This window comes from Saccostrea cucullata, unplaced genomic scaffold (assembly GCF_032062105.1).
Source record: "Saccostrea cucullata isolate Sc308-1 unplaced genomic scaffold, CSIRO_AGI_Scuc_v1 ctg667, whole genome shotgun sequence".
Lineage (NCBI taxonomy): Eukaryota > Metazoa > Mollusca > Bivalvia > Ostreida > Ostreidae > Saccostrea > Saccostrea cuccullata.
Genome location: NW_026928881.1, coordinates 145,320 through 204,343, shown reverse-complemented (window position 1 = coordinate 204,343; position 59,024 = coordinate 145,320). Strand labels below are relative to the sequence as shown.

At 33.6% G+C, this 59,024-nt stretch overlaps 3 protein-coding genes across 5 annotated transcripts; 2 read left to right on the top strand and 1 right to left on the bottom strand.

The window, feature by feature from the left end:
* Positions 1 to 9,820: 9,820 nt before the first annotated feature.
* Positions 9,821 to 27,915, top strand: LOC134279017 (glycosaminoglycan xylosylkinase-like). Its single transcript, XM_062761329.1, has 9 exons — positions 9,821 to 9,924; positions 11,378 to 11,736; positions 24,823 to 24,946; positions 25,129 to 25,215; positions 26,043 to 26,152; positions 26,494 to 26,668; positions 27,048 to 27,236; positions 27,389 to 27,448; positions 27,640 to 27,915. The coding sequence occupies exons 2-9, from the start codon at positions 11,427 to 11,429 to the stop codon at positions 27,854 to 27,856; spliced, it is 1,272 nt and encodes a 423-aa protein (XP_062617313.1). The 5' UTR covers positions 9,821 to 9,924; positions 11,378 to 11,426; the 3' UTR covers positions 27,857 to 27,915.
* Positions 27,916 to 32,104: 4,189 nt separating this feature from the next.
* LOC134279011 (mucin-2-like) lies at positions 32,105 to 48,071 on the bottom strand. Of its 2 annotated transcripts, none has more exons than XM_062761321.1 (12): positions 47,981 to 48,071; positions 40,516 to 40,554; positions 40,175 to 40,308; positions 39,561 to 39,656; positions 38,291 to 38,438; positions 38,003 to 38,100; positions 37,475 to 37,558; positions 37,041 to 37,323; positions 34,336 to 34,380; positions 33,660 to 34,202; positions 32,911 to 33,052; positions 32,105 to 32,389 (listed from the first exon to the last, which is right to left on the bottom strand). In XM_062761321.1, the coding sequence occupies exons 1-12, from the start codon at positions 48,054 to 48,056 to the stop codon at positions 32,206 to 32,208; spliced, it is 1,872 nt and encodes a 623-aa protein (XP_062617305.1). In that variant the 5' UTR covers positions 48,057 to 48,071; the 3' UTR covers positions 32,105 to 32,205. The 2 variants fall into 2 exon arrangements, with proteins under 2 accessions (XP_062617305.1, XP_062617306.1); XM_062761322.1 differs by lacking the exon at positions 47,981 to 48,071 and adding an exon at positions 40,824 to 41,240.
* Positions 48,072 to 48,077: 6 nt separating this feature from the next.
* LOC134279012 (divergent protein kinase domain 1B-like) lies at positions 48,078 to 56,621 on the top strand. 2 transcript variants are annotated; one of them, XM_062761324.1, is made up of 6 exons: positions 48,078 to 48,158; positions 53,189 to 53,319; positions 53,454 to 53,582; positions 54,384 to 54,491; positions 55,168 to 55,371; positions 55,606 to 56,621. In XM_062761324.1, the coding sequence occupies exons 2-6, from the start codon at positions 53,248 to 53,250 to the stop codon at positions 56,407 to 56,409; spliced, it is 1,317 nt and encodes a 438-aa protein (XP_062617308.1). In that variant the 5' UTR covers positions 48,078 to 48,158; positions 53,189 to 53,247; the 3' UTR covers positions 56,410 to 56,621. The 2 variants fall into 2 exon arrangements, with proteins under 2 accessions (XP_062617308.1, XP_062617307.1); XM_062761323.1 differs by having other exon boundaries at positions 48,084 to 48,171.
* Positions 56,622 to 59,024: the final 2,403 nt, after the last annotated feature.

The window sequence follows — 59,024 nt, the reverse complement described above, 5'->3', positions numbered from 1 at the left end:
TTTAAAGCAAATTATACAAATACTACAATAGACATTTTGTTCAAACTATAATATTTGATGAGTAATACTATAATTATATGTAAGAAACTCAATTGAGCCTTGTTACCAAAGGGGGCATCTCAAAATAAAAAAATTAGCAAATTTCACTATTTTATTTACTACAAAATATGATGATGGATTCACATGAAAACATAATGAAAATAATTAATTTCTCAAATTTCTAATTTAAATTTCAAGTAGCGTATGTTTATTACTTTTTCTTAAATAATATTTTTATAACCCCTTTCTTTAAGAGGTACAGATTATTATAACGTCAAAAATACACTGCAATGACGTCAACCTACCTATCAATTGCAAAATTGGTTAAAAAATCAGTTATATCAAATTTTGTTACATTTTTATACCTATAATTTCTTAATTTTGTTTAATTTTAATAATTGAGTGAAAAAAGTTCCTTAAATACAACGGACTGGACATTTCACTACGATGCATGAACATATTTGCAAATATAAATATATGATCATTACATTTAAAATTTAAAAAAATCAATAAAATGCTTTCATTTTTGCCAGTGGAAAAATAACAGTTGCAAAATGCATAAAAAATTATAAATTCCTGTAAACAGAGTATGAAACCACAGAAAGCTGGATAAATGAAAGAGACAGACATACCACTTGATATAATGAATGAAACAGACATACCATATGATCAAGTGAATGAAACAGATCGACATACAACATGATCAAACAAGAGATGTTGTAAAACACTTACACCCCCTCCTCCAAATATCTGGAATGTTAAAACACATATGCCCCCCTCCTCCAAATAATTGGAATTTTTCTAAGTCCAAGGGACATAATTCTGTCTAAAATGGCCAGATCATAACCAAAACATAACTTCATCTAGATATTCTTATGATATATTTGTACCAAATTTCATTTAAATATGTGCAACCTCTGCGAAGAAAATGAATGGAAACTGATGGTGGACCAACAGACAGACCGACAGACAGCAGCAAAGCAATATTATGCCCTCCTTCTTATGATCAAATAAAATGATCGAATAATCATATGATAAAATATTAATATGACACAGCCATAGCACATGATCAAATATAAATGAGACATATACAACATGATCAAATGATACCAGACAGATCTATACGACATGACCTACTTGATCGTTGGTTTTTGATGAAGTAAAGCTGCAGCCGCTCTTTCAGGGATTTTTCATTTGTGAAAAACTCGACTCTCACTCTGAATAAAGAAAAAGAAAATGATAAAATAATATATCAGTCCTGTCAAAAATGCAGCGTGCTGGAGTTGATAAATCCTTGTATCACTCAACCTCAGTGATGTTAATACACTTTAATTATGGTCAATGAATGCTATATAGTCATGCAAGCATATGAACAATTATGGATCTTAATACAATTATGTTCTATTAAAGCTTCCATTCCCACTAAAAGGTTATTATCCTTGTGCTATAATGCTACACATGTAATTACTTTGTAAATACAGTAAAACTTGGTTAAATCAAACACGCATATAGTGAATTCACACATTAAAAGTGATTTTCATTCCCCGTTATTTTCTCAAACATTATTAAGATCTTATTGCATATAATGAGTTTTGTTTATAAATCAAATTATAATGTAGTCTATAAATGGTCCCTACATAATCCGAACAAATACAAACAGTTCATAGCACTTCATATTCACCGGACTTGAAGCCATATTCACCAGAGGGTCAGTGCGCATGCAGCAGCATTGTGAAATCACAATCGACTTACTAATATGTTTCTGTTGTGTTTAAGAAATACCTGTATGTGTAAAATGTTGATGAAATGCATAAGATGTTGATGATATTTGACAGCATAATTATTGTCTGCTTTTTCTTTCAAGTTTTACTTTTTTACAGCAACATTTTGAAATGTATTCAAAACAGACTCATGACAGAAGCACACTCAAATATGCAATTAGTAATAATTTGTGATGTTTTTCTGATCAAGCAGACATTCCACATGTTCCAGGACAACCAATTCTATCAATTGCAGCTCCAGACATTTTGGAAAACCAATTACATGTAATTATATCGGGTCAAAATAGAGTGTCACAAAAATTGGTGATCTGCGATGGTTTATCCTATAGAATAAAAGGGTATCTAAAAATCATATATGAAGCATATCACTATGACTCTGTCATAATGAGAAGGCCTATTCAATGTTGTACACCTGAGACAAACAGAGAAAAATCCCTTTGTAACCAGATATTCTAAAAGCCAATTAATAAGCCTGGAAGTATATTGCTTATAATTTTCATCTGACAGCTAGAAAATATTAATACAATTTTCTCATTCTGTCAGTCTGTCACCCTATAAACTGCATATTGTGAGATACATGAGTATCATTATGGTTCTATAAATTGGCCTTAAGGCCAACAATAAAAATAAATTTGTTTCATGTCATCTGACTGACTCATCAAAACCATTGACCCTACACATATTTTTTTCAGAATCAGTAATTAAAATTCATCTTATTTTGTGTTTGTTTCTAGGAAAATACAGATCTCATGCAGTAAGATATTTATTAAATTTTTTAAAGACACTAATTTAGGTGAAAAGTTTTTCAAGCTTTAATATAGTAAATGAAACAATAAACTTACAACATATGTGTATGTATAGTGAAAAAAACATGGGTTTCAAATTTTACGGACTTATCTTAATGGAATGGACAACAATGTGCATATTCATGAATATTGGTATAAACCACAAAAAAATCATTTACAAATACATGTTGTGTTGTGTGTAGAGCTCATTCATGAATTCAATACACTTATAACTCAATTAATAACCACTGATTGTGCTAAATTTTGAATATGCCAATTCATGTACACATACAGTACTTTTTTCTGTGTAGATTTGTGCAATATTTATCTAATGTGTTTTATAATTTAAAGAAACCTGCTAAAGTACCTACTTTCCTTGAAAAATGTTGGTTGGAGTTCATTAAATATTTTTTGATGGCCTAAAAGTTACATGTAAGTGAACATGGAATGACTTTATGCTTTTAAGCACATGTATCCTCTCACTACACTTTAATAAAAATATCAAAAAATACAAGAGAAAATAAATAATAAATTATATCTACATTGAAATTAATATATACCCCTTTATAATATAAATATCACTAAACACTGCTGAGATATCCCTGGCTATATGAAGATAAACTATCAGCTGATCCTCATTTAAGTTGCTCACATAGCCAGACTTACTTTGGTGGTGGGGGTATGTTGTCAGAGTTAATGGACAGGCGCTCCACCCCGCTACTCCTATGCCCCTGGTTCCTCTGGTACCTCCCCCTCCTTACCCCTGAATTAAGGTGAGGGCTGTTTGGCCTTGAGTTTAATCCACTCCGATGATAAAACCACACATTGGACATGATCACACCAGAAATATTTCCTCTTTCACAACTAAGATTTCTCAGGAAATCACACTTTGTGATAGAACATGACAGCAGCCGTGCTTTCACTCAAGTTTGATTTCCCCATCAAATAAAAGTAATTCTTTGCATTGACAACTAAAAATCAAAGACTCATTTACAAACTAATTGCCAGGAAAGCCTTTAAATCCCCCACTGCAACAACAAACTGTATTCCTGACTATGGGTACCTTCTGGCAAAGACATTAAATTATTGTGGTACCACTTCATTTTTCACATTTTTTTCTATCCACGAAAGTGAAGCTTTCACTTCTCTAGCATCCCATTAACTGCTGTCAAAAGCGCAGGAATTTTAAATTGTCCTATATCGTGCAAAATGGCCTCTTATAATCAATCTGATATTGACGAAGTCACAAGCAGCTGTCAATGCAGTGAAGAGACATCCTAGGAGATCTATGTTATATAGCTTTCTGTTGTTATTTTTTCCACCTGAGAACATATAGCAGCTATACAGCCAGTGTATATACACACTCTCTTGGCTTTATATATCGTGCTGCAGGAAAGCTTTGAAATGAATAGACTATTGACTTCAATAATTTCTGAAAATTAGACATCATTGTCATCAATGATTATGCAGGCATGAAGTTTTCTATAACAGCAATGTGTTTATTGTTGTTAGGAATAACAAAAAATCTTTAACTTTTGAAGACAGAGGACAACATGCAGCTAGAGCATCCTTGCATTAAATACTAGACAAACATTTTAAGCACTTAATTTAGTGCTATTACATTTACAGATTGATCATTTTAAATGCAAAATCAATATTCTATTGTGATAAAAACAACTGCCACTTGTGGAAAATATAAAATATTAAGCATACAGCTACAACATTTTAACAAGATTTTCCTCTTTATTTGCAGAGGGAAATTTACATCCCTTCTATAAATGAACTTTTTTTTAAAGGGTGGATGCTTTTATTCCTGAATCAAAAATCTTTAGAAAAGTCAGCATTTTAAATATTATGCATATATATAGACCAGATAGAATACATCTTTTGCTACATTTCTTAAATATTTTAAAAAACGAAATTCAAATTGATATTTTTAACCTAAGCTAGTTAAATTGATACTTTTAATGACATTTTTGGTTTGCGATGATTTGAAAAAAAAAAAAGGATTTCGATCAACTCAAAACTTCAATGTAGTCATATATAATAAATGATAAATCAACATTGCAGTTTTCAAATAATTAAAAAGAAAATTTATTTTCCATATATGAAGGATGTCAAGATTTTACAAAATTACAGTTATAATCATGATTATAATGAAGATTCTAAGAAAATGGTCTTTTTTTTCAAAGCCTTCTTTCTTCTAATGGGGATGACACAAATTTTAAACTATAAAACCATGAATTTGTCCAAAATTCACTGTAGTGTAATGTTACTGATGATCAAGTGAAATAAAAATAAGTAACTTAATTTAGAAAATAACATTACAATGTATCATAACACCTTGACAACATCAGTACTCCTAGACTATTCATAATTCAAAACCTAGTTTATTTTTTTCTTCAATTTGCCATTTCAGAGTTGTAATTTATTACATCACTTCCTGATGGAATTCCCTAGATTAAATGAACCAAAAGTATTGATCTATTGTAGGCACTAAAATAATTTGTCTGAGAAAATTACATTCGTATTGAAAAAAAAAATACTAGCATTGTTCATTTGCGGCTCAGAAATTGATTTGTCAGAGTTATCTGACCTACAATAATTAATTTTATATCTATAATCAATATCTAATGCATATAGTTAATCTGTCACACTTTAAGCAAATTTATTTGTCAAAATGTTTCAAAATGTCTCTTCTAAATAACACTTATTGGGATAAAATCACTTACTTTATTATCTAAATACTTTAAATTGTGTTAATTTAATATTAAAAAATTCAAATTTTCATTAACATTCTATGCTGTTATATAGAATTTAGGACTTGTCTCTGAAGTACACACATTCATTTTGAAATTTTCCAGTAATTTCTGCACCATTGAACTTTGGGATAATTACTTGTGATTCTGTAAATGAACAGAGAGAGAAATCCCATGAACATTAAAAGCCTTAAAGGTAACACGACCATCAATTAACAGTCTTTGAAATCAGCAGTATCTGATTCAGTAATCATGTTGAGTTGATGACTCGGAGTCTCTAACATTTTACGAAAATTAGCCATTGTCTTTCTGGACTAACTGAGGATGCTCTAAATGGCAAACTGGACTATCAAGGTGATAAAGCACAAAACTGCATGGGATGTTACTTTAAAAGATCATGAATCAGGATTCTGCATGTACAATGAATTACTCTAGTGCTTATAAATGTTTTGGTCCAAAAGGTATCAGTGGTAAGGAAAATATCTAGAATGTCTTAAAGATAAATAAGCAAAGAAACAAAACACTGTTGAAAAGAAAATTGAAGAATCAACAGGAGGAGCTTTGAAGAAAGGCCAGAGGAAAAAGCTGCGGAAATTGTTCAAAAAAAAAAAAGAGGATTCATTGAAGAAGAAAGTTGTCTTCCTTCATCAAAACTATGATAAATATTTAAACATGTTCGTGTTTATACTTAAACTTAGTTTACCAGCATTAAATTAATTCATCTCTGTTGGAAATATGAATAGAAAACAAGGCCTATGGGCCACAATGCTCAACTCCATTAATTCGGTTCTGTTGTCTGATGACCCGGTAAGTAACAATGATGTGATCAATCGAGTGGCTTACGTGATAATTCGCATAAATGCCAAAGGCGGGTAGACTTTACTTTACCGATGCCCAGATCCGCAAGATCCTCGCGCTCACTGGACTATGACATAACATTTACATCACTCAACTGATAAGGGTTAGTCTTGCACACTTTTCAACTGATTAGGGTTAGTCTTGCTGCTCTTGCACCCACCTGAGAGATTAGGGTTAGTCCTTGCACAAGTATTTGGCTGATTAAGGTTAAGTCTCGCACCCATCCCAGAGATAAGGGTTCATCTTTGCACATTATTTGACTGATTAGAGTTAGTCTAGCATCTGCCTGTGAGATTTCGTCGTAGAAACGTCTTAGTCCTTGCATACCATAGGAGAGATTAGGATTAGTGATTCGTTCTTTTAGATAAATTAAGAAATTCAGGTGCTTCTGTAATTTTTTAATATCACAATTCAGCATCAACAGCATTTTGTTGGTTTGTTTACATGCAAAGGTTAAGTATGAAAGAAATGACACTAAACATGCGCCACACACGCTTCATTGACAATTATATTTTGTCGATTTTTTCAATGAATAAACATTATTCATTAATTTTTTCAGAGAAAGAGGTTAAAAACTTCATTTAAAAATGAAGTTTTAAACTAAATTTTTGACCATAGATTTCAGTTTTGAGGTCAAAAGGCTAAAAAAACGTTGTAAATTAATTTTTTTATCACTCACGCAATCTCATATATACTGAAGTCGCCTTTGGCGACACTACATTTTAGCGCATTTTTCTGGGGACCGGTAAAGTCGTTTCCCAAAGTTGTTTATGCAATTATCATGCAAGTCGATTGATCATTGTCATGAAACCAAAAAATCTGACAGTTATTCCTTAATTATACGAGGGTTGATCCAAAAGTTCGTGGAATTTCTTTCTAAAATTTTATCGTGATTTGATGAAATTAAGCAACAGGCATATTCAAAAAATAGAGTCATAACGCAACAATACTGGAAAATTTCGCCACTTTCCAATTACCAATAAGGTCACACGAGCTTTCTGAAAATGGATAGTTGGGAAACCCGGGGGAGACTTCAACGTAACGTCAAGTTAGATATGTCACGTCACGTTATAGAAGCATCTCGCCCAAATGTCCAATTATAATACGTAATTCTACAAAATGCTGCCCTTTTCTCCATTTTTTTCTCTCAAGAAAAGCCTGGGCATCCTCTTGCACCAACTTATCTTCATTTTTTACTCATATTTCAAAAAAAGCTACCCATCTTTCCATATAATGTTCAACTTCAGTAGCAATGTCAAGAACAGTGCCACAGCCAACAACATCCATTAACGCTTTTAATTTTTCTAGGGGGATACGTACGTAAACAGAGACTCTGAAAAGCGACCACATACTTTATCAATGTCCATGGAAGTTCTATTTTTCTTAAACTTCTTATGCCACTGGAAAACTAGTAACTAAATGCATTTTCCCCAAGCTTATGTCAATGATACACGCGTTTAAGATAGAGTGCTTCCGGGATTTTCACAAAACGTGTGACTTGACCGAAATTTTACGTTATGTTACAACTTAGAGATGAACAATAAACCATCAGCTTATAAACTAAATATCCAGTAAAATCAGTAAAACTCTCACACACAGGTTTATAAAAGATCAAACAATCATAATTATGACATAGTTTTCGTTTTTATACCACGTAGGGCGGTTTAATTCTTATTTCACGAATTCAGAATATATATGATAATAAACGCGTTAATGTCTCCCCCGCCTTTCCTAACAACCGTTTCTATGGCAACTGCCATAAAGTTACTATCAAAGATACTTAAAATGTTTTTTAATCTAAAATTTTCATCTAGTGTCTATATTTTTATTTGTAATTTTCAACCAATTCCACTGAAAAATAAATAAGATATGAAGAAATTCCACGAACTTTTGGATCAACCCTCGTATTTACATGCTCTTGATTCCGCAAATTTTAAGTGCTATAAGCCCCACTTTTGTCTCATTTTGTCCTGCCACACACATGATTTTTTTTTAACCGCACCTGTCTATAAACCAGAAGATTTATGTAGAAATAAAGTATTTTTACTATTTGTAATTTTATCTTGGACAAAGACATTGAAAATGTAAATATTTGTAAATATTATAAGTTCAACAAGATGTGGAATCATTCAATACGCGAGTTTTGAGATTGTAACTCTTCTACGATAGATCCGCGCAAAAAGTATCCATTTCAGCATGGGGGTGGGACAGATTGCTACTGTATACAAATGTGCATTAATAAATGAACGATATTTATGGCTTTTAAAATTTATTAAATGTTATAGAACGATAATATTGTTAAGCAGTGATGTATTTGATGATTTTATCAAGCTCAACTATGCATATTTACAAATCTACTTTAAATTATATGTACTTGAAAACGAAAGAAACGTCGTAGTCTCTATAAAAAGTAACTGATTTCTTAATTGTACAAACATTTTATAAAAAGTTAGTGGGTTTTTTAAAATTATAATAAGGAAAAGAATCAACGTATCAATTAGATTGCCGATGTGCAATGATCAGATGGATGCATGTGTACCGTATTTATTAGAGGTCCATATCTCTTCCCTCGTTTGAAAAGTCTCACATCCACTGACATTTTCTTTTTTTGTTACGATTTTTTTGCATTAAAAATGTCTTTTTACATTAATTCGGTTATTCTCGAGTTGTAGAGTGCATCCTGACAATCATGTAGTTATGATAAACCAGTATATCGATGATGCAATGTATCCAATAATAAATATCTGTCCCACCTGTCTGTTTACGCGGCAACGAAACTCCCCTCCTCAACGAAAGAGCGCACCAAGGGAGATAATCTCGAAACTTGCGTATTCAGCCTTGATAAATATACATTAAATAAATTTTATATTACTTCATGTTATGTTGACGTGTTCCATACATGTTCCTATGACAATGAATATAATCAGTTCTGATTTAACTTCCACTATTTAAATTATTCATTATAGATAAAATTATTGATTTCTGGAAGTCTGCGAGCAACTCAATTATTTTGAAATCTGAAATTTTATCACTAGGCCTATGTATTTTAATAAGGCAAAATAAATAAGCATATGTTAAAGAAAATCTCATTTTAAAAACAAATCCTACTGAAGTGAAATATAAGTAAATTCATTTTTAGAGTTTTTCCCGATTAACTGTAAATCCAATTTGTAGGTCTGTTTATAAATACTAAAATAGTTGCTGATAAAACGTCAAAGGCATCTTCCATTCAAACTAAGACTAACCTGTCATCATTTTGACCATGGTGACCAGATTCCCCCCAGATGAGATCCCTGAACCTATATCTCGGTGGTAATGGAGGAACTTGTGAATAGGAATCCGTAAATTCCATGTCATCTTCAAACATTTTTGTATCTATCCATTCTCAGCTGCAGCATCAAATCTTGAATTATTGATTTTTAGGAGCTGTCATTTATCGCAACGAATACTGTAGAAATGTTCAAAGCACGCGGTCCATTAAAATATTGAAGTAATCGTCATGATTAAAGGAATGATGATTAGAAAAACACTCTTGAGAAATAAATAGAAGTGTCTTTAAATATGTGTTCATGGAGTATTTTGCAACATTGTTTGCCATTTTTTCGTTTTGTATAATTTTATGTGCAAACTGGTCAGTTTTTGTTTTTCGATGGAGAGTCTGCTCTGAGGATGAATACTGGAGAAAAACTCCTACCAAATATGGTAAAAAATCAAAATGATGAAAATCTCAATGGCATAAAGTGAGCTAGCATATGAAATAACAATAAATCACAGAACTTGAAAGTGGCAACTTACGAATGGTTCGAATTTCCTCGGTTTTTATTTGTGATTAACAACTTTGTTATAATATTTTGATCAGAGAAAATAAGGTGATAAGAGATACAACTGCATTGATTTTATCATGATGTATTTTGCAAAACAGTTCCTTTATTGACCTTTAATACAAATCCCTTATGATTGTATGTGAAAATGATGAAGATATTTTGATTATCATATATTTATATTAATTAAGCTAGGCAGTATAGGCCTAGAACAACCTAATCTTCTTCTTCTTGCATACGAGTTGAACTCTATTAGAGTGTTATACTCGAGTCAAGTTGACATTAGACTGAACATTGTTATATTTTAAGAAATTATAGATCTATACCTGACTGACCCAATTTCAAGTTCATTTTATTCATCCAAACCAAGATTGATACATGGGGTTCAAGCATTATATATATACATTATATATACAAACTGGTCAGAGGTACGAATTTTATATATAACAAAAAGATCCAGTAAAAAGCGATCTGGTCATGCAAAGTGTGAACTAGACTGATGAATATGAAGATCGATAATTTTATTTGAATTTATTAATTATAGGCTATTTCAGTGTTTCAAATAATATTCTAAAAATCTTTAATTTAATACAGATACTTTTTAAATTGCCTAATATATTGATTACCCAGGTACATGTTTCACTATGGGCATGCTTGGATTGCATGTCTACACCTTACAACTGAGGCCTTTTCAACAGAGCGAGCACTCGCTAACATTTTTATTCAAGGTATAAGGAATTTTGGCAAGCGCATGCAAACGTTCGCTCTCTTGAACAGGCCTCTGGTGTACATTTTTCCTCAGTCAAGTGCAAAAGTGAAAACTTAAGGTGTACACCATCTAGACCTTTTAAATGATATTGCACAGAAAATTTGAGCTACCTGCAGAATTATAGCTTGATCTCTGCTTGAGAAAATCTGCACAGATAAAGCAGACAGCTGCAGATCCAAGCATTGTAAAAACCTTTGATTTATGCTGACACATTTTGTCTGTCCTTTTTTCCTGATTAAATGCTTAATAGTACAATGACATACATATAAATGCTAAACCAAACAATAATTCTGGTAGGAGGCAGTCTTTTAATGAACCCCAAAAAAGTCGGACATTCAGATAAAGTCAATGTTGTCTAATCACTTTTACAGACAAAGTGGATGAGTGTCTTATCAATAGTGTACAAGGTGAAGTCTCCAGACCACCACGACCTGGCACCTGCTGTCTGCAAAAGCTTTATCTATCTATAGTGTACTGTGTACTTACAATTTTATATCCTTATGTGAATTACATTGTATTGTGCATATTGATATCATTAGTTAAAATCCTGAATTTTGATTGCCAGGTGAAAGAGGGACAACTCTGGCAGACCAACCTACAATGAAGTCATTACCATGAGAAGGAAATGGAGAGTTCTTGTCTGCTTAACAGTCATCTTTATTCTGTTTGTTTCCTACAAAATACTGGAGCCCGACATCAAAGGGGAGATAATCCAGACAGATAACAAAGGTCTTCCTGTAGCAAGGGAAGACAACTCAGGCCTGGTAAGGGAAAAGACTCAGAGAGACAAAGAGGATGTTGTCAGTGAGCTACAGAAAAAGTACAGGCTAGATTTCAACTATCCCCTCAAAGAATCTCCATGGAGGGTGGCAGAAAGAATGGTGAAGGGGAGAGAGATACATCCAGAGTATGCCCCAGAAATAGGTAAGTTTATTATATTGCACACTTTTGGTATGGGTTAAACTTAAGAAATATATCTATGGGTTAAACTTAAGAAATATATCTACATAAAACAAAAGTTACTGTCTTAATTTTAGATGAACAAAATAGTATATACCATGTGCCTGGAAAATGAGGATTTTTAAAAAAGTATCATCACACAGAAATACAGAAGAACTAATGAGTACATTACTTGAATTTGAACCTTCATGATTAATTCATTACAAATGTTTAAAAAGCTACCAAGGCATTTCATCAGGCTGAGTATGAAATTTACTGTTGATAATTACCCTGGCTGCCAGAAAAGTCAATAGTTTTCATTAGAATATGTAATCTTTATCTACAATGAGTTAATTTTCTGAGATGAGTTTTTGTACAGTATTCTAGATTTAATATACATGTGTATTAAAAAAAATATGGTAAAAAGGATCTGTATCAGATCTCCAGACAACATGTATGATGGTATCTGAATCCTGGTTTTGAATGCATCTGTAGATCTAAATTAGATATAGTACCATTTAAGTGTGATGAAGTAAGTTTCTGCTTTTCCCAAAAAATTCAGTTCTCCTGTTACCTAGTTTAATTAATGAAATATTAATGCTCACCTTTCAAGATTGGTCTCTGATCCATAGGCATAATTAAGAATATCTTTATCGGGACCTAAAGCATATGTTGGGACTTTCTGATATCTGTTCCTCATGGCTCTTCTCTCTTTGATTTTATATCTCCGCCGGTGAGTTGTGGATCCATTCTCCCCCTCCTCACTCACTACAGAAGATAAGGAGCCAAACATTGTTATATTGATCAGAAAAAAACAAATGTCAATTGTACCTCACTTGACGGTTAACTTTGGGGGGAAATTGGAACACTTGATATGTGTGCATTGCATGTCAAGGTCGTTGTAATCCATATAAAAGATGACCTGATGGCGTTTTTTGATTTATTGTTTTAATTAAACTTAGGTTGTGTACAAGGATTAATTTTACTTAGTGTAGGTTACGTTTGTTTTGAATTAAAGTTAAAATTTCTTTACACATGTATTTTCTTTGTATATCTTCTGTGTATACATGGATATATGGCTTACGTTTCTCCATGAGTTAAGCCACTTATGATAAATACTTAAATAAATCAGGATAATGCCGTAGACTTTAAAAATCAGTCAGAATAAAACTTGTGTTTATATACAAATATAGGTAGCATACTACATTCAAATGGGATGCTCTTGAATTTATTTTTGTTAGCATACATATTTGGGTATCACTATCTTGTATATTACAAGCATAGAATGAAACAAAGTTGTCAATTAATATTAAGCATGGAAGGTTTCTGATGTTTATACTTGGGAATTTAATGTCCACTCTTTCATATTGCATGATATATACAGTGGAGCCTCATTTATCCGGACGCTTTGGTTCCCAGTCAATTTGTCCGGATATGTGAAGCGTCCGGATACCTGAATCAACAGTTAAACAAGACAATATGAAATTTTAAAAATCCGTTCCGATGAAAAATCGTCCGGATACTGAAGCATCCGGATATCTGGCATCCGGATATCTGAAGGTCCACTGTGTGTGTTTTTTAAATCACCTGAGCCAAAGCTTCAAGTAAAGGTTTCTGATTCTTTTGATCCACACCCCAGTTTGTCAACTTGTTTATTTTTAGCTCACCTTCATTATATTGTTGGTGTTAGTCTCGGTGATCCAGTTCAAGTTATTAGAGCAAGTCCATTCCCATGTAATTTTAAGCCTTACCTGGACTAAACTTGCATGAATGATGTACCTAGGGATGGACAGCAACAGACTTGCTTCGGATGCTAGGTCTGACCTACATTTTCAAGATGAGATTGAGAGACCAGGTTAAAGTTTTTAGAGCAGGTTTATTCCCAAGTAACTATATACCTTACCAATACTTAACTTGCTTGTTTGATGCATCTAGTAAGAGATGGACACTACTTGTTTTGGATGCTGGGTCTGATGATGATATTTAGATGAGTGACCAGGTTAAATTTTTTGAGCAGGTCAGTTCCCAAGTAATATACATTGGCAAGCACTACCTGGACCAAACTTGCTTATATCATTCATCAAGGGATTGATGCTAACCATTTTACTCTGGATGCTGGATCTGACATATTTTCCAGATGAGTGACCAGTTAATTTTTTTGGAGCAGGTCTATTCTCAAGAAACTTTAGATCTACCTAGACAAAACTTGCATGTATGATGAACTTTATAATCTTTGACTACAGGTCTATCACTCTATGTTTTACATTTTTTAATGTCTGCTGAACTATGTAGTCAGTTAAAGCTGTTACAATATCACACAAATTGTTTACATTTCTCCAGCTGTTAATATCTGGAGTAAGCATAAATCTTAAAATGGACCAAACTTTTATGTATTTGTATATAACAGATACAAGTAATGTTGCTTGATGTTGCATGTGCCCTATATATTAATGTTAAAATTTTTGAAAGAGGTTCATTTCAACATGTTCAAAAGAGATTGCAAGCCCAACAAAGAGTTGCCAAGATGTAGCATTGAAGGATAATACACCCTGAAAATTATATGCTCTGGTTACTCACATGTTATAGGTAAAGTATCAGAATAAAGGTTGTAAAGCAGCCTGTTTAGTGTTCTTGATTAATGGTACTTATTATTGTTCAAACAATAACAAATCTTACATTATCCAAATCTGAATGGGCTCTACCCTGTGCTGGTATAAAATCTGTAATTTGATTATATCCTGACAGTAATTAAAGTAACATGTGCTATACATCTAAGTAATTGACTACTGGGAATATATATCATTAAAGTTTTTTAGTTTATCAAAAGAGAGAGAGATGGAGAGAGCTTTAGATAAAGCTTACAAAAAGGCATGCTTTTTCTAGTTATTTCGTTTTAAATCGATCCCGTAGAGAATTTAATCTATGTGATTCATTGTACATATTGCAGTTTCCATGGAATGGCATAAGAAGAAATATATGTTGAGTGAAATCTCTCAAGAATTTAAAGCCTTAATTTGAATTAAACTTTAGACTGTATATCTTCTGGTCATAATAGTATGGAATGTTTTGATAAGAAATTTTTGTATTAGCTTAATCGAAAGCTCAATTTACCAAAGTGATGACTTTACAGAAATACACTGTCCTGACAACTTGCCATTCACCATAGAAATACATACCCCCCACCCCCACCCACTCCATTCTCTGCAGTGTGTGTTCACTATTCCAATTTGTTCTATTTGAATTCAGACTCTTACATTAATTGTTAGGAATTTCTAAAATACAGTGTAAAAACATGAAAATGTAGTTATTCCTCACATTTTCATTTATCCTTTCTGTTTTATATAAAAAGTTTTTAGAAGCCCAATGTCTAGGTTTTTTTAGATTACGAACAGGAAAGCAACAAAACCAAAAAAAGCAAAAACAAGTCTTTAACAGTTTTACATCGCACTCACCCCATTATTGATAGCAACAGCCGAAGCCCATACTTAACATTAAGTCAGCAAAACAAATCCATAATTTAAATTGATGACCAAGTTACTCAACGCAGATTCACAATGGCTATAATTTTCACCTTTAGTCAATACTCGGGTCAGCTCAATACCCTTGATCTATCGGACAGGGCATTTGTGAGAGAATCGTAACTGACTTTGCTTCACATGAATGCACATGAAAATCAATGACTGATTTGAGCTTACTTGTGTCAACATCCAAGCTACTGTAAGAGTTTGCCAAACACGAAACCCTTTTTTTCTCTAATTCAGCATGTTTTTTTGGATTCTGTTTGTTGCATGGTTTATGTGTGTGGCAGATCTTTTTCAGACAGAGTATTGACAATTACTTTGCCAGTTATTTTGTTGTTTGTTGGAAACAACCTCGGTTTGCATATATATTTGATGAACATTATGTATTTTTATCTTTTTTAATTCAAATTTGTAATTTAAAATTCCATTTGAGTGATACAGTTTCTGTGGGTCAGAAGTGATGCATTTGCAGCATTGATTTTTTTGTACGTGTTGTAATTGAGTAAGTGCTATATATAATTCATATTGTGCGTGACACAACTCAGAAAAAATGTACTTTTTGCATGATGTTCACTTGAAATTCCCTTAAAAAGCCTTTAAAGGGGAAATTGATATTGCAATAATCAAAACTTTCATTTTGTTATATGATTTTTGTTAGAAAGTTTTTATATTATTTAATTTTTGTAATTTATATTATTTAATTTTTATAATCAAGAACAAAATAGTAAGCATTGTTTATGAATTTCTGACTGTTAAAATTGTTTCCAAATTGGAAAATCCAAATCTCGAAATTGCTGTTGAACAGTAAATGTATGCCTTCAGAAATAAAAATTTCAGAATTTATACATGCAAATGCATGATGATGGGAATGTTATGTAATTTATGTCTGCATCCAAATTATGCGGTAAGTTGATTATGGAAAGGGATACCCTGGGGAAATTAAGATTTTCCCAATCATATCTCGAAATGTCAGGTGCATATAGCCAATATGGCAAAAAATCAGAGATTAAAGTTGGAAGGATTTTTTAAAAATTCCTCAGAGCTTTTACCAATGGTTTCAGAACCAAAGATAATCTTTTCTGCTTATTATTATTGCCTAAAATCAACATTAAAATTGAGTGATATGCATTAGGTATATAATAAAGACCATCATGTTGGCCTTAAAGCCCCTGTGTAGCATAAATATTTGATGCTTATAAATACAAACTCCAAGACAGCAACCTACCTTGTTTTAATTATTACATGTACTGAGATATATGTACATATTTGTATATTAAGTTATTTAATTCGATTCAAGACTGACTTTGCTAGTATATCTATGACTATTATTAGATAGATGAAAATTTCATCCTTTTGAGCATATTTATATTTCTGGTAATATCTGGTAAATCTCTACTATGCGAGAAGCATATGAAAGGTTGATTTAATCATAGACTCCAAAGGCAAGACTGGGGGCATTATAAGTCTATATTTGTATTGTGTATATAGCAGGGCAAGCTCATACAGAATGACTTCATAAATTATTTGTCTGTTTGTAAAAGAGGTCACATAATTTCCATTGTCAGATAACTACAGGTCAATCTCATATGGCTTGTGGGCAAACTCACCAAAAAATTCTTTGTAATTAATGTGCGTAGGTCATTTGATTGGCTGCTGCACAGTGTCATAATGGCATTTAGCATATTTTCAAAATTGAAGAGTTGCAACTTTCTGATTGGTTGTCTATTATCAATAAATTAACATATTTTATGGCAATTGAATATTTTATCGAGTTTGCTGGGTGATAGGTAAAAGAGAAGATTGCTGTGGTTATCTGACAATGCGTGATTTTATAATTATCTATATCGACAACAACTGTATTCCTCTGAAAAGTTGAGTTTTACATTGAAAATCTCTTCTTAACTAGAGGAAAGTCAGAACAATATGTAAACAATTGTTGTGCAGATTCTAGTTTGTTTAATCATATGCCATTGTTTGGAATGACACTAATGCCTCTAGAATTACCAATAATTGATTGTCTGACTAATTCATTAATTTATAAATCAAGATTAAATTTTATTTGCTTTAGGCCTACTGGAGACTAAAATTTAAATAACATATAAATTTACCAACATCTACAGAGGACTATTGAACAAAGTAGGGCATGGACCTATTTGTTATACCAGTATGTAAGAGCTGGGAGGCTTAGGGGGGATAGAGAAAAGGGAAGGAATTGTTAATAATTGTAAAAAAAAAAAATATTCTGGTAGAGTTAAACAGTACTGTATGTATGATAGTGTTATTTGTGGACACTAGTGCAGAATTACTTATAAATTGTCATACATATTCATAAATCTCTAAAATAATCAAGATTGTATTGTCAAAAAAAAATGAGATCTATTAAGATAAATTGATTTTACGTGCTTTCCTAATTTCGATATTAATTCTAATGTACAAGAGGCATTAACCTTGTCGTAATGGAAATGCCTCAGTTGTATATCCAAACTTGTCAATAAAAAAATCTAATAACATCATATGATCTCTCTCCATGCTACTTTCTCAGAAAATGATGTCCTACCTGTAATTATAACGTGTTTCCCTTCAGAAATGGTCCCATTCTGTTTCATGATTGATTACTTAAGAAAGAAACTTTTTAGTTTGTAGGAAAATTGTGAGGTAACATTATTCTATAAAACAATGTTTAATAGGTCCGTTGCAGTAAATGTCTCCTTTACATATTCATTACATTGGAAATGTACACGCAGGATTTTGTTTATTGATCACAAGCATGCAACAACTTCGGAAAAAAAACACTTCATTACCAACCATGAAAACTTTGGCCAGCAGGGAGCATGTATTGGATCCTGGGAAATTCCAATAAGCTCTCTTGATTCAAAGGATGTAGCTGCATCAATATGATCAGAGCTAAAGAGATTTTGGATACTTTTATCCATGAAAACCTTTAATATCTTAATTAAACTTGGAAATGTAAACAGTGTGCTCATCTGTCGTGGCAGCATCATTACATATTTATAATTTAACTGCTCAAAATAAGCAAGTAAATAATTATAACATCTGTAGGGAAAAGTTGTATCTTTTATTAAAAATGCTTTAGTTTTTAGCTCACCTGAGCCGAAGCCCCGAAGGCTCAAGTGAGCTTTTCTGATCACATTTTGTCCGTCATCCGTCCGTCCGTCTGTCTAGCTGTCTGTAAACTTTTCACATTTTCGACTTCTTCTCAAGAACCACTGGGCCAATTTTGACCAAACTTGGTACAAAGCATCCTTGGGTAGAGGGGAATTTAAATTGTTAAAATGAAGGGACATATCCCCTCGCAAGGGGAGATAATCAAGAAAAGACAAAAATAGGGTGGGGTCATTAAAAAATCTTCTTCTCAAGAACCACTGGGCCAGTAAAGCTGAAACTTATGTGGAAGCATCCTGGTATAGTGTAGATTCTAATTGTTCCCATAGTGACCCCTGGGGGAAGGGCGGGGCCACAATGGGGAATCAAAGTTTTACATGGAAATATATAGGAAAAATCTTTGAAAATCTTCTTCTCAAGAACCACTGGGCCAGAAAAGCTGAAACTTATGTGGAAGCATCCTGGTATAATGTAGATTCTAAATTGTTCAAATCATGACCCCCAGGGGAAGGGCGGGGCCACAATGGGGTATCAAAGTTTTACATAGAAATATATAGGAAACATCTTTGAAAATCTTCTTTTCAAGAACCACTGGGCCAGAAAAGCTGAAACTTATGTGGAAGCATCCTGGTATAATGTAGATTCTAAATTGTTCAAATAATGACACCCGGGGGAAGGGCGGGGCCACAATGGGGAATCAAAGTTTTATATAGAAATATATAGGAAAAATCTTTGAAAATTTTCTTCTTAAGAACCACTGGGCCAGAAAAAGTGAAATTATGTGGAAGCATTCTGGGGTTGTGTAAATTCTAAATTGTAGGAATCATGACCCCCGTGGGAAGAGTGGGGCCATTATAGGGAATCAAAGTTTTACATAGAAATATATTGGAAAAATCTTTGAAAATCTTCTTCTCAGGAACCACTGGGCCAAAAAAGCTGAAACATATGTGCCCATGGAAGGATCATGGGGTAGTGTAGATTTCAAAATGTCTAAATTATGATCAGTGGGGTAGGGTGGGGATGCATTATGTATAACAGGGGTGAAATCTGGTAAAGAACAGAATGGTCAAAGCTTCTCAGGTGAGCGATGTGGCCCATGGGCCTCTTGTTAACATATAGTATGTAGGGATGCCAGGGATCTCTTTTTAACTTGCTATAACAATTAACTGTCCAAATTAAGAGCTTTGTTTTACCCTAAAGGATTGTACTGTAACATCTATAAACATCACATTAAATTTCTATTTAAGCTCACCTGAACGGAAGGCTCAAGTGAGTTTTTCTGATCTGATCAAAGTTTGTATACTGTAAACGTATTACATTTGGTGGTGTATTCTTTTTAGCATTTTTGGCGGAAAGAAACTTTTGCTAATTCAAGTACAACGCTAAATGTCTTAAAGAAATGTGCTGAATCAAATCTACGCTAACTTGTACAAAAACCAATTTCCGCCAAATATTGTTCACTCTTAATATAATACATTTACAATATTGTCTGTCGTTTTTGTCAATGTCATTGTCGTTAATAAATTTGCATAATTTCATCTTCTGGGCCAATATCAACCAAATTTTGCACAGAGTATCCTTGGGTGAAGATGATTCAAGTTTGTTCAAATGAAGGGCCATGCTCTCTTCCAAGGAGAGATACTGAGGTAATTACATCACATCATGACCTCCAGGGATAGGGAGGAGCAACAATGAACAAAGTTTTACATAGTAGGAATATATAGGAAAATCTGTTAAAATTTTCTTCTCAAGAACAGCAAAGCCAAGATTGGTCACATTCTCAAGCTACGTAGATTCAAGTCTGTTCAAATCATGACCATTTGGGTAGGGTGTGGCCACAATGGATGATAAAAGTATAGAGGAAAAAATACTTTAAAAACCCTGACTTCTCAAGAACAGCAAAGCCATGATTGCATGGTCATATTTATATGGGAGCATCTCATCAGGTAGTGAGGATTTAAATTTATTCAAATCATGACCCTTTGGGGGTAGGATGGGACCACAATGAAAGTTCAATCTTTTAGGAAAAATGCCACAGTCAAAGAAATATGTACAGTAAGCATTGTTAGTTAGTGTAGATGCAATTTTGTTCAATTCACATCCCCATCCCCTTTTAGGGTAGAGTAGATGCAATTTTGTTTAAATCAAACCCCCATCACCACCCCCTTTTAGGGTAGCCTGGACATCGTGCATGTGAGCTTTTCAATACTGAACTGATTTCTGATTTTTCTTAACCAGTGTTCAGGTGAGCAATGTTACCCATGGGTTTCTTGTTTTTAATTGTAACTTAACTTATGAAATGAGATAATGTCTTTCAAATTAAGAAGACATGCAGCTTCCTGATGAGAATAATTTTGGGGTCCATGTATCATTTTCATACAAATGAGATGAGATATTTCTTTTCTTAAGTATCTTGCCTGTGACCTCTCTTGCCCTTCTGACAACTCTATAGAAAACAGTCGGCATGTTTTACTGTGGAAACCCTCAAGAGTCTTAACAATCAATTGGCATTTGTGTTTGTTATTGATTAGGTTAGATATAAGAATGCTCAACACTGATTTTATGATATTTGATTTGATTCAACCAAAAATTCAGCTGTGATTTAGAGTAAGCATCTTATACGTGTAGCAGAATTTGTTCCATGTGTTTGGAGGTAAAAAAATTGTGTGAAAAGATACAATTAAGCTAAACTCTTGTACATTTTATTGAACTTTTTTCCCTAATGTATTTAATATGGGTTTCACTTTTTAGCTCACCTGAGCCAGAGGAGAATAAAATATACAAATTGTTTTCAGAATGTGTATGGAATTAGGGGATGAAAGGTAGATGATTTACCAAAGTTCTAAAGTGCCAAACTGTGCGCAAAAAATCTTGTGCCGTAAATTGCACATTTTTTGAATTACGGGATCTGTAGCATTATGGTCAAAGACTAAAACCATAACACTACAGTTCTGCAGCTAAGCCAAAATCAGAAATCCAAATTTTATCTGTTGCATTTAAGGGAAAAAATATCTTGTAAACAGCTGGGTCCTGATGATCATTGATTTAACTTTGAATAAAACACCTGTAGGTCTTCAAGGAGGAAAATATCATAAAAAAATCTGCTAGACCAAAGTGACTGACAGATAGGCTTTGTGGCCTTTTGGCCACTTGTTTAATAAGCATCAGATTGAAGTTTAATTTGCACATTTGAAAAGACGTGATTATTTTCAAACACTTATTGTGTAGATTGAGTCCAGATCCTACATGCTCAACAGAATGTCTGTGACGTATACATTAATCTACATTCAATCCAACAGTTTAGCCCACTGTTTTTTTCCATGAAGGAGATTAATTAAAACATTGATTAGGAAAGTCAATACCGTATAATCCCTATTAACTGCCCCGTGCGCTTGGAAAATTGCAAAAGGGGGCGGTTATTTTGTATTCTCTTTATTAGGTCACCTGAGTAAACTCAGGTGACCTATTGCTATCTGTTTTCGTCCGTCGTCGTGCGTTAACATTTGAACATTTTTAACTTCTTCTCTGAAACCACTGAACCAATTTCAACCAAATTTGGCATATAGCATCTATGGGTGAAGGGGAACAGAAATTGTGAATTTCATGGTCCCTGCCCCCCTGGGGCCTGGGGGGTGGGGCAAAAACCACTAAAATCAGTGCAATCTTTAAAAATCTTCTTCTTTACTCCTGGACATCAAGCAGTCAAACTGTTTGTATGATTGTAATCAGCATTGAGTCCTCTACCAAAGTTGTGAAATTCATGGCCCCAGGGTCAGGGGTTCTAGTGCTAGGGCGGGGCTAAACAGGTTATATAGTGAAAATGCATTATTTCTTTAAAATTCTTCTTTTCTGCTCCTGGACATTAAATAAACTAACCAAGTGCATAGGTGAGTTGAAAATGACCGTCTTTTCCAAAATTGTGAAATTTATGGCCCCAGGGTCAGGGGTTCTAGTGCTAGGGCGGGGCTATATAGATTACATAGTGAAAATGCATAAATTCTTTGAAATTCTTCTTTTCTGTTTGTGGGCATTAAATAAACTAACCAAGTGCATAGTTATGTTGAATAAGACTGTCTCTTTTCAAATTGTGAATTAAATCCCCCCAGGCTCAGGGGTTCTAGTGGTAGGGTGGGGCTATATAGATTATATATTAAAATGCAAAATTTTTTTGAAATTCTTCTTCTCTGCTCATGGGCATTAAATAAACTAACCAAGTGCATAGCTATGTTGAATAAGGCTGCCTCTTCCAAAATTGTGAATTTCATGGCCCCAGGGTCAGGGGTTCTAGTGTTAGGGCGGGGCTTTATAGATTATTTAGTAAAAAATGAATTATTTCTTTGAAAATCTTCTTCTTTGCTCCTGAGTATTAAATAAACTAACCAAGTACATAGTTATGTTGAATAAGGCTACCTCTTCCAAAATTGTGAATTTCATGGCCCCTGGGTTGGGGGTTCTGGTGTTAGGACGGAGCTTTATTGATTATACAGTGAAAATGCATAAATTCTTTAAAACTCTACTTTTCTGCACCCGAGTATTTAACCAATGAACTATGCACATATTTATGAGGAGGAAGGATGCCTCTTTGAGATTTTTGAATTTCAGGGTCCCTGGGTTAGGGCTTCTTGTGTTAGGGCGGGGCTCTAATGTTTATATAGTGAAAATGCATGAATCCTTTGAAAATCTTTTCCTTTGTTGTTGGGGATAATGCCAAATGATCTTAGTATATGTTTATGACAAAAAACCTGCTTCTTCCAAAAATGATTAATTTCCTGGCCCCTGGGACAGAGGTACTTTGAGGGTGGGGGGGTACATAGTCTGAAATGATTTAATGCTTTGAAATCTGCACTTTGGTATTAATCAACAGCATTGTGAAATTAAATTGTAAAAAATTTCTAAAATTTTGAAAGATACGACCTCGGGGTCAATGGTTCCTTTGGGATGTGGAGCTAAACTGTTGACCAACCTCAACACAAGTAGCCCTGACCCAGGGTCCCTGAAATTCACTAAAAGTGGAAATGCATTTTCTCTGTGTTACTCTGATCTACCTCTGGGTATTAAGTAACCAAAATAAGCATGCTGAGTGCATAATTATGATAAGCAATAGTGCCTCTTTCAAAATTGAATTTCATGGCCTCTAGTTTAAAACATGAATCAAATTCAATTGTTGGAAAGTTGTCGCATGATACTCAGGTGACCTATAAGGCCCGTGGGCCTCTTGTAATATTTAATATCATATTTTAACTTCAAAAAATCCTTGAAAAAAGCAATAAATTCAAAGAACCATTAAAATAATGTTTAACGTTACTTTAAGTGAAGATAATCCACCCAAATTAAGCTAAATGATTCATTTTCCAACAAGAAATTGGATTATAGACAGGTTTCATTTTCACTTTGAAATTCTTCAAATTTTGGCAGACTTATGAATACAATTCTAGATGATTTTTAATCACTGTACAGGGGGCCCTTATTTCCTGACAATTGACAAAGACCTAAGGGGGCACTTATAGAGGCAGGGACGGTTAATAGGAATTATACCGTAAATTTCTAGCCATGGGACCAACTTCTTTGCTTCTGTAGAGTATTTGTCTTTGATATTATATGACATTTTTGTTTCAATAATCCATTACATCATAAAAAAATATTTGAATAAGTAAAAAGAATTTCTTAATGGAATATCAAAGATTTTTTAACAAGATTTTAGATGTATTCCACTACACATCAAAGACAGCGTCGAAAGCTTATTGTGCAGAGACAAGATGCTGAATGTTAAAGGATTATTAAGCACCTCATCAGGACTAACGAAAAACACATAGAACTTGTCAATAACTTTCTAGGGTTGAAGCCCATTTATCACAACAAGTGTCAGCATCCTCACTGCCATAGCCCATCTGATGGATCTGTTCTCCTTATAAATCAATATGGGATTAAACAGCCAAATTGATTAAGGTGTAAAATGTTAGACCTAGATACATTATTTAGTTTTAAAATGATTGATTACTTTTTTTCTCTGATATAATATTGATGTACCATCTAATAATAAAAATATGGTAGTCCTCCTCATACAAAAAGTATGTGGACAGAATTTTGTTATTTGTAATGGCTTGCATAGAAAACTGTTAAAACGAATGCTGAAGGTTATAGAAATAGCAAATGTTATGTATTGATCCAAAAGTTATCTATATAACGTGCACATTTATTTATCACATTTGTGCGTTACATCTCCAGGGATAAGCTCTGTGACAGATGTCACTTTTATTGCTTTTTGTTTTCTACGCATGGAGAAAAAAAAAGAGAATTGTTCAGGATTTTACCATCATTTCATTATGCTTCAACACAAAAATCAATGCTTATCTGTTCATTTTGCATATAAGAATACCAAATGGACACAGATAAAATTATTTTACATATTTTATTTTTTTTTTGGCAGGTTCTATTCTCCGGGAAATGGCTTCAAGGAAAATTATTTCAGCTGACACAGGCTTCAAAGGGACACAACTCAAGCTCTCTCTGATTCTTGAAGGAGGGCAAGTGGTTGCATTCAAACCAAGATGGTAATATTTGATAAAATTATTAAAACAACTGGAAGTAAACAAGTAGATGGGCCGGGTCACATGACCTTGTCTAAAAATGAAAATGTTTAAAATCACAGATAAGTTAATTGCCATACATTCCTTGTTTCATATGCAAGAAAGAGTTTCCAGATTTTTCTTTGATGTCTATCAAAATACTTCAGGTACAGGAGAGAGGAAATTTTCACCGAGACTCCGTACTCCGGCGCTGACCGACACAACGGTGAAATCGCAGCTTTCCATCTCAATAGGTATACATGTAATTAACTCAAGTTTCATCAATATGTAATTACCCTAGAGCACTTAGTGACACTTTTATATTGAGTTTTATGCATCAATCATGGGTCCTTTTTTATGAAGATTGATTACTTTTGTTGTAATCATTGAGATTTGTTTCATCCAAATGTTGGTCAGATTCAGATATTTTATTTATATACTCATGTAGATGTACTTTTTTTTCCACATGAAATTATTTAAAGCAATATGAGCTACATTTTGGAGAAATTAAATAAATTAATAAAAATTTGTATGCTTACTTTAATAATATGCTGTATGGCACTGCAGTTCAAAGCAAATAGAGGTTATTTAACACATATTTACATTCTTTATAAACCACTTAATGTTTGAAAACCATATATCAGTGTTTCTCTGTGATATGCATCAAGTGTTCAGTACTGTCATAAACCAACTTTTATTCATGTGCAAGAAATTTTCGCGAGGTTCGCGAGAGCCTCGTCATAGCGAATATTTCTCATTGCGAACTGGTCCTGAAAGTCTCTATTGTATTAACAACAGATCCAAAAAAGGCTTGATCATGAAAATTAATCATCGCGAACTAGTTAACGTCTGGTAAATCGCAAAATAAAAGTCGTCGCGAATAAAAGTTGGTTTACAGTATGTTACTGTGAAATATATTTGCACAGCATTGACACTTTTTTTTAAAAAACAAGATGTTTACTAATATCGGGGAAATATTTATGGAAATGAAATAAATGTGTATTTGAAAAAATATATATATACATATATTCAAAAAAAATTTCAAAAGTTGAATTAAAAAATGTTTTGTATGCATTTTCAGGATCTTGGAGTTTAGACGAACACCTTTGGCAGTAGGCAGAAAGATAAATTTGAAAACAGAAATTATTCCCAGTGGAACTGAGCAGCTGCTGAAAACTTTTTTTGTGAATGGTACATGTTAATTGGGTTCATATTGCAAATACAGATGTTGGAAAATTTAAACACTTCTGTGTTTGCACATGTTCATGATAAAATTTTGTGACAGTTGTTTTGTATAATCAGAAGAGGAAAAATGCTTGATTTATGTTAGGCCCTACAGTTTTTGAATTTTATTCAATTAAACATGCTGTGTTAAGTGCTAAGGATGAACAGTTTTGATTCATTATAAATGCATTTTGTTATACACTGTATTTACCATAATAAGTTAATGATAATGCATTTTAAAACCACAATACTGTAATCCTGTAGTGAAATTCAACTACATGTAATGTACACTTATTTCCTTTATGTAGGTTCTAACACTTGTTTTTATGGTAAGTGTTACTACTGTAAGGGGGAGGAGACGGGTGTGTGTGCGGAGGGGGACGTACTGGAGGGGACTGTAATACTGTGGCTCCCTAAGTCCTACCCCCTCAAAACTTACAGACACCCGTGGGCAAGGACCTACCGCTCTGGGAAACTAGCACAGTAAGTCTAATATCCACATGAAACAAACACAGTAAACTATATCCACCTGAAACAAACACAGTAAATTATATCCACCTGAAACAAATACAGTAAGCTAAATCCACCTGAAACAAACACAATAAGCTATATCAACCTGAAACAAACACAGTAAGCTATATCAACCTGAAACAAACATAGTAAGCTATATCAACCTGAAACAAACAGTAAACAATATACACAGTAAGTCTTAACTGTATTCTCTTGAAGCATGTTTATTTTTTTTAATACTAGGGTTTAAGAAATATAGATGCATAAATTTAGGAGATCTCTAGCCAGAATCACTTTTTGGTTTGATTGCTAGACATGGAAGATTGAATTAATATTTAAATTTTATTTTTAGATGGGAAAAGGATCCAGATTATTGCAATGCTGTAAAATCCAGTCCTATTTATGGTCATGGACCAAGACTCTTTGATTTGATTGACACTGCTGTCTTTGATTTTCTGATTGGAAATGCTGACAGACATAGATATGAAACCCTTGGAAATCAGTTAGAATCAGTTTTTCTTATACTCGACAATGGAAAAAGGTAATTTTTGAAACTTTGGTGTTCAAACCAATATTTTTTTTTTGGTTAATAAACGAAAGCAATTTAATTATGAGGGATTTTTTTCTTTGGCATATGGTTTTATGTTGTACCTAAATCTCTAGATCATACACTGCATTTACATCTTTTTTCAGCTTTGGAAATCCTTTCCATGATGAAATCTCAATTTTAGCACCCCTATACCAATGCTGTGTGTAAGTTAAAATCATTTATATAAAGTACATTTATGTAAAGATTTCAAACATGAAGATATAGTAAAGATTTCAAGACTGCAAAGACATATACCTATACATGTATGAAAACACCTCAGTATTAAAGCAAATAATTGAATCACAACAGCATTAAAAATCGGCCTATGTTTTAATATTGTCTCTGCTTTCTTAAGAATCAGGTTCGATACCTACAACAGACTTCTGACCCTCAGTGATGGAATTTTAAGCCGAGTTCTGAGGACTGTGTTGAAGCAGGATCCAATCTCCCCCATACTGACAGAGGAACATTACCAGGCTCTGGACAGAAGGCTGAAGACTGTATTAGAGAAAATTCAGACTATGTCTGGACAATACACCAGAAAACAGAGACAGAGTTTTAGTGAGAGATAGGGGGTCATGATGACAGGTTTATTTCGGTCATTTTTATATCTAGGTCACTTGAATATTCAATTACAGTTAATTCTCGATAAACCGCCGCCTTTTTGTAATTTAGAAATCATGGCGGTATAACGAATTTGGCGATGAATTGAATTTCCCATCTTTTAGAAAACAAGAAGTAGAGTTATCGTTCTTAGAAATACCATTTAGCGTTTCTATTCTTATTATTACATGTACATGTATATAAAAACATATTTCTGATTGAAAATACTTCAAGTAATTTTTTTAATGTACAATTTTGCTAAAACAAAATGTGTAGTTATGAAATAAAGACAAATATTTGTATATGAATGTAAATCTGCACATTCGATATTGAAAAAAAAAACAACATACTGGGTCGATCGTCGTGATATATTGCCGATAATAAGTAAAATGAATTCTTGAATATGTTCATTGTTTATGGTATCCTTGTTGATGGAACGTTCACAGTTTATACCGTATAATTATTTTTTCCAGCAAACTTTGCACTGTTTAAAGCAGAGATCATCAAAATAATACCGTTATCGTGTGAACTTTAACAACGACCGTGCGAAGCCATGAATAAATGATTATATTAAACAGAAATATAAAATTATTTTAACTGTTCATGTTAAAATTGTTGTTTATTTAATTCTTGTTTAATTACTTTGTATGTACCTTGTTTTAATTTGCATGCTTTACAACAGGAATAGGTCATACCTAATTAGCCGCGCTTCAGTGACCATATGCACCTGTGGCGTGTTATCGAGATAATTGACACTTAAAAATGGACGTTTGTTGTGAAAACAGGGTGGCGGATGGCGGTATGCGAATTTGGCGTTATAAAGAGAATTTTATATAGCAGGAAAAACGTTCTTGGGAAATCATGGCGGTATTGCGAAAATGGCATTTTTAATCGAATGGCGTCACTTGAATATTCAGTTACAATCCATTTTCCTTCCATCATCATGCTGTAGAAGATTTTTATTTTTGTTTTCATCTTTAAAAAAATCTTTCCCACACTTGGTTACCAAACAGTCAAAATTTACACATTATGATGTGCTGTAATATGATACGAGTCAATTGCCAAAAAAAGTTAGATTCCTGTTGGCAATGGAAAATACAATGTCAGACTTTTGAGGGTGGGCTGATATATTTTAGGGTTGTTCAGGAAACTAGAAACACACAATTGTATATCTTGGCCTAAATAGTTGAGGAATGTTGCACAGCATTTTGAGTTCACAATGAAACAAATTTAAAAGAAAATGGGGAAAATAGTTTTAAGTTATGTTTTACCATATTTACAGTTTTGGGCATTAGTAGTTCTTTTTGTTTATTTTATATCTGTGTTCACTTTACTGTTCCCAGTAAGTCTAGTCAACCTTCATGTAATCTCTTACTGAATTGTTTTTCCTTTTAACAAAAGCAAGTATCTGTGAAAAAAAGTTCATTCTTCCTCATTTTATGTTTTATTCATTGTTATAATAACTTTCAATAATTTCTTAAGACAGTCCAGCTTCTCTTCTGATGGGTTGTTGATTTCTGTGCCTCCATAATTTGTATGGTCTTTTTAGAGCAAAATTTATTTTAACTTTCCTGAGTATCAAAGAAGATTATTATACCTTTAAAAATTTGTTCCTATGCTGAATGAGATGTTTGACCGCTGAGTGAGATGTTGGTCCGCTTACGTCACAGAATGGGCGGAGCTTAATTTCATTTTCATTTGTTGGTGTTCAAAAGTGACGGTCCTTAGGTTACATCACTAAAGACAGTACAAAATACAGATTGTAAAAAATAAAAAATAATAATGATAATAAATAAAATGAAAGGTATAACAAAACATTTTTTGACCGAGTTCAAGGGCAAAATGCATTTTGTCGACCCTTCAACCAAACTGTCTGCCTTTGGCCTAACGGCCTCAGGCAGACATTTCGGTTCTTGGGTCCAACAAAATGCATGTTGCCCTTGAACTCAGTCATTAAATGTATATTATTATACCTCATTATAATTACTCTATACAAGGCGTTATCTGATTGGTTCTAGGTTATATATATTTCATATTTCACGGCCGTCGGCATGCTTTTCATCATATTCCACCTCTTCGGAACACCTAGTGTATTTTCCCGCATTATAGTTCTCGTTCGTTGAATGAAAACTCCCGAGAGTAGTAGACATCACAATAGCCTTGTTTACGTCACAAAATTGATGATAATGTGTTGATCAAAGGGTTTTATAGTAACTTTACGTAAAAAAATGAAAGTGAATTTGAGAGCTGTGCCGAATTTGAAAGTTTATGTTTATTTCAAAGGTTCGCTTGTTTCAGTATAATAAAAAATTCATTGCATGAATGTTCGGGAAACATGAAGACTTATTCAGCCAAGAAAAATCATCACCTTGATTTTAATGAGAATCTGATTATTTTATGATATTTATTGTAAGGAAGAAACCATGGATGAATCATGTTTTGTTTATTAAGGGATATACATGTATGTTATTTATCATTATCAATTTCTGCATGATTTGTTTGAATCTTTTATGCATGACAATGTTTAACAAGCCTTCCAGAAACATCAAGTAAAAAAAAATCAAAGAACCGAATGTACTGATAAGATAAAAAAAATATATATTACTCATTTACTTGATGTCTGAGTGATTTATTTTGCTAGGATGCACATATAGTGGTTGTAAATGTATAAATAAGAAAATACTGCTTTGTATAAATGAGAAGATTCTTTTTTCTATATCAATATTTGTGCCAAATTTCAACAGTTAAAGAATGATGTGCATTTTTATTTACAATTTGACATATTGAAAGTGAAGTTTTGTTAGTCTCCTGCACTTGTTCAGGTGACCTATTGCTTTCTGTTTTCACCTGTGTCATGTTCAAGGAGACTTAATTTCATGGTTTACTCATTTATTTATACTGTAGATTCAATGAATCAGTATGTTTATATATGTTAGTTGGGATATTAATTCATGGTTTAGTGTGACCCAAATCCACAAATAATGGTCCATAACAAACACTGGTGATTCCACTGTATGCTGTCATAAGACATTTGCTGCATGATACTCGGATCACTTTCCAGATTCTTCAGCCCTTATTGGTTAGGAAGTATGTGAGATATTTATCAAAAATTAAACACGAAAATTTTCATTGTAAATAAATTTACTACAATACAAACTTTGTTAGTTTCTCTTTTGGTCATCCAAGTCACACAGATGTCCTATCATTACTGTTTTTCCCCCAATATTTTGAATCATGCAGTTTTGTCCTCTTAGTAAAATTTTTGAGCTATGTTCGCTTATTATTTAAGCCAGTTCTGATACACATGCAACTTTCTCCTGCTGCTCTATCCAGTAGTAGTTGTGGAAAATCAGAGTAAGAGATAACCACGTTCTTCCACATCATACAAGTGTATTAATGTAAGCATCATCAGGTAGTTTAGATTTAGATTTCTTCAATTCATGACTGGGGTGGGGAGTTCAGCATCATCTCAAGCCACGGTCCGGAGTCCGCATATATAGCTTTCTCCCACCCGTGGCTGCTTGATCACAAAAAGTGTCGTAATCTTGAATAATTACGCCTCTCTATTGTGACGTCATATTCAGTCAGTGGCAAGTTTTGTTTCCATCGCAACAACTGACATCAACAGTATACAAGAAATATTTCATGTCCAGCAATGGGATATTGAAAGGTCGCAATAAAGTTCATCATCCGACTATGCTTTACTCGCATTGGTCAATATTTTAATGAGCTACGAAGAATTCTCTCCTAGTTCAAGCACGGCCAGAATGGGAGAGGATCGTACATTTTGGTCGTGGTTTGCAACGATGGGGGTTAGGATGAGACCACAGAGTAAGTTCAAATTTAAAGGGTAAAAAAGTCACAGTTAAAGAAATATGCAAGCCAAGCATTCTTACATGTAGTTAGTGTAGATTCAAGTTTAGCCCCTTCCGTTCTAAGGATAGGTTGGGAACACTTATGGATTAAAACTTTTCAATACTGAACTGATTTTTGCTTTTTTCCTAGCCACATTTCTTAGGTGAGCAATGTGGCCCATTGGCCTCTTGTTGAGAATTTAAGTTTCTCAAGATTCTCAGAATTTTTCACTAGCCACTGAATTTCAAATTTTCTGATAACTTTTATATACCTAACAAAGTAGCTGGATTTGTCCTCGCATTAAAACCAATGAAAGAATAAGATTTGTTTAAAATAGCCATGTGATTATATTTGGTAAAAACATTTTGTTCATTGATATGAAATATGTACAGTTATTTTGATTTTGCATTTTTTCTTGCACCACTTCTATCACATTAAGAGTGTATATATTTTGTAGTGTTAATTATTGCTGATCTGGCACATACAGATTATCTGGGACTATATTTTTGTTACACTGGCTAGATGAACAACAGAAGGTGCAGGTGAAATATTGCGCGGTATAACTTGAAGGATCATATCCAGAACATTCTTGTCTATCCGAGGTCTGGTCCCACCACTTAGTTTTACACTCATCTTTTGTTGCACATCTGAAAAAAAATATATGACCAAAACTTATGAGAATACTCATGAAAACAATTTTAATAAGGTACCTGAAATTTCCAGGTTGAAAATAAGTGTAGTGTACACATCTTTAGCAATGGTTTTCAATCTGGTAGTGGTGGGGGGGGGGGGTAGTTCATACCCCCCCCCCCCCCCCAAAAAAAGAAAATCACTTTCTTACAAACTGAAAAATACAATTTTTTTATGGGGGACTTTCTCATCTCTTTGGTACATTTGTTCTTGCAAATGCTGGAATTTGTCTATTTCATTTGTAAATTGACCTGAAATCTAAACCATTCCAAACAAGACATACTCTACATGTACATGTAATTCATGTATTCTGATATTAAAACTGAAGCTTGTTTATGTTTCTGCATCTTGGAGTAGGGAGGGGAAGTTGTGTACCTGCCAAGCACAATTTCATTTGAACTTCTATCCTTGAAACTACTTCCCAAGTGTTTGTGATGAAAAATATTTAAATAAAAATTTAAATAGTTTGAAATCTTACTTTCTGTCTAATGTCCTTGACCCGTCTCTGTTGTTCACCAGAATATTCAGGCAGTACTGTTGTTCACTTGTAGCACACTGTAGAGGTGTGGAGAATTGTTCACAAATGTAGATAGGCATGCCATTGCACAGATAACAGGAAGCTGAAAAGTAAACATTATGATAAGAATTCCTTTTTTTTTTTTTTTGAAAATATAAATACCAATTGTTTGTTTGTATGTTGTTTATCCTCCCTCTTGAGAATTTTTCGCTCATATGGAAGTGCCACAACTTGCCATTGGAGAGCTGAAAATTTTGTCCTATACATGGCAGTTGCTGCCATTAAGCAGTCAGGTTTTTTTTTTCATGCCAGCACCTATTGCGACAGGGGATCTTGGTTTATACTGTCTCATTTGAAGGATCCGTCTCTCCAAAAATATTAATTGAAAACTGAATTAAATGATAATTTGACCCTTTTGGTTAGGTTCAAGAAAACCTATGCCAAATTTAAACTTGCATTTTTCCATTTCTGACACAAATCTTTGTCTTTGACCATGGTGACCTTGTGTCATGTTCTCAATATTCCGTGTCACTTTTGATTACTTCAAAAGTATAACAAGATAATTTAATTAAACCAGACAACACAATGAAGTAGATCAATAATAAGTTTCCACCCCAACCGATCTTTGAACACAGGAGGCAGAAAATACAAAGAGAAAATTGAGATACCCAAAACATGAATATTGCCTTGTTAAGTTTTTTTAAACATACTTGGTGGTTTCGGAGTTGTTGTTGTTGGTGTTGTCGTCGTCGGTGTTGTCGTTGTTGTGGTCGGTGTTGTCGTTGTCGTTGGTGTTGTCGTTGTTGTGGTTGGTTCTGTTGTCGTTGTTGTGGTTGATTCTGTTGTCGTTGGTGTTGTAGTCGTCGTCGTCGGTGTTGTTGTAGTCGTCGTTGGTGTTGTTGTTGTTGTCGGTTTTGTCGTCGGTGTTGTTTTTATTGTTGTCGGGGGTTCAGTTGATGGTATTGCTGTTGTTGGTGCTACAGTTGTGGGTGTTATTGTAGTAGGAGATTCTGTTGTCAATTCTGTTGTTGTTATGCCTGCTGTTGTCGTCGGTGCTGTAGTTGATGCAGTCGTTGATGTTGTTGGTATGGTGCTTGTTGTCACTGTTGTAGTTGCTTTGGGTGTTGTCTTTGTTGATGGAGTTGTTTTTAGAGTTGTTGGTTTTTGTGTTGTAGATTCTGTAGTCGGCTTAGCTGTTGTTGTTGTTGTTGTCATTGGCATGGTAAAATTTATTATTGGTGTAGTGGTTGTTGCTGTTTATTAAAATTGATAATTCTCATTGAGTCGACGTCTTCATTAACATAAAAAATATAAGGATAAATAAAAATGTATATCTATAATTTTCAACCGGTAATTTAAATTATCAATGTTTGATAGTGTACTCACGACATACGTAACTATCGGGCAGTGAGATTAATTCTTGGTCATTGTCTGAAATCAAAATAACAATATTTTTGGTTACATCAGCTAGACTTTTTCGATTTATATCAGATCATTTAACAATGACTAAAACATGATGAAAACAAATATTTTGAAGACTAGCAGTGGTATAATTATTCCTTTCTGTTCATGTGTTGAATATTAACAGGTTAGTACAGGAGGGATTCATCCTTTCTCGGGAAGGGGGTATGTATCGAAAAAAAATTGTTAAAAAAAAAAAAAAAAAAAAAAAAAAAAAAAAAAAAAAAAAAGTAACATGAAATATGAAATGGTTGTATTCAGACTATTACACATCAGGCACGAAACGAACCATTCAATGCAGGGAAGGTACTGTATCGTTCAAGAAACGAATTTTACCGATCACGAAATGAGCCGAATTGTTCACAAAACGACCTGTGCGGTTCATGAATCGTTGTCTAAGTACAAGTAATTATGAAATCCAAATCTCCAACCGAGGTGCAATGAGAAACTAATCCAGACATGTTCTTAATATGCTTTAGATATTATCTTAAATGATTCTCCCTACCTTTTTATATAAAACATCCTTTCACATATAAAATTATGAAAATCTAGTCAGAGCAAGTTTCCCGCAAAGCAACGAGAGGTCTTTCGTCGGAGCTGCATGATATAGAAAACCTTGAACTTGCTCGAAAGATCTACATTAGGCATAGGTCCTTACTCACAAAGTGACTCTGGGTCAATATCACAAAATAGATGTGAAGCATTAAAAAATTTCGCATATTTTGATATTACAAAGAAAAAACTAGGAGACCTATTGTTCACAGAACAATTAGAGGTCTTTCCACCTTCTTTGAATTTTAATTTTGTTTTATATGTAAGTTCTTACAATTAAATACTACGAAAAAGAAACCAAAAGTGGCTTAGAGGATAAAATATGAAAATTTTAAAAATTCTGAAATGACCTTGACCTTTGAACTTGACAAAATTGACAATAACTTGGCAATGACTCCGAAAGGGGTCGAAGTTCATATACGCAGGGTCAAACGAAAAAATCATTAAAGGAGTACATTCTTATAAGCTATAAATCTCTTCGATAACTTGTGAAACAAAAAACCATTCGGCGGAAAAATAATTTTAAAAAATAATAAAAAAAGAACAATTTCAACAGGTCTTTCCACGGAAAGGTGGAAAGACCTAAGTAAACAAGCCCTATACTTTTTCTGTCAGTGAGCTTAAACTTCTGGTGATAAAATAAGGGCACGGTGCATTTGTCATATACCTGGTCCAACAGAAAGACGTCATATAAAAAGGAATACGTTGTTGCTTTTTACGATGAGACAATGGACAAAAAATATATGATATTCAAAAAAAGGAGTGACCGAAAGGAAACATTTCTTGCAACACTCTTTATGTTTGCCCGACGTCACGGCGTCAGACTGTATAAGGATTAATATCTGCATGATCCGAAACTATGCGATCATACCCAAAGAGCTAAATTTTGTGCAAGCTGATTTACTTTGCAATTCTTTACCTGCATTTTAAAAGAAACAATTTTCCGAAAAAAAGAATGATATTACTGATGCAAAATACTGCAATGTTTACTTCCTTTACTCTTTTTGCGTGGAACAGAATATTCTATGTGATTCACCGTTTCAACATGTCCGTGTATCCTTTTTTCTGCATTTCTATACTGCTGGATCAGTCCATTTATAACATATCGTATATATCAGTATTTGGACATGCAACACTATCAATAAATGATTTTTCTAATTTGTTTCCCGATCCCGCGGTTGGTTTATTCCATAAATGGACTAGTCCAAAAATAATAAACAACGCAGTTCAACAAGTAATGGTCTTCAGATGCACGATATATTTTATGTCTCTGTTCAGATGCACACAATAAATAAGAAACCAGTGCAAAAGCTTGGATTTTTCTTTCGAAAAAGGTGTCTAAATATTGATATTTACTTATATCATTCTCAATATTTGATACATGTAGTGGCATTACCCCCTCCCCCTTTAAAAAAAAAACATAAATGAACACTCATTACTATAGATAGAACTATCATTACTACTGTTTACTTCCTTGGATAAAATACACTCCAACAAAATGTGTATTTAATTAATCCATCGCATCTTTTAAAAAGTTTACAATGCATGAATTGATAACAGATTTTATAATAGGTGTACAATGAAGCTTTCAATTAAGATCCTAGCTGCAGATCTGTAGCTCTCCAGAAAAAAAATATTGATAGACCGGCCTGTCAATATATTTTCGGAGAGCTCCAGTTCATAGGCGCCTATGCTCCAGTTCTGCAGCTATTTAGATCCAAGAGCACTCTTTAGTATGCAGTGTAGTGATGATTCTTCTACAATCAAATAAAATCAAGGATTTCATTTACACAAGGTTCTCAAAATATAAAGTAAGGACATATTTTAAACCCACAAAAATATTGCTCAAAAGCTTTTTTTGCAAAGCTGATACCTTGTGTATTGTATATTTGGTATCACAGACATTTGTTTCTGTAATAAATTTTTAACCCATAGTACAGTGTATAATAATAACACGTGTTATTATTATACTATGGGTAATTTTTTTCCGAAACAACTCAAGTGCCTGTGTTTGGTATACAATACTTTATTTGTTGTCAACAAAATAATGGCCAACGGTAAATGTGATCGCTACTTACGAACTGGTCCACCGATTTCAAAATTATTGCAGTAGTCATCATCGCAGCAGTCCGCTCCTATCTGTATCAAGTTGTGACTGCGACGGTATCGACCGAGTGATCTAAACAATGGGGGAGGAGTCAGTTCAACGACTTTCTTTGTGGTGGTGGTGGTAGAAATGGTGGTATTTTGTTTTTCTTCAGTGGTTGTAGCGGCTGTGGTGGTGGCGGTGGTTGCAGCGTTTGTAGTTGTGGCACTGGTTGGCGTTGGAATTTTATTGTGCTCATGAACAGCTATGCACAACTAATAAAGAAAATATATTTTTTTCAGAAGGATGTTTTTTTTCCACCTGGATACGATTTGGGTTTGTGATTGGCGCACATGGTTGTAAACGCGAATTCTCGCTCTTTTAACAACCCCCCCTCTCCCCATATAGACCCCCAAATATATTTACCTGTTTCCGTTCGCATCGCTGCTGATAAACGGGACTAAGTGTTCCGTCGGGGTTTATACGTATTTCTTTTGTGATTAGGCATTTCTGAAAGAAATTTCTTTCATGATTTAAAATGTATTTATAGTCAATAAAAATAACTTCAGACATTAGAGACACATTTTAAACGAAGGGAAAACCACCATTCTACTTCGATTCAAACTTAAACCCCACCTTCAGGGGTAAAATATCTGTTATACATATATTTATTTCAACAAAGAATAGAAAAAAAATCCTAGAGTACATTCAAGTAATTGAAGAAGTTTATAGAAAGTCATGATCTCTCCACTTCTGCGCCCCTTTCTATTTCTAGTAAGAACCAACTTACTCTGCTTTTGCATGTAAAGTCTATAAAAATATTTCAGATACTGCCAAGTTTTAAAGAATATGATTAAGAAAGTACATGTGGGCCTGTGTGAATGCTTTTTAAAACTAGGACGGCTTCTCTAAAAGCATTTTCCTGCGAAAGGTCTGAAATTATGAGAGATGTACCTCATTCGGCTGGCAGTAGATGACGTCATTACATTCATTTGGATGTCTGATATCGGAACAAGAATAACATCTCAATGCGTCGGCACCAGTTTTCTTAACTAAAATATAGCGCATTGCAATATGTTATTAACTAAATCTTATTTAAAAAGCATAGTAAGTAACATTGCCAATATTTGATTTGAAAACTAAGATAACGATGGCGACGATTATCAAAAAAAGAACAAAAAACAAACAAAACAACCCCAAAACAAAAACAAAACGAACAAACAAAACAAAAACAATAGTTACAGCCACAAAGGTCCAGATTACATCGGTCGGTCTTACAACACTGTGTACAGTGGATCGGAGTTATGGCTCTCCTTGACCTCAGAGTATGGTTACTTCCATTGTAACTGAACCCACTCTCTTTTTCTTTGCACTGTGTAATGTGACATATCTGAAAAAGGATGCGTTAGTTTTATACCATATGCACACAGGCACCTGACGCTACTTATTTTTCTTTTAATAAAAAAATATACCCTTATTTTATAATAAACCCTTGGTTTATTATAAAGTAAGGGTATATTTTTTTTTATTAAAAGAAAAATAAGTAACGTCAGGTGCCTGTGCATATGCAATATAGAACTTAAATATGTCAGACCAAATTTTTCTTCGATATATAATCGATATAGCAAGATTATGAACTATACGACTTTAATGTGAATACCATTCAAAATCATGTATACCAAAAAGTTATTATGGGAAAAACAAATTATTAACCAGGGACGAATATCCTTGAATAAACATGGAAAATATGAAGTCTATATTATTCTACATAGAAGCAAAACCCCTTTATATAATAGTTTTTTTTTTCTAAAATGTTGAATCTATTTTGATTTAATTAATTGAGAAGGGGGGGGGCAGGCATTTTACAGCAACTTTTGTTATTTAAAAAATGAAAAAAAATCATAAAATTAAATACAAGACTAATCTAGATCCCAGCAATCAGATTTTTAAAACTTCTGTCTGTATTCTGTAGGAAGACCATCCTAGAAAACTCTTAATTCTAAGTTCTTCTATCGAATCAGTCTGACTAGAGAAAATTCTTATAAATCGTCATAATCCAAGGACAACTAAGACATGCCCTAAGTACACTTAAAAGGAAAATGGTATCCCTTTATCATTAATACCTGGTTCTGTATATATTTTGGACTTTTTTTGTTGTGAATCAAATATACGAATTACCTTGAATTAAGAAATTGTCAACTTCCTATATGATGTTCAAAACTATAATTGAACTGCTTCGCTTGAAATTCATTTTAAGGACAATTTTAGAACCTGCTGTAACTTCCATTGCCTCCAATAGTTTTCTTATTTGTTTATTTTTAAAATTGAATGAATAAATAGAAATGACGAATTTATAAATAAACTATTCTAAAGAGATAGAACTCAGTTTCGAAGGTAGAATAAGATGTAAAACGTTCATAAAATGCATTGATCAAAATAAAAAAAAGAGGAATATTCAAATTAGTTTTGAAATACATATACTAACAGTGCAATATATGCTTTAATTGTTTACCGAAGTGCTACGACATCCTGCATTGTATTTGAAAATTTCCCTATCGTTTCCATGCGAATCTCTTACAAATACAGAGTATTTGTCAAGGAAACAGAACTGAAAAAAAAACATAAGAAGAATGTCACGAAATTTGTTTGTGTATATTATATCTTGTATATTGAAAAACATTGCATTTTAACACACACTTTCCAATAATTCAAATGCTCCTTTTATTAAAAAATAGTTCAATTAAATGCTGAATATATACATGTACTTACTTACAGAACACCTTTAGAATTTAACATTGGACAGGGTGTTGTTGTTGTTGTTGTTTTTTAATACAAATATTGTATTTTCAAATTAACTTTCGGTGTCTTCATTAAAAAAAGGTTTGTATATTTAATGTTATGTTTTGATATACATAATATAAATTATTATGTATACATGTGTACATGTATGTACTAAGCATAAAATCGTGTATAAAATCATCTTCGCTAGCCTAAGGTGACGATCCGCTCTTCACCTCTTTTCGGTGGTATCAAACTTCAAAAATGATATATCAATAATAATGTCAATATGCAGTCAAGCTTAAGTATGTAACATTTGCATTTATGTCAGCCAGAAATAAAGCGTACCTGACCCGGGGCGCATGCTCTTTCTTCTATGCAAGCATCCACAGTGTCAACATCATTACATGATAGACATTTTAGAAATGTTCTTTTGGGTTTTTCTGTCGAAGTTGTAGGTTCATTTGTTGTAGATGCGGACACTTTCAAATGTAAGAAAAATGCTACGCAATGTTTCATAATATGTGTACAATGCTTTTTTATGACAGTACTTTGCATAGCATTGGATCATATGTTGAAAGGAGAGAGAAAAGTCTCGTTTCCAATATTTTTTCGTAACATATTTGACATTTGACAATTTAAACAGGACAAACATATTACAAAAAATATATATATACTGTAAGATTTACCTACTGATCCCTGGTTATAAACAAACGGCAAAAGAAAATCTGAAAAATAAAACATTCATAAAAGAGGATGGATACATATATAGCAAAAATATGTGTTCTCCTGTACGTCTCTTGTCTCCAATCTCGGTTAAACTAAACATTCATATGAATTTGACTGATTTATTTACATTCATTAAAAAATGTTTTACAATATGACCCAAATATACTTTAAGAAGAGATAAATTTGGAAAAGTTGCCATTGACCTACGGAAGAAAGATAAGAATGAAACAAAAACGGAAATAAAAAAAAAATTAGAAAGAATACTCACAATAAATAAGTAACTTGATTTCCATTATAAAACAAAGTATACACAGTTCCTTCTAACCGATAGATTAAGTAAATGTTCTCTCAAACACCTGATAAGGTGAACGTAATACTCTCGCAAGGTCAATAATTTGTTCCACCTGCTTTCTGGGTTCTTTTTATTGGTGGATAAAGTGCATTCTTTATTTCCGGATACTTTTTAACGGTTTCCGGAGTACCTCTGTTAATCTTAAAGACTAATTAATTTTACCGTTCGCATAGTTTCATTGACAGGTATTTGGAAACATCAAGAGTTTCGGTCTTTAACTGTCAATTACCGACTTGTGTCCATAAAAACCGGACTAAATACCTACTTAATTTGATTGAAAATAAATAATGGTAAATTTATTAAACAACTTCATCTTCATTCTTAGATAACTCCAAACATTTGTAAACTAGTGCCTTAGAACCAAAACGGGTTACTTTTGGAAGATCAGTGCCGCAAATTCCGTAAATGATAGGTTATGAAAGAATGTAACATTATCGTCCTGGCTTTGTGCAAAGACAGGCCTGCCACTTTAAGCCGGTATCATTTCCCAAGAGTCTCATTCACTGACAATAAGATCCATTGATGTCATAATTTTGAGAAGTGATACACGTTTACAGATTATCGAGGTAAAAAAAAGAGGGGGAAATATTTTTAAATGGTTTGCCCGCTCTCACCCTGATTAATTTACATAATCAAATAAATAAATGCAAATAGAATGATAAATAAATTACTAGTGTACCATTTAAAAGAATTTGTGTTTGTGAAAGAATGATGCCCCGCGTATGGGAGCTTAATTAATTTTGGGAAAGGTTTATGTGTTTGAAATACAAGTTAAACTCAAAGAGATAAAATTGTTGTCTCAATAAATATTAAATATGAAAGCTGAAGCAAAACCCATTCAAAAGTTCTGGTCAAGGTTTTTAAGACTTCAAGGTCAAAGGGTCATACTTAATGCACTAATGGGAAGGTCTTGTCATAAGAAATATACAAATGAAATATAAAGACCTAGAATCAACTGTTCAAAAGAAACTAAGGCTAAAGCAAAAGAAGGTCAAACTTCATGGTCAAAGGGTGAAAATTGTTTGTATCCAAGAAAGGTCTTATCAAAAGAAATATGCCCCTGAAATATGAAGGTCCCACTACTAACTATTCTAAAGTAATGGCCAATGTTTTTTTAAAAGTTGATCAAATTCAAAGGTCAAGTACAAATTTTCCGAAATATTTATATACATAGAAAGGTTTTGTCACAATAAATGCACATGAGAAATATTAAAGCCCTAGATAAACTATTCAAAAGTTATGACCATGGTTACAATGTAAGTCTTGTTTTTTTTTAAAGTTGGTCAAAGTCCAAGGTCAAGAAGTCATATTTATTGGTACCCAAATTAAGGCCTTGACACAAGAAATACATGTACACACGTGGAATATTAAATCCGTACCTCCAAGCAATATGTTCGTCTTATTTTTATTCTTAACTGTTAATCAGTGGAATTTTTGGAGACAAATTGGGTCTATTATCAGGTGTTATAAAGTTTATTCTGAAGTTTTAAGCTGACGTTTTGCCAAGAAGGCCACAAGTTAGTATTCTTGCAAATAAAAAGTTCCCATACATGATACCCTCTTCGCACCGCTCCCCATTCATTCCGGTCATTCCAAAGATATCGACTTGAACGACATGTTCTTTCGTTGATAATGAAGCTATGTAATTAGGGTTTCACAAGAATTGTACTGGGTTCATACATTTTTGTGATAAAACTTTTTTCAAGAGTAGTACAAATGTGTAGAAATTGATCCACAAAATGAAAGAGCTAGCAATTTAATCAATAATTTAAGAATTCATTACAACTGTTTTGTATACTTCATATCTTTTAAGTTGATAAGATTTGTTCATAATATAGATATCATGTTTTTTTACCATATACCATTGTTCACTGAACGCTATTTGCATTCCACTTCTACTTCGGAAAAAAAACAAGGTCTTTGATGACAAACATATATAGAGTTGTGCTGTTCGATGAGTACTATTACTAGTATTTGTTTATACTCAATCAACGACTTACCCATATATTGAAATTATCTTAGGAACTTTGGATATCTTTTAGAAAATTTAAAATTGCTTCCAGAAGGCTATGTATCCATTCATTTTTTTTTCAGTTTGAAAATTTTTACTAAATAATAATCCCATCTGTTTTCAAAAACATTTTTATCTAAGGATTTATCTATATATATTTTTCGAAAGAGTGGTTTGCTTAACGCTTCAAGAAAAATCAATTTACAGGTCCAATTATTTTAAGCTCTACAAAGAAAAGGATCAGGAATAACACATGTACACATTCAAAATTGCGAAGTCTTTCCTCGGATGTCACGTTTATTTTCTTTATATGCATGTTGTTTAACTACCGTATGTTAAATTTTGCTGTCATCTTCGCGAAGATGTGTTGCTGCGGGTTCTAAACATGCGCACCATACTGGTGCTTCTTCATTTTAGGTTTATGCCACTAATGTTCATCACTAAATCCTTGAATTAATGTCCATCGGTTTAACCAGCAAGTCACATGTCATATATCGTCGTTTTGGTGGCCATGGAAATGGATCTCTAGCTAAACTCTTCCTTCACACTCAATAGGTCGCCCGCGTGGCGCAGTGGTAAGATCCCTCACTGCACAATGGCCCCAGGTGCCGAGTTCAAGACAAAATCCGATCGAGAGGGACGTTAAACAATATACAATCAATTAATCACACTCAATAAATCCACTATGCTTTCTGCGACCTTTCAGAATGCAACTCAGTATGCAGAAATAAAAAAAAAATTGTGAAGGCAATCGTACTGCAATGTTCAAACTTTTTAGACCTTTCGTGCTGTGAGTCTTGATTGAACCAACAGGATTGTGGGCTGCTTTTGCTGTGTCGCGCCAAATCATGTCTTGCACCTTTTATTCTGCCTCCGACTCCAGCCTTAGCCTCCGTGTATTTCTAGAAAGCCTTCTCTTTTTCTATTGCCCTGTGAGTATCCACGTCAGGGTCTGGCGTGTGATGCTGGATGGTGATTTCCTTAGGAGTTCCGAGTCGCCCTCGTGGCGCAGTGGTTAGAGCGTCTGCTCTGGAGTCGCGAAGTAATGAGTCAATCCATACGTCGCGGGTTTAAATTCCACTGTGGGACGTGGATCCGAGATCGGTCCTATAAACCGAGGTCCCATGTCGCAGTAGGTGCTGGTACGAAAAATATTCCTCACTGCTCAATGGCCCTGATCATGAGTGCCGAGTATAGGACAAAATTTGTAGCTCTCCACGGGCAAGTGATGGCGTCTACATACGAGTGAAAAATTCTCGAGAGGTACGTTAAACAACATACAATCAATTCTTAGATGTTCCAATTCATCCTGACTTCCTCCGTCTGATTTACACGTCTAGTGGTCCCTGTCCTGATCTCGTTCATGGGTTTCATTTGTGATCCTTTCAGGCTATCGAATGATGAAGCATTGCTTTAGACAGATATTGTAAAATACAAACTGTATCTGGTTCTATTTAGGGTTTAATATAGTAATGCAGATGTTCTTTGGGTCAAGATGTTCTATAGCATGATAAACTCAGCTCCTGTCTTGCCGATTCCTGACTTACTGTCACGGTCTTTGCCACCCTTTCTGTCCACAACACTCCCAAGGTATATTAAGGACTCGCCACCAACTGTGACTGGTTATTGGGCAGTGGTGTTTATCGTCATCAATTCTGTTTTGTTCAAGTTGATCCCGAGTCTCCTTTTGATGTTGTTGTAAAGAGAGTTGTTAGTCATGCATCTAATTGTGGTTATGCAGAAGAAGAGCTATGTCGTCGTCAGGAGTGTCCACTGTATACATGTACCATTATTCCTGCCTGATGTGGTAGTCTTCATGATCTAGTCAATAACCAAGAACAATTGGAATTGTGACACCAACTTCACGGGCATCTGGTAAGCATGGACTAGCCTCATGTCATGCCTTGCTACATGTAAGTGTTTCGAATCATGGGGATGATCTTCTCGCGTACTCCGTCGTACCTCGTTACCTTCCACAGTGTCTATCGGTCCATGCGGTCAAAATGCTTTCTCATAGTCGATGATTGATTAATTGGTTGATTGTAAGTTGTTTAACGTCCCTGGCCTCTCGGGGATTTTTACTCATATGCAGCCCACTACTTGCTGGTGGAGAACTGCAAATGTTGTCCTACACTCGACACTTACGGCTTTTGAGCACTGTGGGATCTTTTTCGTACCATCACCTTCTGCAACACGGGACCTTGGTTTATACGGTCTCATCCAAAGGACCGGTCTCAACGTCTCACAGCAGGATTTAAACTCGCAACGTAAGGATCAACTCCTTACGTCGCGACTCTAGAGCAGACGCTCTAACCACTGCGCCACGTGGGTGACTCATAGTCGATGAAGTTGATAACTATGGGGGCTTCCTCTCATGTGATAGTTCAATGGCGTGCAGGCTAGCTATCTGTCATCACATGATCTGTTGCGTCTAAAACCAACCTGCTGGTCATGGAGTTTTTGATTAACTGCCTATTTCACCCTCTTGAAAGGATCCTGTTTAGGACCTTGCCAGATACTAAGAGCATAATTTCCCAGCATTTACTTCAGTACCTCATACTCACTTCGTTGGTAACGTAAAAAGGATGTCTTCTTTCCATTTCTCCCGAATATGCTCTCCCTCCCAGATCTTCTTAAAATGGTTAGAAAGATGTGATATCTTACATCTGTCTCTGTATTAGCTTTATGGCATAAAACATGATGGTATCCAGCGTCAGGGTCTGTGGCTTTTTCATTCTGTATACAAGTGTATCGTACATTGTAATTGCTCTACTGGTCTCTATCTTTGTTCGCTAATTGTACTAGTATGTCCAGACATGATTCTGGTGTTAATCTATTTAATAGCTTTCCAAAGTGTTCTACCCACCATTCAAGTATTCTTCTGTTGTGAAGAGAAGATTCCCGTTCTTGTCCACTGGTTTTTCTGTCTGCTGGAACTTAATGGAGGAGTTCTTTGTGGACATATACAGTTCTCTCACGATTCATTGTCCAACCGCTCCTTCAGCTTGTTTGGCCAGGTTGTCAATGTGATCCCTTTCATCTTTCCTGGTGTTTTCACTTCTTTATCTATGACTGTGTAGTCCTCTTGAGCTTTTGCCTTCGCTCTTGTACAGTTTGTGTTCAGTGCTGCTTTGAAATTCTATTTCCAGTCTTCATGTTAAGTCCTTCTTCTGTCGAGGACCTCTTCACATGCCTCGATGTTGGTATCATTGTTTTCTAACTGGTTCTGTAGCAACTGGTTCTGTAGCAACTGGATCTGTTGGATAGACTGATGTGGAATGTTTTCCTCTCTTCCTTTGATTTGATGACACGTTGTACCTTAATAAACCTGTCCTCATTTTTGTCGTGTTGTTAAACTTTTTTGAGTAAACTTCTATGGCATAGACTTTATGTCGTCACCAGAAGATAGTGTCCTCATTTAATGCTTGCTCTTCTCATCACCCTGAAATCTTTCCATGCTCTTAGAAATTTCTTGTTAAAGCAATCATGTTCAATCTGATTCTTTATTACATAATAAGGAAATCTTTATGTGGCCGTGTGAATCCTTGTATGAAGGAAGATGCTTCCTCCTAATACAATTTGGATAAGAGAGCATAGCTCTGCAAATCTCTCGTCATTCTCGTTTATGTAACCCAGTCCTTGTGTACCCATGACTTCATGCAGCCAATGTTATCAACTCCGATCTTTGCTTTGAAGTTGTTCATAACTATTGTGATATCTTTTTTCCTTGTATTATCCAAAGCTGACTGTATAGTGTATAGTTATCACCTTCTATTTGGATGAAATCATGGAGCATTTTCTGCATTGCCAAAAATTGAGAGCGTTCTTCCAGGCTTGTAGCTAAAGATAGATAGTTCCATCCTTCTCATTCGAGGCATCTCTATATCCAGGCATAGTGCTTTTTAGCGCGTTTCTTTTTAAGTTCGGGTTCACATTTGGTCACAGTCTTTTGTGATATAGTCCAATTCTCTCAGACCTAAGGCTTCTTTTGCTGAACGTAAGCTTCATTCGGGGAACGTTCACTTGGGTCTCAGGCTATCTGTAAAGAACCCCGACCATGGGTCTTCTTTCCTCGTAAAATAAAGAATTCTTTGTTGGTGTAAAGGAACACGAAAGACGGTTGAACTGACTGCAGTACATGTATTTGTTTTTGCGCTGACCGGAAGTTGGAGACATGACGTACGTAAAAATGATTTTACTGCGGTACTCACAATTGTAGTGAGAGGGAGTAAAGAAACGTATTGTACATAGCAATTACTTAGATATATTCTAGTTGAGGTGTTAATGTCGCAGTGAGTGTGTGGAAGGGTCGTCAGAGCTTGCCTCAATTTGGCGATCCTATGCACGAAGCAGTTGTGATATTTTATCAAAAACACCACGATATCGCTGCCTAAATTTTGTTTGTGGTCAGTATTTATTCCATTGGTTTGTTTGGTTGATGTTTAACGTCCCTCTCGAGAATTTTTCACTATTAGAGACGCTACCACTTGCCGGTGGATGGCTCAGTGCACATTTTATGCTATGCTCGGCACTTAGGGCCATTGTTCAGTGAATGATCTTTTTCTTGCTAGCACTTACTGCGACTCCGTTTATAAATACGGTCTCATCCGAACGACCAATCTCCACGTCCTGCAGTGGGATTCGAACCCGGGACGTAAGGATCACCCGGAGATTCTACAGCAGACACGCGGGCGACTATCCCTTTGGTCAAAGTGAGACTTGGATCAAACGTGAGGTCGTCACAGTCTAAGTTCCATGACCCGGTCCGGTAGCCTGGCATCATAGTTTTCCTTCCGTTCCGCTTCCTCTTCGCGCTTGCGGCATGTCGGTCTAAACTGAACGTCTTTTTAGGTCGTATGTAGGATGGTTCTAAGTTAAAAAAAAAGTGTAAGCAAAGGTTTTTATTGGTATTAAATTACACTTTTTGGCGCCGTAAACAGATTTTGATATTGTAAAAACCGTATAAAAAAATCATACTTTGAAACTCAGAATGAGAAGATATTTAAGCATTAACAATTTTACAACTATTCCTAAACGTTTCTGATTTTACTATTTAACCTACCTTGTAAACGGTGATTGACTGTGACTGACCCTATTTTCTCGGAATTTAATGTGTCGGTCGAACTAGGTTCTATCATTTACTGATGTGTCAGTCGCCAGAATTTTCTCAACATGACCATATTGACAAACAGTGCTGAAATTGAATGTTATACGAATACTGTGGATTCGTCACAGAAAAGGTGATTTATACAGGTATACTTTAAACTATCTGAGTGTTGATGAATAAATTAAAATAGCGGTGAGGTCAAAATATAGCAGAATTAGATGATTATCACTAGGTCTATCATGTTTGAGTTTACAATTTATGACTATGTTAACAGGTAAACACGTCACTTATCTATTAAGTGTCGGTTCTTGCTGACCCTTGAACTGTTCTTCCTTCTATGAAATGCACTGAAATACTTGTGCAGCTCTTTACATGATTAAATTGTGGGTTTTTAAAATACTTCAGATCTAGCATTCAGATAATATTGCTGACACTGTACAACACGTGTTTTGGACTTTGTATTGTAAATCAATCATGCTGTGTCACAGTGTGTGCATCAGGTTCTGCCTGACCTTTATGTAATTTTGTAAGACCTGTCATTTTGAAAATGCATAAATTAGATTGACGATTAAGTTTTGAAACTTGAACTTAATGTCATACATGTTAACCTATTGTGATGAAAAATAGGGAGATTCTGACCACAAAAGCGGTAGCATTGCACGCGCGTTGTTTTACGCTTGGATTTATAAAGATATATTGCATTTAATATACATGTATGGCCTTAAATGAAAATACAATAATTAATTAAATATCTATTGCAAAACAATAAGCAGAACCACATTAAGTTAGACATAAATAATACATATTCAATTTTTTTTTTATGGTTATCATTTTGCTTTGATTAGCTACTTAGCTTAGCCTTTTGAAGAGTGATCTTTGCTGATATAGCCTAGAAGCAATAATTCTGAATGTTCATTCAGTTGTTAAACACAACAAATGATGACAAAGTTTAGTCTACATCTAAAACTAGTCCCTAAGATTCGTACAAAATCGGATTTCCCGCGATGATCGAAAACGAAAGTACAAATGGGCCTCATGGCTTGGTCAATCGAGTGATTTTTATTGATTTTATTGATAAAATTTCGAGCTCCTGTGCTTTTATAGACGATGTCAAACGTTTTCATCCAATTGTAAAATACTGTTTCTCCTTTTTCATTGCAGTAATGTCAGCGAAATTTATCGTAACCAATGTAATCACTGATTTTTGAGCTGTTATCGTTGTCACATACGTGCTTGAAATCTATGTACACATCGGGTACAAAAAAAAGTGTTTGTATGATTTCGGGTTAAATCACGCGATATCTTACGAGATTTCATGACGAGTGGCTTCAAAAATGGATACCCAAGCGAACCTAAAGTACTTTAGACAAAACTTTTAAAAAGCGGTAGATTTACGAATAAAATCGGTAGGCGGGAGATGGATTAAAAAAGCGGTAGACTCCCGCCTAAATCGGTAGAGTTAACATGTATGTTAATGTTTGTAAACAACATTCAAAATTTCAAGCGTTTTTATAGTATAATGTGTTAAACTTGCTAAAATTCACACATAAAATTGATTTTAAAAAAAAAGTCCACCAAGGCTCTTAAGATCTATATACCAAGTATTTTTAATTGTTTTTAAAACATTCAATCAAGTATAAGTATATGTCTTCAAGTTTAAAAAAATTATGCATTGCAGCATGTCAATTAGCTGCAGAACTGTAGCTCTCCGAAAAAAGTATATTGATAGACCGGAGAGCTACAGTGCCACCCATTGAAAAAACTGTATATTTATTGCGCACAAAAAAGTGCACTGTTTCTCGATTTATTTCTCCATGTTTTTAAAACTTTCATCTCAAAAAATTACTAACCCTGTGTTCCTAACATATTCTTTCACTGTTTCCACAACAAAACATGCCTTACAATTGTTTTTAATAGCCCTCCTGGCCCTGAAATTGAGATCATCGAAAATTTTGCCCATTTATACTGCTATTTTGGTTTGCAAGATAATTCGGCCCAACGCGCTCGAACAGATGTAAACTATGAGAGCACTTGATAGAAGATTAAGGAATTTTTTTGAATCTAGCTTTTTTTTCAATTGAGGTAAGAATTTGGAAGAATTAATCCAGAACCGTGTGCACTTTTTTGTGTGCAATAAATATACAGTTTTTTCAATGGGTGGCACTGTAGCTCTCCGGTCTCTCAATAATTATTTTTTCGGAGAGCTACAGTTCTGCAGCTACATGTCAATGATCTCGTATAAGCTAAGATCCCATTCTTAAGTATCATGTATGCTGAAATCAGAATGTAAACCATATGGCATTTAAAATTTAGAATTTAATTTATATGTTAATCATTAATGCCAAAAATGTGCCAACCTGCAAGCCTATGTAGAAAAAAAAATGATCAGAATTCAGTTAGCTTAATAGCTTGGGCTATATTTTCAATTTGATATTTGCCACATAAAGTACGTGTAAATTAATTTAGTGGAACTAGAATATTCAGTATGTAACATTGTGATTACATGACAATGTATATATTTAGAATAATAATAAACAGTGTAACAAACGGGGAAAAATGTTAGCAAGACTGAGACTTGAATTTGGGACCTAGACCTACCCGCTACAACCATACAGGTGCTCTTCCCTCAAGCTTTTGAGCTGACTTATCTAATCCGTTTTACATCTACCTCCCTTTTTCTTGAGGTTTTCCAACCTGAAAACCTCACCAAGACTTTTCTAAACCACCTGTGCCTTTTATACGCCCGTCTTAAGACGGGACGTATTATGTTATAGGCTTCATGTCCGTCCGTCCGTCTGTCCATTCCTGTCCGGCTCATAACTTGAATACTATTAGGCCTAGGATTATCAAACTTTGTCAACTGATACTTCTTGAATAGATGGTGTGTCGCGCACAAAAAATAGGTCGCTCTGACCTTTAATAAAGATGCTATAGCCAAATATGGAAAAATCCTGTCTGGCTCATAACTAGAAAACTATTAGACCTAGAGCTTTCAAACTTGGCAAAAGTATACATCTAAAGTAGAAGGTGTGTTGCGGCCTATTTCAAGGTCACTGTGACCTTTAATTAAAGTGATTTTTTTTAAAAACTAAGTCTTTTAAATTCTAAATTTCATAATCCTAAAAAATGTAAAAATATAGTTGTATCCTTATTAAAAGATGTTAAATTAAGTAAAAACTTATTTTTTCATTATATACTTTACAGCAATCTGTAACAAATGTTTATGCTTTGAGAGGAATTCAGTTTGTCCCATGGGCATAATTATCAAGCACTGGTCAAGAAGAATTTTGATAGCAGAAATTTGCATGTCAAATTAGAGAGAAATTAATGAGTTTGTTGTCAGGAGCTAAGAGCATCTCTAGACCTGATGCAGCAGTTATCTTAATTTATCTCTTGGGAGTTGGGCAAAAAGAAATGGCTCATACTTGCTTGTGTTAATTAAGAGTTCTTGATGGCTAGTCCAAGATCTTTCAATTGGTTTAATGTAATTAAAACAAATTGATGTTTTAGTGTATGATTAAAACTAAATTAGTATTGTATAATATGATTAAAACTTATTATATATGTGTTCATTGAAAAAAAAAATATTTTTCAATTTTTATATTTTTGCAACAAAAATGCTATAGCCAAATATGGAAAAATCCTGTCCAGCTCATAACTAGAAAACTATTAGACCCAGAGCTTTCAAATTTGGCAAAAGTATACATCTAAAGTAGAAGGTGCATTGCAGCCTATTTCATGGTCACTGTGAATTTTAATTAAAGTGAATTTAAAAAAAAAAACAAAACAAAGTCTTTTAAATTCTAAATTTCATAATCCTAAAAAATGTAAAAATATAGTTGTATCCTTATTAAAAGATGTTAGATTAAGTAAAAACTTATTTTTTCATTATATACTTTACAGCAATCTGTAGCAAATGTTTATGCTTTGAGAGGAATTCAGTTTGTCCCATGGGCATAATTATCAAGCACTGGTCAAGAAGAATTTTGATAGCAGAAATTTGCATGTCAAATTAGAGAGAAATTAATGTCAGTTTATTGTCAGGAGCTAAGAGCATCTCTAGACCTGATGCAGCAGTTATCTTAATTTATCTCTTGGGAGTTGGGCAAAAAGAAATAGCCTTATAGTTGTTTGTGTTCTTGATGGCTAGTCCAGATAAAGATCTTTCAATTGGTGTAATTAATTAAAACAAATTGATGTTTTAGTGTATGATTAAAACTAAATTAGTATTGTACAATATGATTAAAACTAATTATACATGTGTTCATTGAAAAAAAAATTATATTTCAATTTTTATATATTTGCAACAAATTGCAGTCATGTCTCACTTAGAATTTTATAGTCTGAAGAATAATTTATGTTTGATTTTTTCATTAGACCGTAGCATTTCCATTATTTGATTATCTGAATTATATGATGTATTATTTGTTATAATCAATCCCTACACTGTAAAGTCTCTGAGAGATGTATGATAAGAAATGGAAATTAGATAATTGAAATAGACCCTTTTCCTATGACATATTTTGCTTAGGAGTTATTCCCCTTAGCCGCCATCTTGTAGGGCAAAGTAGTGAATTTACCTCTTTGAGCAACCAATTTTAAATATGCATGCAAGAAATATATGTGGGAAAATATTTACAATTTTAAAATTATGAATTAATAGAAGCCTTGACAAATGTATATTCATAAGAAAAATAGTGTTATCTTTACCTCATTAACCAGTATAACAAATTGAACTTGGTTGAATAATGAAGGGATCTGGATATGTTGCCCTATAATATGGCGGCTAAGGGGAATAACTCCTAGACAAAATATGTCATAGGAAAAGGGTCTATTTGTGTCAATCTGTTAATCAAGGCTACCTGATTTTCTTTCATCCTAACCAATTCATGATTATTGAACAATATTTGATGGGCGTATCATGCTGTGGTGGGGCACTTTATTGTTATATATAGTTACCAAATAGCCAGACTCAGGAGACTTGGACTTGATCTGGGGACCTCCCACAAACTGTGCGGGTGTTCCACCACTGAGTTACAGGGCTGACGTATCAAATCCCAATTCCCATTACAATAGTAACAGACTCAAGGAGATATGATTTTTCATAGCAGAAATTATACTATATATTACCACTCAGTACTAAATTAATCATTTTATTTTTAGCATTATGGGTAAAAGATTGGTCATTGTTGGTGATTCATTAGTAAATTAAGACCAACAATATGTTGATCTCAATAAACAGAGAAGTTCGACTCTTCTTCAAACGAAGAAAGAAGAAAATTCTGAGGATTTTGGTATTATTTTTCACTTTAATTGTTAATTGTAAATTTATATGAATTTTGATAAAGATGTAAAATGTAAAAAGCATGGAATTAAGTAAATGTGGATTGAATGTCTAGTATTTATAATCTAATTCTCTATCTTTCAGTGTTGTGGACTGGACACAGAGATTGTGGCTGCTATATACATCTGTGCCTTCCTCATAGCTGCCCTAATTCTGGTGATCTGGCAGATTACAAGGGACAAATGTCACACAGAAAAAGTCAAAAAACACCTGGTAAATCAAACATATTTACCGTGGTATTTCTCACATTTAATTTCTCCCCTCCTGCCAAAGATCTGCAAAAGGTTTTCTCACTCATATTGCATAGATACATTAATCTTGTTTGTTTTGTATCTGATATCATGTTTAAGTAATCTAATCTCATTTTGTAATTTCAAAGGTACATGTAGCCAATCAAGATCTACTTTTAATATAGCTTTGATATTTTTCTTTTATAATTATAGTGTTTACAGTTAAAGAAAAATCTAGCAATGTGTTAATGAAATTACAGACCTTGAACAAGTGGTACCCTAAAACAATGACATTTTGAAATGGTTAAATAACAAAAAAGTAAAAATATGATTATAAGAATATAAATTCAGGCATTTTGCAGAACAATTGTATGCAAATAGATTGCAGAAATACTTTGTATAATAATGGTGACTTTTAGTATGTTCTCTCCAAAATGACATCTGTATTGGGATGCATGGTCAGATCAATTCCCCCCAAAAAAAACCTTGCCAACAAACCAATTAGCATATACAGATAAAAACTGAATACGAATTTCTATTTTATTACACTTAGCAAGATAAATAACAGTAAGGATGGTTCAGAAAAGAAAAATACTTTTCATAACTTTAGATAGATTCAGGGTAGTCATTAAATGATTGTATATTTAACATTTTAACAGATCTAAACTTAATACAAGATTAAAAAGTGTTCCTCATTAAAATTGTTATCATAAGGCATCTAACGGATTACAAATTAGAATTCAATAAACTTCCTTACTAATTAGTTATAAACTTCCTTTTTCAGTGCCAGGACTACAAGGATGGCAAGATTGCAGGAACTTGGTGTCATGCACTCTGTGAGGAAGAAGTTATACAGCTTCACAGCTGCCGCTATGAAAGTGGTCCATCACTGGTATGTTCTGTTACTTAGTTTATCAGTCCTTAAAGTTTCTATGGCAAATACTACATGTATGAACTGGTGTGCCAAGCTTATATGCATTGCATTCACATCCACTGAATATTTTTTTTCCTTTATTTCTTATGAAAACCCACTCTGTAAACTTGATAAGAATAATGTTTTCTGTATTATACTAGTTGCATAATTTTTATGCCCCCCTTAAAGGAGAGAGGACATATAGCTGTTGTCAGTCGGTTGGTCTGTCTGTCAGTCCACCAAGTTTCCATCCATTTCCTTCGCAGTGGTTGGACATACTAAAATGAAATTTGGTATACAGCTTTATCATAAGAATATCTAGGTCTGTTTTTGGTACGGTCGAACTATATAGGACAGATTTATGCCCCTTTGACTTAGAATAATTCCAGTAATTTGTAGTTTCCCTTTAATTTTTTTTTGCATGGATGTTCAGGGGGGAGGGGGCATAAATGTTTCACATACATCTGTTGTTTATAAAGAAAAAAGTATCTTATTGTTTTATAACCTGTTTTGTAACCTGTTTTATATCTTACCCAGATAATTCAGTCACTCTTTTCTGTCAATTTCGGATTCTCTGATTGCTTGTATCCTGACATTCATAAGCAGTCAATAGAGGGTGCTAATTAAAGTATTTTAGAGCTTCTGTTTTTCCTAGACATTCCAGTTTGAAGATACAGTTGTTAAACTACCTCATTCTTACAAGACCTCTTCACCACATTCCCAACTCCCAGAACCACTGTCTATGTCTCAGCTTGATAAAATGCTACAAGATCTGCTGCATTCCAAACTAGGACAAGTGGATGTCACAGGACTCTTACAAAAAATCTACAAATATGCTGACTTCAACAACAATGGAAAGGTACAGTTTTAATAAGGGTTAGAATTGGTCAAATAGTTGATAAGAAATCAAGTGTTAAAACTCTGATGTAAAAATTGAAGACATTTAGTTAAAATAAGTAAAATGATGACACAAAAATATATGAGTAAATGATTCTGTATTTTTTCCCCCAAGAATTGGTACCTTAGATGTAGATGTTTTTTGAAATTATTTTGAAATTTTTATCTTATATTGAGATGTTTTACCTCTTTACAGCTAACTTATGGGGAAGCAAATTCAGTTTGGCAACTTTTGAACATCCATGAATTCTTCATTCTATTCGTGTTTGAGGAGGATCCAATATTTCCATTGAGAAATGGAACATGTGGGCCTCTTTATGCCCATCAACATGTCAAAGCAAGCCCACTTTTTAACAAACACAACAAAACCTTTTTGGATAACTTTTTCTCTAATACATATCGCTGGAGTTTTCCCACATGGGATAGGAGAGTGAAAGTGGCTGTAGGTTTACTAGAATATGGTATTACATTTTCTGAGAAGTATAATGCCAAATTTTACATGTGTGATTATGTTGAACAGTGTTTTGGCCACACTTCGTTATTTGAGGTCAGTCTGGTTTCATTTGAGAATATTATGTCAGAATTTATGATAGGAAATATATTAAGCCAAAAGAAATGCTCAAAAGACTCGCATTGTCAATATCAGAATTTGTGTCACTCGTTGTGCAATAAACAGACAGGAAAATGTACAAGTGACATTATGGAGCCTTCTCATACCTCAGTTTGTGAAGTTCTGAGAGATTACGTTTTATTCGATGCGCCCGTTCATGTGAAGACCAAATTAAATGACTTGCTGAAAAAATGTGATCGATCAGGGCGAAAAATTGACAAAACGGGTAACAGTAGAGAAGTCAATGAGCACTATGTCAGGTACAACACCATTTTGTTTGACATCCAAGATCTCCTGTGGGATGAGATAAAAAATAAACCCCCTAACTGGCTCCATCCTCCCAAGCCAAAGAAGAAGCCAAAACAAAACCCTAAGTTTACTGGGAAGTGAAGCATTATCAAGGTCCTTAAAGATGACTTTTTTGTTTAAGTTTGCAGTTTGTTTAAACAGTTCATCATTATTTTGACTTCCATTTCATTTCATTCCAGTTTTGAATTCTTTTGATTTAATATTTATGCATGTTTTTCTTTTTAATTTATTTAAATTTGTTCAATTGACATTTGGATTGCTTTTCTATCTCACAAAGCTCAAGCCTTATAGCTTTTTTTCATATATCAATTTCCAGTTTTATCCTTTAATAGAAACTTTATTTCAGTAGTGATAACTTATTAATAGAGGGGAAAAACATGTTGTAGCCCATTACAGCACTGTTTTTCTTCCTTGTTTAAATTAATAATAACTACTACAGTGTAGGAAGGATTTTTAAACACTCAGACAAGTGCATGTTATATACACTCTGTAGTATAATGCAGAATTTGACATTTTCACTACATGACAGGATATTCTTTAGCAGGAAAATAAATTTTATTGGAAAAAATGATTGTGCATTTGTGTAATTATTCACTTGGTATATCTTATGCATATCCTTCATTTAATCTGTACAGACCAACATTTGCAGACATTTTTGTAAAGTTCTTAAGGGAGATAACTTGGGTTTCTTCATGCAGTATTTTTTAAAAGAAAGTATAAGTTTGCTTTTAAAATAATTACGTTATTAAAAAATTATTCATATTAAAATATCTGAATTTTTATCTTCTGAATGTACATATCATATTTCATATTTAATTGAAAACTGTGCATGCTATTGTATACATTTACTGGTTGATATTAAAGTACATTTTAAATATTTTTATTTAGTAAGGTAAATTCATGTTTGCAATACAACTTGCCTATGAGCACAATATTGTGAAAATTATTATTTTTTCTTTTTAACAAATAATCAAATTGCATCTAGTCATATTGTACTTCAGACCATTTTCTTGACACATATTTGCTCACCCATTGGCTATATAACATTTAGCAGAAAGATTATTTTCTCTTGGTTGTCATTTAGATCATTTGTGAATCACTATCAGGTACTTGCCAAAAACTTAATTTGAGACAGCTAGGTGCTTTTAAAATGAGAATCTGAACAATATGTACATGTACTGGTATTTCAACCGGTACATATTTTAAAGAAAATTTTTGTGTGTACCTTTGATGTTTTGAGTCTTTTAAACTTTATAAAATATGGGATTCAGTCAGTATGTTAAAATGTTTATGACAATATTTTTCTGTTTTAAATAAAACAATATGTGTTCAACAGAAAATTTATAATATCTGTGTACGAACATACATGATACATTTTTTAAAAAAGAAGTATTATAAAAGTGTTCTACTAGTCATGGCTATTATAGGTACTATTGTACATATGGTAGGTATTAAATGTCAATCATTCTAGTCTGAATTATTTTTAAGTAATGTTGTTAGTAATTGTTTAAATGTAGTAGATATAGATGGGTATGATTAGAATTAGGAATATCGTGTTGACATCCGTTTTAATATGAACCTTTTTTCTATCGTTTCGGAAGTTGATGTTTTTTCTTAATTAAGCTGATGTTCTGTTATAACTTATATTGCCTTCAAAACTTTACTGCTCATTGTGTATGGATTTCTTATATATCAAAGGACTTTCACAATTATCAAAAAAATGAGATCTCTGCCATAATGCTTCTGTATAAACAATATATCAGGTTTTGTTTGTTAATTAAGGTCATGTTAGGGTCCAGGAATTTGGCAGCTGCAATGACACATTTTTGTACATATATTACTCTGTTGAAAACTTTGTAAATGGTTATTAAAAATATTTTTTACTGTAATACTTTTCTAGCATTAAAACTAAGTTAATAATACTTCTGGAATTTTTATGTGAGAGGTCTGCAGAAAATTTTTTACTTTACTCAATTAATTTTATTTAAGGAAGTAGTTCTAACCACAAAAGGAAATAATTTTTTGGACTTTAAGAAAATTGCTTCATGTAAAGGTGTACCACAGGAGTATAAAGTTTTTATCGTACCAAAAAAAAATCTGGAAAAAATATTTCTAACTCTCAACTAAAAAACACTATTTTACATGTAGTTGAGGGTGGGAAATATTTTTTCCAGATTTTTTTTTCCTATGCAATAAAAACTTCACACTCCTGTTGGTGTACATATTGAGTAATCTACTGTATTTCATTTTAACATAGAGTTTGCAGGTCACTATAATGGCAAAAAATTACATGGAATTAGATATGTTGAGGGTAATTCCTCAAAATAATTATTGATTACAGAAAATGCTGCATGAAAAATAAATATGTAACAAGATTGAGAGATTGCTCATGAAATTCTAGTACAGCTGTATATATTATCTTCTTTCGTGACTGTGTATATAGTTGTATACATTAAATTAATTCAATATTTCCATGACAAGGATTCAAGGAAATTCATATATGGCCGTATTAAAATGATATACATGAAATACACAATTGCCTGTTAATTTACAGAAACCATAGATGTACTTAATTCTTTTTGGTTGTACTGTACATAATTTTTGTTGTTTTTGTTTTTTTTTGTTGTTGAATGATTTTTCATATTGGAGTGGAAGATGGGGCTTTGTTATTACAGATATATTTCATGATGAAAATG

Bases quoted from the DNA above. Each gene is read 5' to 3' on its own strand.
- LOC134279017 (XM_062761329.1), top strand. From the start codon at position 11,427: ATGAGAAGGAAATGGAGAGTTCTTGTCTGCTTAACAGTCATCTTTATT. The intron at 11,737-24,822 runs GTAAGTTTATTA...TTTTTTTGGCAG, and splicing joins AGAGTATGCCCCAGAAATAG to GTTCTATTCTCCGGGAAATG. The intron at 27,237-27,388 runs GTAATTTTTGAA...ATCTTTTTTCAG, and splicing joins ATACTCGACAATGGAAAAAG to CTTTGGAAATCCTTTCCATG.
- LOC134279011 (XM_062761321.1), bottom strand. From the start codon at position 48,056: ATGATAGAACCTAGTTCGACCGACACATTAAATTCCGAGAAAATAGGG. The intron at 33,053-33,659 runs GTATGTTTAAAA...TTTACTTTTCAG, and splicing joins AACAACTCCGAAACCACCAA to CTTCCTGTTATCTGTGCAAT. The intron at 32,390-32,910 runs GTAAGATTTCAA...ATTTTTTTTCAG, and splicing joins TCAAGGACATTAGACAGAAA to ATGTGCAACAAAAGATGAGT.
- LOC134279012 (XM_062761324.1), top strand. From the start codon at position 53,248: ATGTTGATCTCAATAAACAGAGAAGTTCGACTCTTCTTCAAACGAAGA. The intron at 53,320-53,453 runs GTATTATTTTTC...TCTATCTTTCAG, and splicing joins AGAAAATTCTGAGGATTTTG to TGTTGTGGACTGGACACAGA. The intron at 54,492-55,167 runs GTATGTTCTGTT...TGTTTTTCCTAG, and splicing joins ATGAAAGTGGTCCATCACTG to ACATTCCAGTTTGAAGATAC.